The sequence below is a fragment of the Furipterus horrens genome, unplaced genomic scaffold, assembly GCF_987537825.1.
Source record: "Furipterus horrens unplaced genomic scaffold, mFurHor1.1.pri manual_scaffold_6, whole genome shotgun sequence".
NCBI lineage: Eukaryota > Metazoa > Chordata > Mammalia > Chiroptera > Furipteridae > Furipterus > Furipterus horrens.
Genome location: NW_028327176.1, coordinates 193023131 through 193092026, shown reverse-complemented (window position 1 = coordinate 193092026; position 68896 = coordinate 193023131). Strand labels below are relative to the sequence as shown.

Sequence of the window (68896 nt, the reverse complement as noted above, 5' to 3'; positions counted from 1 at the left end):
CAGGCTCCTCATCTGGCGGCGCCCCCGTTTGCCCCGTGACACGTCCCCGCCGCAGAGGCAGCGGCTGGCATCGCACGGACCGTGGGCCGCTCGCTACACAGCGCTGCCGGCGCCTCCTCCCCACCCGACGGGAGGCCACGTCTGGGGCTCTCGATGGCTGGACCGCGTCCCACGCGGCTCGCACACCCCGCAGCCACGCCGGCACGGAGCCCCGCGAACCGGAGCCACAGGGTCTAAGCCCGACGCGTGGAAATGCGACGTGACCACCACTCTGAGGAGACTGTGTTTAAACGAAGGAGAGCCTGCCTGCTGGCCGATGTGCTGAAGCGTCCCGTCCGCCCCGCCTTTGGCCTGAGGCGGGTGGGTATTCGCTACAATGTTGCATTCCAAGTGTATAGCCTTGCACACTCTTCTATGCACAAACTACACACCACACACACACACACACACACACACACACACACGTCTCATGGGGCCACCGTGTTTTGTAATCTGCTCCGTGGTCTTAACAACAGATGACGAGCACCTCCTGTGTCGGGACCCGGACATCTGCTCTGGTGAACGTCACCCAGGGCTGGACCATGAGTGAGCGGCGGCGGAACCCACACGCAGGAGGAGCCCCAGGGGAGCAGAGGGGGCAGACGGCACAGGGTAAGGGAAGGTGGTGCGCGGTTAACTGACCATCGGGGGGACGTCGGAACCCTACATCACACCACAGGCGGAAGTCAGTCCTGGGCGGGTGTAAGCCACACACGGAATCTGAGGATGCGTGTAATGTCAGAATAAAACTTACCAAAATACTGACTTCCTGTTACAATGGGGGGAACTTTTTAAGTAAGACAGGAGTCGTGAAAGACATCAAGGGGAGAAGGCGTAAGTGCTGATGTCAAGACCACCATGTAGTTGGAGAGCAGCAACGGACCCGGGGGAAACACACCCAATGAACATGACCGATCGTTAACGGCCGGGACACACGGAGAGTGCCTGCCAGTTACTCAGGGGAAGGTAATCATGCAAAACGGGTGAGCAGCTCCCGGCGGAAAAAATAAAGATCATTGGTGACCACATGGGAAGGCGTCCAAGCTCATTCGGAGTCACAGTCTTGCACACTCAATAAACACTGAGACACCTTTAGTTTTTAGCCACCAAACGGAAGGAAGTGTTTTGAAGTGATGACGTTCAGAGCTGGCAACAGGAGCGGGCTGGGAATCTGCGATCTCTTTGAGAGATAATCCTGCAACATTCAGACAAAAAACACAGTGCGCTTCGACATCGGAAACTCTACTTCGAAGGATACTGCCTGCAGAAGTAAAAGCAACACTGAGACCACGTGTCTCTGGGGGCTTTTGTGGCATCCCCACAGGAGGAAACCTGAAAGGAAATGAATGAACGGACATCGATAGCAGAATAGCTGAAGTGTGTCCAGAAAGGCAACCTTACTCACCTATTAAAAGTCAGATGATGCAACTAGCCAGTGACATGCACGGTACGGAAACAGTGGTAATGATCTAGGCGACAGGCAGACAAGCAGATGACAGCGTGACTGTAGACGGTTAGCTAATTATTAATAAGAAAGAGAGCAGAGAATTGGACATTGAGCTCGGCAAACGGGAGCCCACGCCTGCTCGCTTGGCCGGAAGCGGCAGCGTTCACAGGCTCCTTCACACACCACGGGGACTGCGCAGAGGAGGCGTAACCCTGGGGGCACAGGAAGTCTCCCCAGGAGCTCTGTCCACCCTCAGGTCCTGATCAGTGTGGGAGCACAGGGGAAGGACCTGGCCAGAGAGGTCTGTCTGTCTAACTAGGAAATGTGGACCCAACAGAAGCCCACGAAAGCTTGGGACGTTGATTGGTTATTTTGAAAAAGCTCCCAGTTATAACCCCAGGAGAACAAGGAAGCTCTCTCACTCGGTGACGCACACTTGCCCATCAACACATTTGATAAAATTTACCATCCATTCTGGGAAAAGAAGACAATTTCCTTAATCTGATAAAGAGTATCTACAAAACACACAAACAGACATCATCCTTAGTGGTGAAATGTAAGAAACCACCCAGCTGCCCTTGGCAATGACACACAGAGGCTTGATGACATCTCTGTCTTTGACGTTGTACTGAAGGTCTCAGCCACTGCACTAAAGCAAGAAAAACAAATAAAAGGTGAAAGGATGGGAAATAAAGAATACAATGGGTGTTAGTCACAAATGACATAAATGTATATGACAAAAGCCAAAAGAATTTATAGATAAACGATTCAAGTGAATAAGTGAGTTTAGCAAAATTGTTACCTACCTTCCTAGTATTTCCATATATCAACAAAAATTGTTTAAATGAATTTTTAAAGGGTAACATTGACAATAGCATCAGAAGGAAAAAAAAACATTGAGAAAGAAGGATAAGCCTAACGAAAGATGCAGAAGACGTGTACACTGCAAATTATAAAATAATGTTTAGAGCCATTAAAGGAAACTTTTCTAAGTAAGAGGTATTCAATGTCCATGGATTAGAAAATTAAATCATGTGAAGACATCGTTTCTCCCCAGATGTCCCGACAGAGTCCATGCAGTTCCCCCCAGAACGGCAAGAGGCTTTCTGGGGAGATGCACCTGCTAACTTCCTGCGTGTGCGCACGCTCCCTGAAGAACAAGGAGCAGCACCTGTGCTTCTGAACGCCGCTTCCCACGAGGCCACAGGAACTGATGCCGTGTCAGGACAGACGGAAGACACACTGCATGATGGAAAAGGGAGCCTGGCTGACCCACACAAGGTTATGGCCAAGGTGAGACTGCAGAGCACCTCAAAAAGGGCCGTTCTTTTTCTCCACAAATATTGCCCCGAGACACGTGTCTGAGTGGTGACTTGCGGTGCCTCCCTTCATACATGACACAGAAAGGGTGCAAGGTGCATCACCAATTTAATAACAAAGGTAAAATAATACAGTGTCTAGAAACAGCACTAAATAATATCTTCAGGGGCTGGGATGAGCAAAAATATCTTTTAAATGGCATTTAAAGGGATCGACAATAAATAAGACTGTATAAAAATTAAGAACTTCTGTTCTTCAAAAGGCACCACTAAGAGAGCCCACAGGTGGGGGAAGGCAGGTAACCAACTGGTAAAGGGCTCAGATCCAGTCCCACCCCTTCTCTAGATCGCTCTCTAGAAAAATAATTTATTTTTTTACACAGAAAAGTGGCGTCAAAAACAATCTTCATTACACTCATTATATAATTAAACTGCAGGCAGAGGAGTGTGGAACGGGGGTTCCTTCTGCCCCCGCCTACTGCTTTTTCTCCGGTACAAGACAGGATAAGCACAGAGAACCAAGGAGGAAACAAAGGAATCATGAGGTCACCTGAAAAACTTGGTGACCAAAGCTCTCAGGAAACTAGGAATCAATAGGAATTTCCTCTTTCTGACAAAAGGCATCGCTCTCTGGTGAGAGGCTGGGTGGCGGACCCCTAAGAACGGGAAGATGGGTGGCAGGGAGGTCTGTTCTCCCCACTGTTCAACCTTGTGCTAGCAGTCCCGGGCAGAGCAATAAGACAAGAAAAAGAAAAAAGCATGGAACTATGAAAGGAAGAAGGGAAAGATCTGTATTTCCAATGGACACAAGCTTATAATTTTTTTTTTTAATGTGAAGGACTGCACTAAAAATGGATTGAAACTAATAAATTCAGCAAGTTTGCTGGGACCAGTGTAAAAAGAATCAATTGCTTGTTTCTATACACTAGCAAGGAACATTCTGAAAATGAAATTAGAAAACATTCATTTACAACAGTATAAAAAAGAATAAAACATTTAGAACTAGCAAAAGAAGTGCAGCCCCATACACTGAAAACTGCAGAACACAGTTAAAAACAGCCCATGTTTCTGATTCAAAAGACGAGCTGCCAGGCAGCAACACTCCAACCAGTCCAGATCCCAGCCAGCTTCTCTGCAGAAACTGACAAGCGGATCCTGATATCCACACAGAAATGCAAGGGACCCAGAAGAGCCCAAACAATCTCGGAAAAACACACCTGGATGGTTCATACTTCCTGACTTCAAAGCTTGCTACACAGATGCAGTATTCACAAGAGTGTGGGACTGGCTTATGGCTAGAAATACACACCAGGGAGATGCAATTGAGAATCTAGAAATCAGTTTTCTGGATCAGGAGTCCCGAGACGACTTAATGGGGCGTGAGTTACCTTTTCAACAAACGGGGCTGGGCCCCTGAATACCCACGTGCAGGAGAACGAGGTTGGACTCCTGCCTCGTGTCATATACAAAAACTAACTCAAAATGGATCAAAGACTTAAATGCAAGCACTAAAACTATATTTAAAAAAATACCTTAAAGAAAACGCACAGATGTCACCTCTGACCTTGACTTAAGCAGCGGTTTCTTAGATGTGACACCAAACACACAGGCAGCAAACGAAGTACAGATAAACTGAACTTCATCAAAATTAAAAACTTTTTGTTGTAAAGTACACTCTCAAGAAAGTGAAAGATTATCCCACAAAATGGAGAAAATATTTGCAAATCATATATCTGACAAGGAATCCAGCTCTGCCAATTACAGCCCAACAAAGCTATTGTTTAGAGGAAAGACAAGCTCGGGTTTCCAACGCGCAGATACTCACTAGGCAAGTGGGTAACACGTTTTTCAAATGGATAATGAGATTTTAATTGGAAACATAGTCCTTACAGTGTGATACAGTTGCAAGAATGTATCTTTTTTATGAGGAAGTTGAAGCTTTCAGCATGTCGGTTCCCCTTGCGCCTCCGTCCCTCTTACTGCCTGGCTGCTCCGTCCCCTTCCGTCCCCTTCCGTCCCCTCAGAGGGTCCCTGGGCGCGGGACTCAGCCGATGGGGCGGGCCGGGGGCGGCCGCTGTGACCTCGGGGCGTGTGCAAACACCGCCCTCCGCGGTCACCGATAGGTCCCACCCCACCTTGGGGACCTGCGGGCCAGGGGGCGGGGAGAGGCGGCGCAGGAGGCCGCTGGAACGGCAGGGCGCCACCGGAGGCCGGGATGTGGGCGCCGGGCGGCACGCCGGGGCCCGCGGGCTGGGACCGCCGCAGGGTGGGCGCCCGGCTGCGCGCAGCGCTCGCGGGGCTGCAGGAGCTGCAGGGGCTGCGCGCCAGGCAGCAGGCGCTCGTGCAGGACGCCCTGGACATGCAGCCCCCGCCCGCGCCCGCCGCGCCCCGCGGGCCCCGCGCCCACGAGCTGAGGCTGGAGGCAGCGCTGGCGGCGCTGCAGGAGCAGCTGGTAAGGAGCGCGCGCCTGGTCGTGGTGCCACCGGCCCGGTCCAGCCTCCTTGACTGACTGACCGGGGGGAGCCCTTTGGGGTTTGGGTTCCCCAGGAGCGGGACGCAGTGGCCCGAGGGCCAGGGGACCTTCCGGGTCCTGGAAGCCGCCGCCGAACCCGCACCGCGCTGAGCGGCGCGCAGACGGGGACGCATTCCTGTGGGTTTGCGTTTCCTGCCGCCTGATAGGAACGCATTGAACAGGCGTCCTCTGGGGGCCGAGCGCTTCCTGGGGTCAGGTCCCGGGACCAACTTCTTCCTGCTGTGGGTTGGGGAACAGCAGTGCCGCGGCAGAGAGCGCACCCCCGGCGGCCCCCAGGAGCGTGCCGAGGCGGAATGGGGTCGCGTCACTGTCACGCTGGGGAAGCCCGCGTGGGATGCGGCCCCTGGCGTGGAGACGCGGGGCAGCCGGGGCCTCCGCCCGCTGACCGAGTCTTCTCCCCGGGACCCTCCCCGGGGCCCGCTCCTTTTTATGGCCCGGAGACGCTGGGATGGCTGCTCCTCCGGCATGCCTCGGCGTCAGGTTTCATTTCCTGTGTCAGAAACAGCTCAGGAGAGTTTAGCCGCGCTACGGGGTGTTGGAGAGGCAGAATGGAAAGGGTGCCTAGGACGGCTCTGTAATGGGGTGCCGCCCGTCCCCTGAGCGGGCTCCGCAGCCGCGCCGGGCCAGGGTTCAGCAGCCGCCCCAGGCCGGTCGCGGCGGGGCGTCCCCGCCCAGGTCACGCAGCCAGGGCCTTGTGCTTAGGCGGCCTTTGCTCCCACACACGTGTCGCCTTACATGTGAGCCCGCGCGCACACAATGCACACAATAGCCCACAAAGGTGCCCCTCAGCAGAGCAGCTGGAAGGGGCTGCGGAGGGGCCGTTGCAGTGGGGAGCAGGGCCAGGAACAAGTTGATGATTAACTCGGCTTCGGGAACACAGATCAGACTTCTGAGCGCGCAGCCTCTAATTACTAGTAGCCTTTGGAAGAGAAGATCAAACAGGTTCTTTTGTTTAATTTTTTTTTTAAATGTGGGGACCAGAAGGAACACGCAGACTTTGTCTTGAAACTTTGTTCTTGGAACGGATTGTGTGATCAAAAGAAAAGAGGGATTGGATGTGTGACATCAGCTGTGTTCACACCTCTACATTTTTCTTGCAGGAAAAAATGAGGTGTGTCCCCAGCTCCGGTCAGACTGTCAGGCTGCCCTGTCCTGGGCAGCCACGCACATCAGTAACTCCCACGTAGCTGAGCCCCGCCCCCACACCGGGGTCAGGGGTCACCATCCAGGTGTGAAGGCAGGAAGACCGTTTTTCTGGCCCTTGGCACCTTCCTCCTGGAGCGTCTCCCAAGTGGGAATGAGCTGCAGCCGTCTGGGCTGGTAGTGGCACTCCTTGCATTCACACGCACCAACGACCACGTCTGCAATCCCAGCCCCGCACGCAGCAGGTGCTGAGCCAGGCGTGCTGGATGCGGGGTGTGCCCGGTGCTGTAACAGACGAGGGTGATTTCAGTACCTGCCATCTCCCCCCGGGGTAGATGTTGGAGCTAACGAAGCCCATGACCTCTGACCAAAGCCTGGGCAGCCCTGCGCTCACCTGCTCTGTCCCCCGGGAGACTTGTCATCCCCAGTTCTGAGGCACAAAGATGGGGCTGCCCAGGAGGCTGGGGGCTCCCTCGCCCACCAGGTGGCACCGCCCTCAGGTGGGAGGTGAAGACAGCGAGATCTTACCCTGGAGAGTTTCCCGGTCCCTGACGTGGCTGGTCCTGACTTGTCCTAAGCGTTTCGCGGGCGGGCGGGCGGGCGGTTGCGCAATCCGCGCTGCAGGACCAGCAGAGGGTCAGGCTGCAGCCCTAACACCTGGCGGGACTGTGCTCGGGGCTGAACCCTCAGAGGAAGGGGCTCAGTCAAGGTCGTGAGTGCGGGGAGGCAGCCGCTGGACCCTCAGGGCTTCTGTCTTTGGCGTCTCTCGTGCCTGCTGTCCATGGGGCTAACCTGTGACCCCGGCCTTTGCTGCTGATGGACAGGCCTGCTTTCAGGGGAGGGAGCGACATCGACCTCCCTCCACACAGACAGGTCAGGCGTGAAATGGTTCCTTTTCACTTTCTCAGCTTTCAAGGAAAGAGAGGGGGTATCTTAGATGCCACCTCGGTCTCCCCAAGCATTGGGGCATTTTCCTCTTTTGTCCTGGGCATCTGCCCCCGGAGTCTGAGAAGGCTGGATTGTGGGTGTGGGTAAGGGGGGCTTCCTGAGAAGGCTGTGTTTTCAACGGCCATTCCTGGACAGGTGTTTTAAGACTCTGTGGTTCGTGGCCCCAGGGCAGCTTGTTGAAATGCAGGTTCCCAGGGGTGCCCCAGAGTCACAGGCGACAGGTGTGGTGGGAGCCTGGGAATCTGCATTCGTTCCTGGGCGGCAAACCCCCCCCACTTCCTGGGGAGGCGGGGTGTGTTCTCTCTTATCCCAGGACACTGCCGAGACAGGGAGCCAGCGATTCGGGGAGTGGAGGGGACCCCCAGTTTGCTCCCTGCCCTGGAGGGACTCCATGTGGCTGCCACCGTCCCCTTCACTCAGTGCCCTCTGTGGCTGGCCCTGCAGGGGGCATGCTCGAAGCACTTCTGACTCAGCACGAAGTCAGACACCTAGAAGGCATTAATGGAAAGCAGCGACATAAAAACCCCAAGTGAGGGACGGGAAGGGGTAGCGCAGACGGTGTAAATCGGAGCTGAACGTGAAGGCCCGAGTGGGCACACAGGCCCTGGGGCTGTGGCAAACCATCTGTGGTCTGGACATCAATCAGAAGCCACCCTGGCTGGTAAACATTAATCAGAGCCGTGGGCCCCGCACTAACACACAGCTCGACTCTTGTTCTGGAAGGGGCTTAGAGAGGAAGGGAGGAAGGAGGCCAGCTGGGGGTGCCGGGGAGGCTGTCCCTGCCGGAGACAGGGAAGAGCAGAGGTCACCACCCTGGTTCCAGCACTGAGGTGAGCCTGACTCGGGAACTGAACTGCCCGTGTTTCGTGATGGGGAAGAGGGCCGTGTGTGGGGAGAGGCCATGCCAGCCCTCGGAGAGTGTGAGAGATGGCGCCCTGGTGCACAGGAGCTTTGCCTGGGGCAGGGCCCTCAAGGTGAGAAGCCAGGCCGGCCTGGTGGCTCCGGAGCGCAGGCTTTGGTGCCGTTCGTGGCTGGGGTGGCCATGTCCCGTTCGCAGATCACATTTGGGCTGCGGAACTGTCGCTGTCAAACGGGGGGCTGCTCTGAGTCCCCAGAATCGGGTCCTCAGGAAAGTGGACCCCGGCGTGGAGGTTCCCCGGGCTGGGGGCTGGGGAAGGGCGGGAACGTGTCTCTGCCCGCGTCGTCCCTCGGCCTTTGCTCAGGCGGTGAGGTCATCGAGGAGACTCTCCTGGGCCTGGGGCCGGGGTTCCTGTTCCCCACATAAAAGTCAGAGGTACATGCAATCATTTCCTCAGGCGGAACCAACAGCATAATTATGCTCGTTAATTGTTTTCCTCAAACTTAACTGTTCGCTGAAACAAGAAACGTGCGCGGCGGGCCTGCAGCGGGCAAGGGCTTATAATGAAAGGAGACATCAGGCCTGCGCCCCGCTGTGCCGGCGCCTCCCATGCACGTCATCGGCGTGTGTGCACGGGGCTGAGTGAGCTCTGGGCACTAACCACATGCGGCTGTTTCATGTGACATAGTTTATACACACGTGTAGTCTGTGTATTACACAAAAGATGCACTATTGTGTGTACGCGTGCGAGTGCTAACACGTGTGCACCGTGTGTTGTGTGGCACACGTGTGGTGTGTGACGTGCTCGTGTGTACTGTGTGGTGTGTGGCATGCATGTGTGTGCTGGGTGCCTGCTGTATAATGTAGGCACCGTGTGGTTAATGCTCACAGTGACCCGCCCAGCTCACTGCTGGGAAGCTGGGCCTGAGAGGCAGAGTCCCCGGGGCAGCATTTGGCCAGGAACCCCTGGACCAGCAGCCCGCGGGAGGCTTTCCGGCCACATGTTTGCCACCGCAGCTGGCGCCGTCCTGTCTTGCAGTGCCCCCCTCCCCAGGGTCTACAAAGCTGCAACGGTCCGGGGTAGGAGTCAGAATACACAGAAAGGGAGCCCTCTTCTCTCCTGAGGACTTGCCATCTACTTGAAAAGTCAAGCCAGCTCCCCAGGCGCATGGCGCGGGGCTGCAGGACATGCTCATGGGTGCCTGGTCCCTTTCACGGGGGTGCGGCAAGACGTCCTTGCAAGGAACTAGAAACAGCACGTGTGTGGGCCTGCGGCAGAGGGTCCCTGGGCAGCCCGAGCCTGGCCTCCCTCAGCAGCGGTGCTGTCTGCGTCCTTGTGTGAGAGTCCCGGCTGAGCCTCGCTGGTCAGAGGTCCGCCCGGGAAGCAAGCCTGCGGGGGTGGGCGGGGGCGGGCTTCACGCGTGCCCAGTGGAAGTGGCCCACGGAGAGCCGACGCCTGTGCTCCTTCCCTTTCTAGACGCAGCTGAGACGCCAGGATGTCGGCCTGAAAACCCAGTTGGACCAACTGGGCCGGCAGATCAGTGAGCTGCAGCTGGATGCGCGCAGGACGTCCACCGAGGGCCCGGACAGCGACAGCCGGCCCAGCTCAGGTACTCACAGACACACACACGTGCGCCCACACAACATGCAAACATAAACATGTGTGCACGTGCATGCACGTGTGTATGCGCCGCACGTGTGCATGCATGTGTGCAGTGTGTGCTGTGCATGTCCCTATACACAGCCACGTGCATATGCATGCATGATGCATGTGTGTGCGTGCCATGCACACCACACAATATACATACGTGCATACATCCATACTCACAACCCCCATGATCGCATGTGTGCACATAACACACACATGCACCATACACATAGACGCACATTCACACAGCACATATAAGCACATACATGCCCATGTACACAGGCACACATACTACACAATCATACTTGTACACACGCCACACGCATGTACTCTCACACATGCACAGTACACACACCACGCAGGTGCACAGTCACACACACCCGCACGTGCCGCCGGCACCGACCGCCTGTTTGCCCCCCACAGGCTTCTATGAGCTGAGCGACGGCGGCTCCGGCTCCCTGTCCGCCTCCTGCACGTCCGTGTGCAGCGACCGCCTGTCCTCCTCCCTGGGTGCCCTGCTGCCTGCAGCCCCCAAAGCCAGGGCCAGCGCAGGGGGCTGCCGGCCCTGGTCTGCCGACGAGACCACCGTGTGCGGGGCCCCCCTGCCCTCGCGGGGACGGCAGGCCACTGAGGAGGGCACAAGCCAGCCACTGCAGGGCATGTCCCGGCCCCGGCCAGTGTCCACAGGTAAGAGCCAGGAGGGCTGGGATGTCTCATCCTGGGCGGTGGGCATGGCTGTGGGCGTGGACCCCCACCCCCAGGTCCCATCCCAGGTCTTAGGTTGTGGACCCCTGGATCCCGTCCCGGAAGGTGGGGACAGCTGCGGGCGTGGGCCCCCTGGGTGGTAGGGTGCCAGGCACAGCAGGGAGCCTGTGAGTGGTGGCCGTGCTCCGTGTTTCCTGTAGACTGTTTTGGGTTTGGGTGGATGTAGGAGTCAGCTGCCCACTTGGTTCGCTAGAACAGGGCTGTTGTAATAAAAAGGGTGTTTTCTTATTTAAAATGATCATCAGAACCATTTTAGAACATCCTTCCCTCCCTCACACCGCCTGCCTGGCGTCCGTCCACCGTGACGTGGGAACTGCGTGGACAGCGGGCCCGGGCAGTCCAGCTCGCACGGGGGCCTCTCTCTGGCCCTGGGAATGGCCTTCCTTTTTCTGCAGGCTGTTCCGAAAGGAAGGACGTGGTCCTTGGACGCCTTTCATTTCCAGCTCGAGACCCAGTTTAGTGAAACTGTTCGGTCTTTCCTTGGCAAAAAGGACTGTCCCCCACAGTCTCCCCTCGCCCCCAGGGAAGTTCTGTCCCCGACATCTGTCTGGAGGCAGCCGTGCGGTCCCAGGTGCCTGGCCCTCTGGCACCCTCCAGATCAGAGCAGACACATTTGGAACCCTGGGTTGACCTTCTACGCTGTCACTATAAAGGGAAGGGTTGGGACACCCCCCCACCCGGTTGGGAGCCCTCTTCCAGTGACGGAAGCAGTGTGCGTGTGAGGCCTCCCAGATGCGGTGTGCGCAGGCCTCCATGCCAGCGGCAGGCTGTGTGGCTTTCTCATGGATGGGGGGAGAGGCCCTTCACCAAACCACACGGCTGTGAAACGGAACAAGACCGCGTTAGGTTCTTTCCTTGTTTCTATTTCTGTTCTTTTCTGTCATTCCCAGGTGACCTTGAAAGAGTCCTGCCGGCTGAAGTGGGATTCCCAGAGGCCAGCTTGGATGCCAAGTCCGTGTCCCTCCTCTGTCATGGGGTGGGCCTCCCGCCCCACATACTGGACCCCAAGTATCAGCGTGATCTGGTGTCCAAGGGTGTCAGGGAGGTGTACCCGTACCCCAGTCCCCTGCATGCGGTGGCTTTGCAGAGCCCCCTCTTTGCTCTGACCAAGGAGACCCTACAGAGAGACAGCCACTTGCCACCCCCTAACAAGCCCCTTCCCAGCCCCCCAGGTCCAAGCTCAATCCAGACGGGCCCAGTCCTTGAGGCTGGCTCAGCCCGAGCCTATATAGACAAGCTGCTTGGACTGCGGGGTCAAGGGAACCCCTCAAGAGGCAGTGTGGGTGAGCAGAGACCCCCGGGGTGTGAGGTGTCCCCATCCCAGAGAGCAGAGAGTGGCAGTCACCCAGAGAGGCTGACCTGCTCCCCAAGGAGAACGGATGTGGGCAGCAGGGCTCAGAGGGGGGAAACAGGTGGGGACAGCCCTGAGCAGCGGGGACCTGCACCCCTTGTGGGGCCCCCGCACCCCAGCAGCCTTTCAGCAGACAGACACAAACCCTCTAGTAGCAACGTCCCTGTGGGGACCGTTCCAGGCTCCTCTCAGCTAGGAGGTGGGTCCCCCGCCCCGCACCCCTGGGCTCAGCCGGCCACTGCTGAGGGCTGGGGGGGCAACGCCAGGTCGCCCACCATGGCCCCCAGGCCCTGTGCGCACCCCCACTCTGTTGCCAGTAGAGCTGTCCCAGTGGGGCCGAAAGCGGGCCGCCCCCCAGCAAAGGCTGTGAAGATGGGGAGAGGGACCGGCAACAAGGCACTGCAGTCGGGGCGGCGGCCGCCACCCTGGGGCGCCCTCATAGCCCCCCAGCATCCCCCCGTGTGGGGTGCTGGGCTCCCAGGGAGGCCCACCCAGGCCAAGGAGGCCCCTGGACGGTCCTGCTCCGAGTCCAGCCTCTACCCTGTGTCCTTCCTTGTCCCCCTGCTGGGGACCGGCTGGCAGGGCCACAGGGCGTCGGCCCAGGCCTTGTTCCCCTCAGAGGCGGCCCCTCCAGGCGCAACGGGAGGGGAGGCCCGGAGGAGGCAGCGCCGGTGGCGGTCCTCAGTGGAGATCTCAGCCGGGGCCCGCCCGGCAGGCGCCCAGGGCCCGGGGCCCTCACGGCCCACGACCAGGAGAGGGGCCGGCCTGCGGCCTGCGTGCGCCCGCGCCAGACCCCGGCCGCTGCGCCGGGACCCCCAGGCTGGGAGCGAGTCCGGCGGCTCCGAGCGCTCGGCCGAGTGCGCCTCCCTGTTCCACTCCACCGTCGCCGAGACCAGCGAGGCCGAGGCCAGCGACCACACCGCCAACCGCTTCGGGGACCAGGAGTCCTGCGGCAGCGACGCGGAGGACAGTGTCCAGGTTGCCCGGAGCCCCCCGGCCTGGCCCGGGGTGGCGCCCGCTCAGCCCCCATGGGCGCCCGCCGGCTCCCGGCCTCCCCTGCCCCCAGCGCCCAAGCTGTGCCGTGTCAAGGCCTCCAGGGCCCTGAAGAAGAAGATCCGCAGGTTCCAGCCGGCCGCCCTGAAGGTCATGACCCTGGTGTGAGCCGCCGTGAGCGGGGCCGAGCCCCCGGGCCAGGCCAAGTGACTGGTCCCAGGAGAACCCGCCTCCTGAGGAGCCGGCAGGAGGGCATGACAGGCACAGAGCGGCCCCCAGCGCTAAGGACAGGACGGAATCCAGCTTCTTCGCCTGTTTAACATGCGGACGTGGGTCCTGCACTGCGGCCAGTTCTCCAAAGTCACCGTTGGAAACGAACGTCACCGTCACCCCAGGAGCAGAGGTGAAGGAGCGGGTCCCTGGGCCCACGGGGCTCCTTTCCCCGCCGCCCCATGCAGACGGGAACCCCACGGAGAGGCCCAGGATGTGGGATCTTACAAGCCGCCCTGCAAACCTAGAGACTTGTCACCAGGCTCCCCGGTGTCTGGTGTCACCCCAGGGTTTGTCACCTCTGTCCTGCTCTGTCTCGCTCTGTCTCGCTCCCTGTCCCTGCCAAGCCCTCTTGGGGCACAGGCGCCGGACTGTGTGCTTGGACGTGGGGCGGGAACGGGAGCCCACACGAGGCCTCCACGTGCATCTGGGCGCAGACGGCGCCTCTGTCTTCACCGGGGGCGGCAGCACGCTGTCCTTCCCTGCCCCTCATGCCCCGTGTTGCCCTGCTGGGCGCGCAGCAGGTGCTCGGCCACCCCTGTTTCCTCCCGTCCTGTGGGCTCTCTCGCCCGAGGGGAAAGTTCACGTGAACCCAGCCTGCCCTCGGGTTCCAAGACACTAAGTGGAGCATAAAGGTGTTTTTGAAAAAAAACTAACTCTTTCTGGTGTTTATTTGTCAAAGAAAATGTCCCTCGACTTTCCCCAGGGGAAGACAGGGTTACGGGAGGCTGCCTGTTGGGGGAATTCCTCCTGAGTGATCTGACTTCTCCTCCGTGGCTGGGGGCCTGGGAAGAAGGGGCGGCGTTACTCCGGGGCCCTCGGAGGGTCTGCACCCCTCACTCCAGCCCCCGGGAACTTCTGAAGGAAGACTAGGAAAAACAGCCCAGACCCTACGCTCCTGGGGGTGTGCAGACTTGCTACGTTAGCAATTCCTGTAGCAGCTGGTCTAGGGGCCAGTTTAAGGGGATGAACACTTTACAAAGCGATGAAGGTTTTAGAACGGAGAAGCGGTCTGTGCTGAGGGGGCTGAATGGGAAGACGGGCCAGCTGCTTTCTGTGAAATCGGAGTAACTGTTTCAAAGGGCCCCGGGACGGCCCTGACGCTGAAGCATTCCACCCCCCGGTCTGCCCCTGTGCGTGTGGAATCGGCTCCCTGGCCGAGGGAAGGGTGTCCTACGCTTCTGAACCTCGTTGCTTTTCTTCTTTTTTAAATGGAAGCCCGCTGTGATGGGTTTTATTGTAAAGAGCTTACTCTCACGCAGGGTATTTCTGAAGGGGGGTCCCATTCCCCACCAGGTCTCATGCGAGGGGCAGGAAGCTGGCTATGCCGGGGCCCCTGGGCCGGTGGGGCTCCCCAGAGGGGGGTTGGAGCCGGTCCCGCCCCCCACCCCGTCCCTGCAGCTCCCAAAGCTGCACCCTCAGCAGCCGTCCTGGAGGAACGGCTGCGGAACCCCATGTTCGTCTGTGTAGTTGGCCTTCTGTCCCCGCTGACATCTCACGTCTGTAAGCGCTTTTCCCAACCGAGGGGCTTGGGGGGCAGCGAAGGTAAGTGGCTGCTCCCTCCCCCCTCACCAGAACCACCCTGTCCCCGCGTCACAGGCAGAAGATGCTGGCGAGTGCCACTGGCCAGGTCAAGTGGAGCCAGCCCCTGAGGGGAGGCGGTGGGCTGGGCCTCCCGGTCTCTGACTGTGTTTACCTTTCTCAAGAGCCAGGCTCATTTCCTAGATTCGGGCTCCACACGGCAGCCAGACAGGAATGCGGTCCAGCCCAGGGGACCCCGGGCCTGTCTGTGCAGCGAGCAAACCGCGGGGCGCGCGGCAGAGGAAACAGCCCCCGAAACTGTGCACACAGCCAACAAAATGCAGCTGCGGCGTCTGCGCAGGAAAACCAGCCTCCTGGGCCTGCCAGCCAGACCAGCCACAGGCCTGGCTCTCCCTCCCTCCCTCCTTCTCTCCCTCTCCGTCCCTCCCCCTCTGTCTTTCTCCCAACCCCACACCCCGTCTCTCCACTCCGGAGACCCAGACGCACCCTTCACTTGCCCAGGCCTGGCCTGCGCCTCTTCCTCTCCGGTGCTCCTGCCTCTCACGCTCACTGTCTGGCAGGTTTCAGGCCTGGAAGCAGAACCCTAGACTCCAGTCCTCCCGCCCGCCTGGGCCCGATGCCTTTGCTTCCCCACTGACCCGTCAGGACACACAGCCCAGGGCTCGAGGCCTGGGGGCCGCCAACAACATGGGCCCCAGGCCCCCTGGCCAGCACCTTCAGGACGCCCCTGAGTCTGCTTCCTCTTTGACAACAAGCAAATTGTCGGAGCTGAATACGCCCCCGCCTGTCTGCTCACCCAGCCTGGTTCCTGTCCCCGAGGAATGTGGCGAAAGGAGCGGCCAGGCCCAGCCACCGCAGGCCGAAGAGCTGAGTGACCGGGACAGCCAGGTGGTCACAGTCACGGCCTTCACCACAGAGAGGGTTGTGGGCAGGGAGGGGCCCCTGGCCTGCTGCAGGGTGAGAAGCCAGCCTGAGTCTGACCCCTGCTCCAAGCATCACCCAGTCCCCACCAGGGTTGGGGGGTCTGCAGTGTGCAGGTCCCTGGGGACATGGCTCCGGGAAAATACTTTCAAATACAGAGTTAAAATGCAGAACATCGCTGATGAGAGGCCGAGTCAGTCCACAGAGCTAGTGCTCGATGTCAAAGCAGAGCACCAAGTGCTGTGAGTCACCCTGTCACTGGGTTTCCATCAGATCTCCAGTCCCATACGGTGACAACCAGGTAACAGCTCCCTCAAGGCCCCGCCTTCAGCCCATCCCGCTGCGTGTCCCCAAGGCAGCCCGTCCCAAGGTCAGGACAGGTCCCTTCCCCTGTGTGTGCCCCCTGACCACACACAGATGGGCCTAGAACACTCTAAGGCGTCGTTTTGAGTCTTTAGCTTGTGTTAATGACGTCATTTTGGCAGGTTGCATCTTTACCCAACCTGACATGGAGACACGTGACCATCGTCGGGCAACGGCTGGACACAGGACAGGGCCCCACATGCTCCCAAGGGCCAGCGTCCCAGCCGACCCGCCGACGTGTGTCCGGGCTGTACCAGTGGCGGCGCTGCCGTAGGCATTGGTCCCCTCACGCGTAGAGCCAGCGTCTGCAGCCACGGCCCTGACCACGGCTCTCCCGCGTGGCTGTGCACATCCCTGTGGATGTCGGGACACGTCTCGAACATTTCGTGGCTTAAATCAGCACAAACTGATCATCTTACAGCTCTGGAGGTCGGAAGCCCGAAGTGGGGCTCACAGGCTGGAGCCAGGCACCCCGGCCTTTCCCAGCCTCTGTCGCGGTGCCCCCTCTCCACGGCTGCAGCCCCTCCCTCCATCCACTCAGCTGCTGGCTGAGTCCTCCCCCCGGGCCGTCGGTGGGGCCTCTCTCTCCTGCCTGCTCTTCCACATGTGCGGTCAGTGGGCCCAGCCCGTAAGCCAGGGCAGCCCCTCGTCTTGGGTCAGCTGCCCACAACCTCAGCCCCCTGGCCGTGGGAGGCCCCGTGTTCCCAATCCTGAGGACCAGGACGTGGGCGTCTGTGGGGCCATCTGTCTGCCCACTCCAGGGGGCAGGTCGGGGTCCTCCCACCGGCAAGGATGGAACGTCCTCTCTTCTCACTTCCTGTCAAGACCTGGTGTCACCCCACTTCACGTTTGCCAATCTGATGGCCACAAAACGGTGTTTGGTGGTGACTTCCATTTGCTTCCTCTGGTCACGCTGGGCTGGGCATCTCCTCCCACGTTTCCCGGCCTCCTGTTCAGCCTTGTGAGTGACCTGCAGGCTCAGCCCGCCACCAGGAGCGGGAGTGGGGGTGGGGCTGAGCGGAGGCAGAGGAAGGGGCCTTCCTCAACGCTGCTTCCTCCCCACGGAAGGAAAGGCGTGGGGCTGAAGGGGAGAAGGGGATCCGAGAGAGGAAACGGCTTCTCCCCAACAAACGCTGACTACAAATTCTCCCCAGTTTCGGTTTGTTTCTCTAGGATCGGGGCTCTGGCTGGGACCTGCGGCGCCCTCTGCGCAGCAGCCAGAGGGTCACCGCAAGAGGGTTTGTGAGGGCTTCTCTTGGTGCGCGTTAAGACGGTTCTTCCAGTCTCCTGATTTCCATGCCATTTTCACAGACACACTGTGCTTAGGATCCGGGGAAGTTCTCTTATTTGCACACGCACGTTGCCAAATGCTGTGAAAGCTCCGCATCTGTTGAGATTTTGTTTTTTCTCATTTCTTCTGTCGATAAGATGAACGCTGAACCACCCTGCGTTCCCAGAACGAGCAGCGTTGGCTGGAAGGCTCTGTTTACCCTTGCAAATTGTTTTGTTGCAGAAAACTCTGAGCCAAGTATGACAGCGAAGAGAACAAGCCTCCCCTGTTGCACGTCCCGCCGGGTTCATGGGGTCCAGTGTGACCCTGTGACCCCACCCACAGCCCCAGCCCCACCCAGACGGGGTTTCAGGGCCAAGTCCAGACACGAGTCATCTGTCTGGTGCTCTCAGGGCCCTGGAGACGGCCCGCTGACCTGCCGCCGGGCTCCTGTCCCGCGTTGACCTGAACCGCCTCTCTCTCTTCTGCTCCTCAGGGGCCATGTCACTGGGTGTCCACGTCCAGATGGGTGGGTGTCGCCGCGCTGCAGCCCAGCCACGCAGCTCACAGCCCCCAGACTCATTAGTCAAAGTGCCTTCACCCTAAGGCACGACTTGGGAATGTATCTTCAATCAAAAATCCCTTATAAGTGTATAAAATAATAAACTCCTCATGAATCGTCGGCAGCCGTCCGTCTCGAGAGACGATGGCGTAGCTTCCTGAGAGTCTATCTGCACCGCCGAGAATGGCTGTGCAGTCCGATTCGGGAGTGACAATCCCTGCCGCACTTGGTACAGGTGAAGGCAGATGGCTGTTGTTGCTGCTGTTGACGCTGCTTCCGCCTCGATCTTTTCTGGACCGCCTCCTCGTTGCGCGCAGCCTCCCTGGGTCACATCAGGGAGCTGCCTGGCCCCCTGACACCTGAGCTGTTTCCAGGGCGACTGCATCTAAGGCAGATGGGACAGGAGGGACCTGAGAGTCTGGAGAGCCGCACACGAGGCGCGGGGAGCGAGGACGACCTACCGGACCTGACTTCGACCACCCCGGCAGATTCCTCCTGCCCCTGCTGGGCGAGGCCGCAGCTGCAAAGGCACTTGGTGAGGCCCCTCCCCAGATGGCCCGCCCCGAGCCTGCCCACGCCCGCGCGCGCCTTGGCATGGTCATCCCCCTCGGCTCACGGGCGCGCCCTGGGGGACGGGTGAGGACGCTGGATGCTGTCTGTGCTGGGCGGCTGCCGACAGGGGCCAGAGCAAAGCCGCAGCCGTCCCCTTCCTCCAGAGTCGCCATCCTGCGGCAGGGGTCCTGGGGAAGGCCAGCGTGCACGGGCGCCGAGCCACACCGCGGACCCTTGGTAGTTACGGGACCAAACCTCGCTGAGCCTCATGTCTCATGTTTGGGAGCAGAAGGTGCTGGCTCCCTCCGTCCCCACCAGGCGCACACGCTCCTCTCTCCACGGCCCCCAGCACCCGCGCCCTCGGCTGCGGGCGGCTTCTCACTGCTGGGGGGGTTCCCAGCGGGGGCCCTGAGGTGCCTGTGGCCGTGAGTGGTGACAAGCAGCGGGAGGATGGAGACTGCTGCCACACAAGGGACACGCGCCAAGAGGCTTCCGCGTGGGACCCCGGGATGTCCCATTAGGCCACCCGTTTGCAGACCCTGTCCATTCAGACCTTGCGGAGGTTAGGACTCCCGAAGCTAGACAGCCCACGGAACAGGGTTTGGTTTAGCCGGATGCGCGTGTTAATGATTAAAGCAGGAGAGGAAGGACGTCCACAGGGGAGGCCCCGCCCCTTAGGAGCCACGCCCCGTGGAGGCCCCGCCCCCTTTAAGCCACGCCCCCGGAGGTCATTCCCAGCAAGCGGGAACTCTCCACGCGCCTTTCCTGTTTCCTGCTGCAGGTGCCACGTGCACTCCGTGGAGGGACAGGCAGAGTGCTGCCTTGTTGCCCTGGATGCCCGGGAGGGCGGTGCACTCTGAGGAGACCCTTGGTCAGTGACCTTGGATGGGAGAATGTCATTTTTCTCTGCCCTGAGTGTCACGCAGCAGCCAGAGCTGTGGAGACACAGGGCGCAGTGGGCAGCCTGCCCCTGCGCCCAGACAAGGGGCCCTTGGACCCACCTCGGGTGCCAGAACATGGTAGGCACCAAGAAGGCTCTCGAAGGGCCAGACACCAGCCACATCTCTGTGCTGTGAAGGGGACGCCCCACCCAAAGTGCCAGGGACAACTAACGGGTGAAGCCAGCAGCATGGCCAGGTTCCAGGGCGCAGCTGCCCGCAGTTCCTAGGGTGGTGACATTGATGGCATCCTGACCCCCACCCAACCATGCTGAGCCCTGGGCACACAACCAGTGAGGCGGGGGACCGAGCAGGAACCCCACCCACCCACCCACTGTCCCCTCCCCGGTGCACCTCAAAAGACAACTCTTACTCCTCCTGCCTGGACAGAGGGGAAACACAGACGCATAGGCAGGAGCAGCAGCGGGGACCCCCTTATCCAGACACACACAGCCCCGGGGATCCCCGCAAGCAGCTCCGCAGGGCACCGGCCAGGGTGTGTTCGCAGGGAAGACGGAAGCTGGGCAGATGGGAACAAACAAACAGGAAGACTCACAGCTCCTCTGCTGGCCCTACCCAGCAGGAGGAGGACATGGGGCTGCAGGAATGCCTGGGTCCTGGTCACATAAAGACGGGACTTACAGGAAATGCCTCCTTCCTCTCCAGCCCCTACTCAGACTTACTAATTTGACTGAAAAGCCAACCTGGAGACATGCTAAATGCTTCTCCTTGAGTCACAGGTCTTCCGGAAGGCCAACATGGAGTTTCTCGTCACCAGGCCGCACGTGGCAGGGAATGTGTCACTTAGTGCTCACGGTACTTTTAGATAAATTAGTCTCCGTGCACTGGAAGCCGTTCACACTCCGCTTCCCTTTGCTGACGCCTGTGTATATATAACATGAAGGTGACTGTGCTTCCCCTGTCCCCACACCGGCCTGGGCTCTGCCCGGTGACCAGGAGGGGCTGTGTCAGTGTCCGGCAGTGAGGGTCACCGAGCCGAGGCTTGATCTCTTATCAGCTCTGGCAGATGGACAGACAGGAATGCACTGGGTTCTGTGGCTCTCGCCTGAGCCGGTGGGAACCTCCCCAGGCGGCAAAGCAGTGGCTGGGCCAGGGAACTGGCTGAGCCTGCAGCGAAGACGGTGTGTCAGCTGCTGACGGTGCAGAGGACAGTTTGGCCGTCCAGAAGAGGGCCTCTGTGGGGTGACTGAAAGGCGCGGACCCCACTGTGCGGTCCCTGCCGCCGTCCCCCGATTGGACCGGAGTGCGGCCCATGCAGCAGACACCGGGCACCTTGCCCATAGGAAAGCCCTCTTGTCCGCTCTCCTGGGTCTGTGCCAGGCTTGGCTGGTTTTAGCGACAAGGCACTGGTACTTTTGGGGGCGCCCGGGGAGGGTGTAGAGGACAGCCAGCGCATGCTAACTAGGAACGGACGCTCACGTCTGCGGTCCGAGACGCCCTCAGCCCTGCACCTGCACAGGTGCGTGCTGGTAGGTCCCAGCCTCTCGTTCTGACCCGCACACGGTGAAGTCGGGGAGCCTGCCTTCCGGAGCCTGAACGGGTCCCCGCGGAGACCGACAACCATCACCGTTACGCCAATGAAGGGTGTGCTGCCCACGGCCCACCGCCACTCACAGGTGTCGGTCACCTCTGCTCTGGCTGTGCCCCTCTCCTCCCACCTGCCACGGTCCAGGCCCAGACGCTGCAGGTTGTCAGGTGCTGTGGGTCTGGGCTAGGCTGGCTGACCATTTACGTCTCCTGGGCCACGGGGTTCCGTCTCGTCTCAGTTGGGAAGAGGCTATGCTGAGTTTTGCGGTTTGAACTGAGCTGCGGTCTCTAGTGATGGGAATGGGGGGCTACCGTGGGCTCCTGCCTCTCTGCCCCCCAGGCTGACCTGGGGGCGGTGGGTGCATGAGGGTCTGGCGGCTTCACTGCCCCACCCCCAGGGCTCTGAGCTGCAGAGCCGACCCTGTTCAGCATTTTCATAGCTTCTGGTCTAACCCTGGGTCCCACCACCCGGGCGTCCAGCCAGAGGGCTCAGAGGCTGGAGGGCAGGGAAGGAGGAGGCGGCATTTCACACTTCACTGCTAAGCGAGAGGGGCCAGCCATTTCCCCGGGGAACCGGGGGACATCTGACGTGTGCGACAGGATGGGAGACACACACAGTCCTGCCCTGGGGGCGGGAGGCAGGGGGTGATGTACACGAGCCTGTTAGCCTGGGACCCTTTCCCATAAACGCTGTCCCGCAGGCTGGCTCCCAACAACCGAGTCTCTCAGGCTCCCGTTTTGTTGGGTTCTCTCCCCTTGCCCCCCATTACTTGGGAGAAGGTGTGTGGGCCTTTGGGTCAGGAGGCCGGTCGGGTGCCACTCTCTCTATTTGTACTCACGTGGACGCCTCCCTAAAGAATGTGTCTGCAAGGAGAGAGGACTGTTTGGGGACAAGCCCCCACCCCTGCCCGAGCCCCAGCCCCCTGGGCCATGCACTGGGGCCCCAGACACCCTACCCACCCCCAATGGCGCCTCCAATACCCCGGGCTTTCTACTGTGTCTGTCACAAGCAGAGCACAATGAGCTTCTGTTTACAGAACGGGAACCCGCCACCCAGGGCTATAAGTCATCCCGAGTCTTGGAGACAGAGGGGGGTTTGCTGCCCCCCTCGCCCCCCCCCACCCCCCCCACCCCCCGTCGGAGGCAGGCTCCAGGGGGCAAGTGTGCAGTTCTGGGCCGGGTTAATTTTTAAAACATCTGTGAACTCTCGGAGATTCCTGAAGCACAAATCCAAGGCCTGAAGTCTGACTTGCCCCCAGGAGAGAGCGGCCTGCGGGGAGGGAGGTCAGGGAGGTCACGGAGGGTCAAGAGGAGTCAGAAGGAGCCCTTTCATGGTCCTGCAAATGTTTGTTTTAAATAAATATTTTGAAAGTCAAGATCCTGAAAGCAGCCACATGCCTCCATCTGGGGACCAATTAGTCTTGTTCATGTGCAGCTCACCCAGCCGCACGCAGTTCTTCCCAGACCTTCCAGGAGGCCACGACGCGGGCGCTGCAGCCCCATCTTAAATCTGCTCTCGGGGACAGACGTGGGGCTGGAACGGCGCTCTTATGAGAGTGGATTCTTGGAAGAACATGGAAAAGGAAAATTTTTATAAAGAAAGTTTGATTTTTTTTTAAGTTGAAATGTTTTTGAGCCCAAGGGAAGACTCACAAAGGTAGGATGATTTATTTAAATTTGGCCTCATCTTTTCACATGAAAACAGATTAATTTCACGTCTGAAAACACTCCGTGCCGAGAGCTAGTCACTCTTGTAAAGGTTACAACACTCCTTCCCTCGTCTCGGTCCGTCTCCCACAGGGCTCGGCTACATGGCGCCCCGAGCCTGGGCCACGGATCCCCAAGGGGCCACGAAGGGGACCAGCCAGGCGCCCTCAACCCGGCACCGCCTCCTCCGTAACATCCTAGATGTGGAGACCCGGGAGGGGCACTGCCGGGTGCTCTGCATGGTCAGGGTGCTCCGGGGGGACGAGGTCAGGGTGCTCCGGGGGGACGAGGTGCCCCCCTGCCCGTCACCTGCGTCGTGGAGCGTCCCCTCCGTACCTGGGGAGCGGCTGCAGCCACTCCGACGCGAGAGCACGTGCTCCCCGCCAGCGAGACCCGACGCGCAAAGCCCGCTCTCTGCACGGGCACACGGGGACCCGACTCAGCAGCTTTCCCTCTCCCTCCCTTGGAGTTTTACTCTCTGTCACTAGTAGGTTCTTCCCCGGACAGATCAAAATAAATTTATATAAAGGTCCCCGAGACGTGACGTCATTGGGGTATTTTCTGTTGTAAGGAGCAGCGATGAAAGGTCCCCGCTAATGAAGGAGGTTTGCTCAGTGTCACATACGGCCTGTGACCGCCACCCTTGGAGGATGAAAGGGACCGTGTTTCAGGAGCTCGCCCGGGACGAGGAGACGGGTGACCCAGACAAGGTGCAGGAAAAGGTTCAGACCAAAACGCAGGCAAGGAAGCCGCCACGAGGAGCAATGGCGCCTGTGAGTGGAGACCCGCGGCTCTTCGCCAACATCAGCTGCGACAGGGCCACCAGGCACGGAGCAGACTCGCCTCCAGTCGCCAAAGCATGGGCCCCGCCCCCGCTGCCTCCCGGTGGGTCCTCCGCCCCTGCGCAGGTCCCCGCGCTGATGGTGTCCGGGTGTGGGGGTGCCCAGAGCTGCGGAGACAGACCCCAAGGTGACGGGGTCCCCTCTGTGAGCCCCAACAGGCAGGTGCTGGCGTCCGCTGAGCGCGGACGTCCCTGACTTGTTGGGGTGAAGGAGAGGGGTGGTCCCGCGGACCCGGGGACAGGCCCACACAGGTGACGGACGCCGAGGGGTGGGGCCTGAAGCCCCGCGGGCGCAGGGACCGTGCGCGGTGGTTTAGGTGGAGGTGATGACGGCGGCACCGGGTACTGGGAGGCTGCGACAGTGCCACGCTGTGACACAGGCCAGAGAAGCTCTGAAGAGTCAAGACGTAGACAGGCGGCGACAGTCCACGCCCCCAGCAGTGCTCGTTCCACAGGCAGTCCAATGTGGTGCCGCCAAACACCGCAGGCCGGCGCTGCCCGAGCGTCACGGCCGGTCACCACCGCGCAGCTGCTGCGTCGGCGTCAGGACGGCAGCGCCAAGGCGATCCGAGCCCCATCCGCAGGGGCAGGCACCCCCTCAGGGACCCCTGATGCCCCTCCACATCGGGATGGTCTCCCCCATGCTGCGGGCTCCTGTGACAGCCGGTCCACCAGCCAGCGTCCCTGGGTGCTGGAAAGGAAGCAGCATCTCAGCCCCTCCCAAAGCCCCTACCAAGACGCCACGTGATTCGTGGTAAGGTTCGGGCAGGGCCACATCAGGTCACAAGGAGGAAGAGCTCGGAGCCACCCTGGTCATCCTGAGGACGGCCCAGAATGAACACTGCATCTGCTCCAGCCTGCTGGCTCCCCATTTTGTCCAACAAACGCAGGAAGACACGTCCAAGAACATGGGTCCTGCCTGTGCCAAAGAGGACCAGGGTGACCTGGAGTTTGATCTGGTTTTGTAACTTGATGGAGTATGAGATCAAAACACTATGAACAGTTATCACTGTGCAACGTTAATGTGATCAACAGAAATGACGGAAGAGAATTCCAGCCAAGACGGAGGCCTAGACAGACACACTGCATCTCCCTCCACAACTAAGAAGGAACACAACTACCTCAGAACTAGAGACAACCAGAAGTTCCAGAAAATCAAACTACATGGAAGCCCAGCAAACAAAGATATAAAGAAGAAACACTCACCCAGACAGGTAGGAGGGGCAGAGCCGGGGCGGAGAGGACGTGGTGTGGTGGCAGCAGCAGGCCAGCAGAAAGTGCAGTCACATGTTTTAAAAAGTCAGGAGGGACACCTGGGGAGCGTTCCCAGCACGAGACCAGACCCCGAAGCTCATGGTCCCAGCGCTGCGGAAAATCAAGCCTCATTGCTTCTGACTGTGCAGACCAGTGGGGGTTGGGGTGGAGGCAGAAACTGCTGCTCTTAGCAGAGTCCACTTGTTTAAAGGGCCCCTACAGTCCTAGAACATCTGTAAACCCACCCAATCTGGGAACGACGGCCAGGGCAACAGCTAGAGGGGGGTCAGTCCCATATGGAAGTGGGAGAAGTGCCTGGAAAAGGGGTGAGTGCTGAGCAAGTGGCACTGTTCCCTCTGAGACCCGTCCCCCCCACACAGCACCACAATGTGGTGAAATGGGTTCCCCTGTACTGACGAATCGCTAAGGCTCCGCCCCTTACAACATAACAGGTGTGACAGCTCTACCTAAGACACAGAGACAAACAAACACAGGAACCTGTCAAGATGAGGAGACAGAGAAGTATGGCCCAAAACGGGGATGCCAAGGTTCCAGTGGGAAAACTAGGCAATGAGGAGATAGCCAACCTAACAGATGAGGAGATAGACAACCTAACAGACACAGAATTCAAAACACTGGTGATAAAGATGCTCACAGGCTTGACAGATATCCTTAAGTATGGCAAATGCATAAGGAAAGAAGTGAAGGCTATGCTAAATGAAATAAAGGAAAATCCACACAAAACCAATGGTGAAGGGAAGGAAACTGGGATTCAAAATAGTGATTTGGAACATAAGGAAGAAAAAAACAGTCAACCAGTACAGAAAGAGGAAATAAGAATTGAAAAAAATGAGGAGAGGCTTAGGAACCTTTGGGACTTTAAATGGGCCAACATCCAAACCATAGGGGTACCAGAAGGAGAAGAGGAAGAGCAAGAAATTGAAAACTTATGTGAGAAAATAATGAAGGAAAACTCCCCATATTTGGTGCGGGAAATAGACATACAAGTCCAGGAAGCACAGACAGTTCCAAGCAAGCTAGACCCAAGGAGGAGCACACCAAGACACATCATAATTAAAATGCCAAAGGTTAAAGATAAAGAGAGAATCTTAAAAGCAGTAAGAGAAAAGCAGAGAGTTACCTACAAAGGGGTGCCTATAAGACTATCAGCTGATTTATCAAAAGAAACTGTGCAGACAAGAAGGAACTGGCAAGAAGTATTCAATGTGATGAAAAGCAAGGACCCACAACCAAGATTACTCTGTCCAGCACAGCCATCATTTAGATGGAAGGGCAGATGAAGTGCTTCCCAGATAAGGTAAAGCTAAAGGAGTTCATCATCACCAGACCATTATTATATGAAATGTCAAAGGGACTTACTTAAGAAAAAGAAGATCAAAACTATGAACATTAAAATGACAACAAACTCTCAACTATCAACAACAGAATCTAAAAAATAAAAACAAAATCCAACTAAGCAAACCAGAATGGGAACAGAATCATAGGTATGGAGATCATTTGGAGGGTTATTAGCTGAGAGGGGGGAGGGGGAGAAATGGGGAAATGCTGCAGGGACTAAGAAGCATAATCGGTTGGTACAAAACAGACAGGGGAGAGTTAAGGACAATATAGGAAAGGGTGAAGCCAAAGAACTTACATGCACGACCCATGGACATGAAGTAAACGGGGTGGGATTGTTGGGGGAAGGGGGTACTGAGCAGAGAGGAGCAAAGGGGGGAATATTGAAACTACTGTAACAACATAATCAATAAAATAGACTTAAAAATAAAAAATAAAATAAATAAAAAATATTAAAAAATGATGGAAGGTCCATGGTTAAAACAAAAAACAAAAAGAAGTGCTGGTCTTTATTTAAATGCCAGACTTTATGTATTTTTCTCTTTTCTTTCAATTCAGAGTGGACATGTTTTTCTTTAATTTAAAAAAAAATCATTTCAAAGGAATGCACCACCATTGTAGACGGTTCTGAAAGTCGTAACTGAAGAAGCAGAGAGGGGGCTGCAGGGTGGGGGAGCGGGGGCAGGAACGTGGCAGCCTCGCCGCCCTGGGGCGGTGCTCAGAGGACGTGTCTGTCTAGCTGACGCTCACACCCTGAAGCCCGTTCAAAATCACAGACCAGGCCTTGGAGGATGGAGCTGCTTTAAAATAAGTTGTTCACTTAAGAAACAGGTCCAGACCCCGACTCCTGAGCTGACGGGACATTTAGAAGCAGCTCTTGGCACGCCAGGAGGGGAGCGAGAACCCGTGTTAAGGTGATCCGGGGACGGGAATAAATTAGGGTCAGAACAGGCGATGGTTTTTTTTCTTGGACAGTTCTCACACCAGAGGGCCATTCTGGGAACCCAGGGTCAGAAGTATTTATGGGCGGCAATCACGGTTGTTTGCGGTGCTTTAGCGCAATCAGGTGTCCTGGAAACCTGAAAGGGACAGACATTTCTAAGTGTTTGCTGGATGGAGCTGAGCATGTGGCTCCGTCCCTCAGCCCCCGAGAGGGAAGCCAACCCCAGGCCTTCGTCACCTCCATCCCTGCACGTGCCTGGATCGCCAGCCCTGCACTCGGGCTGAGAAAGTTCCGGAGCAGCGCAGAGTACCTGGCCGTCTTGTCAGGTCAGCTGGGTTGTCCCGGAGGGAAAGGGTCCGTGTCACTGAGCCGATGGCAGGTGCAGGGGGCTCTGCCCACCTCCCGCTGCAGACCCCCGCGCCCAGCTCCTGGGGGCTCCAGGTGTGTCCCTCGGGAGATGGGGTGAGGGAAGGGCCCCCCTTTGCTGAAGCATCTGAAGCATTGCTTCTCCCCTGGGTGAGGCTGTGAGTGGAGCCGCAGCGCCTGCTGGGATCCGGACGGGACCCCTTCCTAACCCCCACCTTGGAGAACGGAAGGCTCGTTATTCTGTTCACACACACACACACACACACACACACACACACACACGTACCTTATTGCAGACACATCCTGGCACGGCATGCATTCAATTCACGCACTGAATCCTGAACCTCATTCCCCCTCCAAGCACAGCGAGCTGCGCGGGCCGGCACAGAGGCGGGGCGACGTGCCGCAGTGCACAGGGGGGCAGATATGCACCAGGATCAGGAACACGGGGAGTATGAGGCACGTGGGGTCACCACCCCCACAGGACAGGGCACTCCCTGACCGTCAGGGCCAGTGTGGCCCCGCGGAACCTGACGAGGCGGGGCCAGAGCCCGTCACGCAGCTGCAGTCTCACCTGGACAGTGCGTGCTCCTCGTGGGCTAACCCGTGTCCTCGGCCACCAAGCTGCTGCGGCGCATGCCTGGCCCCGTCGTGCTGACTTGAACGTGTGGATGAACGAAACGATGACATGATGCGCAAACACTTGCATTCATTCCGAATAATGAGGCTGATGGGTTTCGGCCCTGAGTGGTGATGAACCAGCTCCCTTCTGTGACGCAGTGTCTGCGCCCTCTTTTCTTCATCCAAAGTCAGCCTAAGGAGAAGCATCACTTTAAATCCTCCTTGGACACCAACAATCGTCGCTCCCAAACTCGCCGCAGCTCAGAGCCGCTGACTGGACGTCCGTGCGGGTGAAGGGAAGGGGCGGCCCCCAGGCCTCAGCATCTGATCCTGAGACGGTGTCACCAAAGCTGGGGGACAATGACCCAGGCTGCTGTGGTCCACGGACAGACTCCAGGTGGCCCAGACTCCCCCGCCCCCACTCCCACCCCCAGTGTCAGCAAACACTGAGTCAGGTCCCAGCGGCTCAGGGACCCACTTCGCGCTGGGCCGGTGCACTCCTACGCAGGTTGGTTTGTGTCCGTAAGAGAAGGGAGTGGGTATTTGCACCCCACACCCCAGACGTCCTGAGTCTCGCTCAGAATGAAACCTGGTTTGAGGTGCCCAGGCTGTCGGTGGTTATTCAGACTTCTGACCTGCGCCTGCACGTGTGTTTATGTCTCTAATGACCACGTGGTCCATCTATTTCCCACGCAGCACAATATTTTTCAAACTTTACATTTTTAACACGGAAGATGCTCAAAGAGCTGTATTTGTGATATTTATTTACCTGTGGAGATCCTGGACGCACGCCCAGTATTTCCATAGGCAGGCAAGTAAATAGTGAGGAGAAGGGGGCTGTTTTCAGCCAGTTTTTGCAGGCTTTAGGGTCGGGGTCCCTGTACCGCTGACCTGAAGGCGCCACCCAGAATGGCCCAGAGCTGCGTGCGCTGGTAAATGGTACAGCAGACTGATGGGTAAGATGTCAGGCAGGTAACAGCGAGCTCAGCATCAGCCTTAGTCCCGACAATGGTCCCGGCTGGCCTTGGCGGGACCCAGTGCACCGTGACCTCCCCGGGAAGCGTGAGTCCAGCACCGGTGCACGTCACGGAGCAGACCAGCCCAGCGTCCACATCCTGCCCTCGCCCACAAGTGCCCCACGTGAGAGCCGCTCACCCTCCTGTCCCCAATCCCTCCTTTTGTCCTGGGAGCCCAGAGTCTCTGCCTCCTGCTCTGCGCCATTAAGAAGCATAACGGACACTGCCGAGCTCGCTGTAAACCCAGTGGGCTTTGAGAGCCGAGCCGGAAGTCCCCACAAGCCGATGAGACGCGGAGACTTTTCATGAGCCGGGACGGAGGGAACAGAGCCCGCGTTTTCTGCCATGGCGGCCTTTACCTCGGGACCGAGTCACAGCGGCGACCCTGCTGCTAGACGATACTCACATTTCAGTCGTTTCTGTGTCTTAATCAACGACGGGAAGGAAGACCGGGTCTTCGCTCTGCGGGCCCATGTCAGCACTACACAGAACCGCTGTTTCCCGGGAACCTTCCAGACTTCAAATTCGGCGACCTTTCTCTCCCAAGAGAGGGTTATCAAGCTGTGGTACCCTCACACCGAGCACAGGGCCTGCCGCCTCCCCAGACGCGTCCGCTCCGCAGCCCTCTACCCCTTCCGTCTGGCCCACGACTCCCCTTCGGGCCCACGGCACAGCCACGCACAGTCCACGCGAGTCCCCACACATTACAGCCGTGATGTTTGCAAACACGCACTAGGAGGCACTGTGAGGTCTGCGCGTGAAGATTATCACCTCCCAAGATGTAACTTTTTAAGCTGGAAACTAACACAGACTCAGGGACACCCAGGCATGGGTTCAGTCCCCTGTCACAGGCTTCCTGTGGGGACCGCGGGTCCCAGGGGGGCGGGCGTGCCACCTGCCTGGACAAGACCGCGGCTTTGCATCGGTGGCTGGGAGATGGCCGGCGGACAGGCCTCCTGCTGGCTGCTGGCGTGGGCTGGCTCCTGGCAGTCACATGGGCAGGGAGTGGATGCAGCTGCCGGGCGTCCCTGGGTCTTGTGCAGTGAGGTCCTCCATGCTCACAGCTCCTGCGAGTGACATGTCCCCTCCTGGTCTGCCTGTTCCCAGGAGCCGGACAGTCAGCTGCCTCCCTGCCTCTCAGGCGCCCAGGTGCTTCAAATGGAGCAAGAGCCTCCAGCAGGTCCGATTCAGTCTATGGGAGGAAGAGAAAGTTCTGTCCCAGCTGCGTGTTTACAGAGTCCAGGTGCTGGGCCAGCAGCGGGGTCACCCCGATGACGGAGAGGTCCTGAGGGCCGCCTGCCGGCCCCTAAGAATGCTGCTCCCTCGCGGAGGTCCTGAGGACGGCCACCCCCCCCCCCCCCACAGCCGGCCGCCGGCCGCTTTAGCTCTCGGTGTGGACTGGACGCAGGTCTCTCTGTCCCCGCCCTGAGCCTCGGCCTGAAGCCGCGGTTTGGCCAGCGGGGCGGGTACGGTCGGGTGGGCGCTGCCGTGCAGCTCACGGGCAGCTTCGGCATCGAGTCCGACCGGAGTTTTCCAGCAGCCAGGCTCCCGCGTGCCGGGCTGGGGGGGCTGGCCTCCCCGCTGCCCTCACCCAAGCCTGATCTTTCCTGCTTCGTCCTCAGCTTGTGTGTTTGTATTTGCTTGTCTGGAGCTCAGTTTTTCAGGGGTTCTTCTGTGTTTCCTGTGGTTTGCGTTTTCGGGGTCGGTGTGGGGGACCCACAGGTGAGGGGCAGGTGGTAGGCCCCGCCTGCAATGGCCTCCGCCCCCTCCTCGCTGCCCCGTGGAACTCGGCCTGTGGGACCTCCACACTGTGACCTCAGGGAGGCTGTTATGCACCCAGGGGTGCTGTTTCTGCCGAGCTAAGAATAAAAGGCTTTCAAAGTGAGAGGCAGCAGCGCTTACTTGAGATCAGTGAGAAGAGCTGTTTGGGAACCACTGACTCCGGCAGAGGCCCGGGTAGTCCTGCCGTCAGGAGACAAAGGCAGGGGCGTTGATGGGACGGGGACAGGGGGGCGTTTGTTTGGGATGTGAGGTTGCTCGGGCTCCTGGCAAAGGTTGCTGGGCTGTTTTGACGTCCAGGGACTGAGCATCAGCCGTGCGGGAGGGCAGCTCCGCTGCGTCTGCATCACTGTTTACCTTTCCCCAGTCACTGCTGTCTTGGCTGGGCCTGAATCAGGGACACCCTGGGGCTCATTTCCAGGGACCGAGGCTGCGGCCGGCCGCGAGGAGACACCTGGGGTGGAAAGAGCAGGATGAGCTACAGAAAGTAATGACCAGAGAGGAGAGAGGCCGGCCTGCCGGGCGGGGGGCGGGAAGGACGGAAGCCCCCGACCCCACAGTGAACGCTGACCTCAGGACAGCACCAGCCGAGTGCAGCAGGGTCTCCGAACTGTCACCACGAGACCCGGTTCTCGAGGAGAAAATATTTGGGAAAATATTTGTCCTTGTCGAACAAACATGGCGTCAGAGGGTTTCAAGCTGGCCTCCGGATCACCTCGTGTGTGGTCGCCGTGGGTTTTGGGGGCTCTGGTGCTCATAAGGCCACACAGTTGCCCCGGCAATCGCCCCAGAAGCAAACACTCCCCTCGGTGGAAGGCGGTCAGGTCCCATCCCAAGGCCCAGTGGCACAAGCCCACCTGCCCTGTCTCACCAACAGCTGGAGAGCGGGGGCTCCCTGGCAGGAGGGACCCGGGAATGCCACAGAACCAGCCCCTCCCCCAGCGCTGTGCTATGGGGTCCCCCTCCCTCCTCTGACTGCCGCCCACGGGCAAGGGATAGACCACCCAGCCCCAACCAGGAACTGGAAATTCCTGCCCACATGACCTCAGCAACCAGGACTGGGCCACCTTCTCCCGTGAGATGGCCAAGTCCCCATGGGGCCACCAGGGGACGTTCATGGGGTGCTTAGAAGTGACAGCTGGGTCCCCATCAGCATGCACGCATAGCAGGCTCCCGCAGTATCTACGCCGGCAGAAGTAGGGGAGAGACTGAACATGCAGACAGACAATGGCTATAAACAGAAGCCATTCCTGAGAAAGCCCAGACGTGGACTTACCAGACAAAGACTTTAAACCACTGTCTTTAATGTGCTTAGAGAGCAGGAATTCGTGGGCAGAGAACAAAAGGAAATGAGGAGGAAGCAGGTGCAGACTGAGCGCACCAGCAAAGCGCTCTCAGCCAGACCTGACAGGCCCACACAGGTCACAGCCCCAACCACTGACCCCGTTCCTCTCACGGGGACGTGGGACGTTCTCCAGGCAGCCCAGATGTCCGGCCGCAACACAAGTCTCCAGAAACTCTCAAAGATTAAAATCACACACGTATCATCTCTGACCACAACAGGAGGAAGCTGGGAATCCCCAGCAGAAGGAAAACTGGAAATTCACAGATATGTGAACATCTGAACACTGCATTCTTAAGCAAGGAGGGAACCAAGGAGAAATCCCACAGGAGCTTCTCTGCAGCTCGGTGAGCCATGTGCCGTCTGCGTGGCCCTGGCTCATCCCTCAGGTCCTGGGCCCGCCCTGCAGAGGAACGTAGCGACAGCGCGTGGGGACCTTGAACTACACACGCTCGGTCTGCGCTCAGAGGCCAAACCACTGGCTCGCGTCACCCCACCTGAGGGAGCGCCCCGTTCAGACCGACCCCACAGCCCCGAGCCCCGGGTGTTGCCACTGTGCCATCAGGTTCTCGTCTGATTCTGGAATCAGCACCGTGTCAGGAAGGCGGGGGCAGGGAGGGGGGACCCACCCCACTGCCTTCAGCAGAGTTTTAGCTGTTAGTCTATGTTTAACTAATTACTGTTATGGAGAGAGACCACAGGGCGTGTCCATCAGAAGCAGCCAGGCAGGATGATCACACATGGATAAAGGACTCTGACGTGACACCCCCACCCTCTCCTCATTTGCCCTTCACTGGCACCAGACGAGCTCAAAGGCATTTAGGGGTCACGAAGGACCGCATTTCATTTCTGCGAAAGGCCCGGGAAAAGCTGGCGCCGCGTCCTAGCCGAGCAGACACCCCCTGAGAGCATGACCCCCACCCCCCATCCCTGTCCCAGCGCCCGCCGGGGGCCTCCGAGTGCTCAGAGTCAGCCTTTCGGGTTTTCCTTCCAGGAGTGACTCGTGGCAGGCGGGGCGGGGTCCGCCCAGGGCGGTGTCCCCTTTGCCCCTCTCCCGGGAGTGGCGGGGCGTTCAGTCACCCGCTAGCTGAGGAGACCTCCCGCATGAAATAAGGGTGAAATAAGGCGGTCGTGAGGTCTTGGCAGCTCGCCTGGAACCGTTCGTTAGCCACTCCCATCGTTTGAAACCCACCTTTTAACCAAGTATTGTCAGCTGAGCCTCGGTGCCAACATGACAGGGTGGGAGGGGGAGAAATAATTACGGCGGTAGAAAGCCAGTGCTTCCAGCACCCAACAGGAAATAAAGACACGGTACCGTCGACACGGGCGTTAAAAAGAGAGAAAGGCCTAGAAATGGCGTTAATAAAACCGGTGTGCGGTCTAGGTGAGGAGAACGAAATGGGCGAAAGAGGCAAATCTCTAAACAAAGGGAGAGGCGTCTGCTGCTGGGAAAACGGGCGCATCCGCAGGACGGCGAGGACAGCGCTGAGGACCCACCCGGGGGCCGTGGTGGGGAGGCTCCCAGGGCCCCTCGGCATCTGTCCCTCCGTGGAAAGTCAGGGCCGGAACAAGGGCTGATGGCCGGAGTCCTGCTCCACAGCACGGCTGGCTCAACGCAGCCTCTCTCCTCGCGCAGCCGGCTGAGCCTGGGCTCCTGGCTGCCCCGGTGCCGGGGTCTGCGTGTCTGCGGGCCGAGGGGCTGCTAAGGCCGTGAGGCTGTGCGGTGAGAGCGTGAGAGGCCACAGGGAGAGGGGGTCACTGAGCGAGACAGAGACGGAGAGAGACAGAGACAGACAGACAGAGACAGAGGCGGGGAGAGACAGCTTCTCTGCTCCCCTGCGGCTACAACCAGGAGCCTGTTCTAAGTAACGCAGCAACGTCCCGAGCTTCCGTGGGCTTCGGGGGGGTCCTCCCCCTGGTCTGATGGACAGGCCTCCGTGGTCAAGCTCCTCCCCCTGTGATGCCCCCCACCAGTCCGGTTCCGGAGGGTAGACAGAGCTCCTGGGGAGACTTCCTGTGCCCCCAGGGTTACGCCTCCTCTGCGCAGTCCCCGGGGTGTGTGAAGGAGCCTGTGAACGCTGCCGCTTCCGGCCGAGCGAGCAGGCGTGGGCTCCCCACTTGCCGAGCTCAATGTCCAGTTCTCTGCTCTCTTCCTAATGAATAGCCAGTTAAGCACCCACAGCAGCAGTGCCGTGTCCGTGGACAGAAAGACTCAGCATTGTCAACATGCCGGCCCTTCCCAACCGTCGGACAGAGTCAGTAAAACCACAGTCGAAACCACAGCAGGTTACCTTACAAAGTGGACACACGGATTCTAAAGTTCACACGGAGCAGAGTCCCGGAAAGCCAACACTCTCCACCAACCCAGCGAAGAGCTGACACTGACCCAGAACCTTCTCCTCGTCAGCAAAGTCACAGGCCACCTGCGCGCAGGTGTCGGCCGCAAGCCTGCAGTGAGGGCTGAGAACGCAGCACCGAACCCTCAGAGAGGCAGATCCTGCTTCGCGTCCGTGAGACAAAGGCGCTCACGTGCTGCCTCAGCTATGAGAACCCTGCTTCTGTTAATCGCCCAGTTCCACTTCTCCGTGTCTATTTTTACATGTGTCGTTCCAAACTCTAGGGAACGTCCACGGTACACGTGCTGTGGACCTTCTCCCCTCGGCTCCATTAACACTTTGGGAGCCTTCTCTGTGCCAGGCCCTGGGAGCACAGCGCTGAGTACGTGACAGCCCCGGGTGCGGGGGCGTCAGGGGCATCTGGGTCGCCAGCGTCTCCCACGGCCAAGCCAGCGGTTTGGGCGGCAGAAGAGAGATGGAGGCTGGGGCTGTGGCCATTTTCCACCACAGCTAAAAACGGGCTTATAGCACATAGTCTCCCAGATACTGATTTTCCTTCCGCATGTATTGAACATAAAAGTTACATCTATGTATTTATAATAAACACATAGACACACACATACCCATAACATGTATGGGCCGCTTGGCAAGGTTTTCATGTAAATGAATAAATCTGGGCATCTGTCCAAATATAGCTTCTCCGTTATTGTTATGACATACAGAATTCTGCTAGTCTATATTTTATTTGTACAACTTTACTTTAATTCCACAGATTACGTTTTTATTTCATTTAGAACCTTTGCATTGCTAACTGTTGGTTGTAATTTCAAACGAGTTTTGCCCTGAACATCCTTGCACAGGAGGCCGAGTTGCTGGCCCACAGCAGAGCACCTGTAATTGCAGCAGATCGTGCTGCGCGACCCCCAGCGAGAGGCCCAGGGTGCCCACCGAGGCGGCAAGAGGCCCGTCCGCACATGCCTCCCAGTGCGCCGGGTCCTCGGTCAGTGTCCCCGAGGCGCCGCACCGGGCGGGACCTGCCCCCGAGCGCGCCTGGCCACCTTGGGCTGAGCTCAGGCCCCGCCGAGGGCCGCCGGAGCCCTCCTTCCGTGTCCTGCATGTGGACCCCTGTCTTCTTCCCTCCGGGTGTGTCTGTGCTGCGTGTGTCACGTGCCTGCAGCATCATCCCTGAGCGTGCAGCTTGGTCCCCGTGCTTCTCCCTGTCCAGGACGGTTCTGCTTTCCCGCAGTAATTGTTGCCACTCTTTCCTTTACGTCTTCTGAGATTGGGGCTCTGCCTCTACCCCCACGTCGCTAACGCGTTTTCTCTGTCCCTTTCCATGGTTCCATTGGTCAAAGCTAACCTGAGCACCGGCCGGATCTCATGTCAGTGCGAGGACTGAAGTACGCGGAACCATTTCCAAACCTGGAAATGACACCTGCTCTCAGCAGCCATAAGGTGGCCAAGAGACATTTAAGTTTTTCAAAAACCAAAGAAGCTTACAGATCTTCTACTGTTCAGGATTTTCTCTTAACAACTAACTTGGAAAACTCAGTGAACACCGCTTTCCTTCCGGTGAAGGAAACCAACCCCCCACACCGCCCTGGGAAATGATCACCCACATTACAGGCCCCGGCCACGCCCTACGGTCCCTGCGGATTCCAACACAGCCGCCCCTCGGGAAACGCTCTCCGGTTACTCGTAGGCTCAGCCTGCCCCCTGCTGGATACATAGGCAAAAGCCAAAACCAAAACAGAGCCACCAGGCTTTGCCTGGGGAACCTCTCACTGCAGACGGAAATGATCATCACCCTTGTTTTTGGGAAACCCACAGTGTCCCGGGCACCATGGACAAAACTCTCCACACAGCACAACCGCCACTGGGCGGGTCCAGTGAGGGCCAGGCCAGGGCACGAGAACACCACACACCCCGGGATTCAGCATGCACCCCTGTCTGGGGACCCGGGACCCCATTTCAAAATGAAAACACCGATACAGAAGCCAATGCTGAGTAAACCTTGTCACATAGGGGGAGTATCATGTGAGTCACATGACACGTCTCCTGCGTAGGCGCTAAGCACGTACCGGAAGACCCTGGCTGGGGCTGGCCCACAGGTCCGCATGGTTTTCTCCGTAGCGTAAAAACCACACCCTTCGCTTTCACCGGTAACTTTATCGATCTGGATGTTTGGAGCACGTGGGCATCTCCCACAGGGTGTGGCATTGGCTGTTCTCAACGAACGTCTCAGTCGGGTCGCTGTCAACCTCAGCCGGTCCGCCCGCCCGGCCGTGGGGCTTCACCCGGAGAGAAGTCTCTGGCCCGAAACTTCGCAAACCACTTCTGACACGTGTGGTCAGTCCCAGCCCCTTCTCCGTACGTGGCACAGATCTTTTTTTGTGCTTCAAGTGCATTTTTACCTTCCTTGAAATAATAAAGCATCATATGCTGAAAAGGTTGCGTGTTTTCTTCCATCTTCAATATTAAATGGCTACAAACAATTCACCCATTTTGATGTTTTTAAAATGCACGCTGACGGGACAGCTGGCACAACACAGGCTAACAGACTCGTTTTGAATTAAGTTCGGCAGCTCAGGCTAGGGGAGCCCTCTCACAGAAAGAAAAAAAACCCGAACGGACTTTTTGGCCAGCCCACCATTTCGCCTCTCCATGATTCCTCCTTAAATGGAGGCCTCTCTAACTGCTGGTAAGGCCGAGGTATTTACATATCCTTAAAGGGAGGTTCCCAAGCCCATAATTTACAAAATTCCCAGCAAGCTGCCCCAAAAGATTTCTAAAAGGCTTCCCACCATTCTCCATGGGTGTCACACACGTATGTTTGCATCTTGGGTGGGAAAGAGATTAGCTTAACCGCCTCTGATGTTTTCACTTAATCCACAGAGCGATCACAGTATTAGATGGTTTCCAGGATCCCTGGTTGGCGGTTGTGTCTAATCCACGCAGCCTAAGTAATTGAAGGGTTCAGGAGAGGTGGCGGAGGCTGCTGTGAGCGGGGCTATTCAATCAGCAAACGGCAGGTGACGCACAGGCCCCCGGGTCGGGGACACACTGTGGGAACGTCCCCCTCTTCCCTTTTCCAGAGCAGGGACTTTAAATCATGTTTAGATGGTAGATTAGACAGGCGTCTGCTTCCCGTTGCCATTTTTTGCATCTTCCAAAAACACACACTTGAGAGCCACCGGGTGGCCTCACTGGGGAAAAGGAAAACAGAACGAAGCCGCCCAGGCCCAGCTCAGCGGGCTCAGCTACCTGCCCACGGAGGGCAGACCCACCCCGGAGACCAGGCCCGGCCCGGCTCCCTCAGCTCCAGGGGAAACGCCACCCGTTCCCACAGGGACGTCTCTCCCAAGTCACAATGTGCTCCCGTCCCTTTCCAACAGTGTCCTCTGTCCCAGGGCAGCATTCTGTGACTGAAGAACGGAAAGGCGAGTGCGGAGACGCTAAGACATGAGGACCTCCTGTGCAAGCTCCAAGGTCACATGCTCTCGGCTGTCGCAGGAGGATTCATGGTCTCGGGTAGCAAACAGATCCCGCGTGCCTACTGTGTGCTGCCAGCGCGTGGGTTGCCCAACAAACAGAGCGGACCGCGGCTCCTGCCCGTGCACAGCGCACACCCCAGCAAGGAAAGACAGAACACGAGCAGAAGACGCCATACACAGGTGAAGGGGAGCGTGGTCAGAACATAAGAGCTTGCCCAGTGGATGAAATGGGCGGAGTTACCGTGGAGCCGACCGTGGCGGACCCAGCAGCGCCCGGCCGGCGGCCTCACCAGCAAGGTGCCCCCTGGAAGCTGGCCCCGAGGCCCCTGTCGCCGTGGGAGCAGTCTGTGACGGGCCGGGCTACCTTCTCCGCGGGTGTGGTTTGCACGCTGACGGTGCACAGTGTGTGTGTGGTGAGTGTGCACACAGGAACCGTGGGGGCTGGAAGCAGCCATCACTGCTGGTCTCCCGGCCCCGCGAGCTTCTGGGGTCCCCTACGTCCCGGGGCTGCGTCCCTGCTGGCGCGGCTGGAACTCTCATGCCCGGAGGGGCTGTGACCTCAAAATTATGAAGAAAGATAAATAAATGTCAGGTTCCTCTAATTTCTCGTTGATCGCGGGCCTCGGGAAACGCAGCACCTCCCTGGGTCCTGCGCGCACCCGCCTTCTCTTCCGCGCCTCGACTTCTCCCCGCCCGCGGCAGAAGCGGGGCTCTCAGCGCTTCCAGGCGCATCGCACGTGTCCCCAGACGGAGGCCGCGTCCCCCAGCTGTCACGACACCTGCCCGAGAGCTGTGGGCAGAGGCCGCGCGGGGAACCGGGGCCCCGACGGACCAGCGGTCGGCACCCCGACGGCCAAGCGGAACGCGAAGCAGGACCCCAGCGCGGGAGCCGCCAGGCGGGCGCCCCGGCCCAGCAGGAGGCCGCCCGGGGACAGGTCGCAGCGAGAGGGAAGCGGGCGCCCCCGAGGGAAGCGGGGAAGGCTCGGCGGGCCCGGCCGCCCCAGGGCCCCCGCGGAACGACAACAACTGCTCAGCGGTCTCAGCTCAGCATAGCACCGCCTTGTGTGAAAACCCCAGCACTCCTCGGCGGTGCCGATTTTAAAAACGTAATGTGTAACCCTCCACCGAAATACACCTTCTCCCGGTAGTCCGACTTTTAGTCGTCGCGATGATACTTTGTGTCCAGTCTCTCTCAGACGCTCCATCTGTCCTTGCTTCGGTGTAAGGCTGACCCTGTTCATCATCAGCGACAAAACGTGACTGAGTCCCAGCGTCTGCCCTTGGAGGCACCGTCTGTGCTGAGGGCTGTGTGTTTATTCGTCACAGTTCCTGGTGGTAGAAACCAGACCTGGTGGCGGAGTCCCGGACACACTTGGCCACTCAGCCCCCTGCTCAGGAAGATGACCTCTGCCCTTAGCGAGTGTCCTTTGGAGGGTAACCTGGCTTCGGCTCACGGCTCCACGCAGACCCAGTGCCCAGGGTCCGAACCGGCAACGTGCGCCAGCTGGCGGGACAGGGTCTGAACTGGAACACAGACCAGCTGGCAGGGGGGCCAAGCCCCGAGGCTGCTGGCTGGGTGGGCCGGAGCGGGCACAGGACCACAGGCCTCGGGCCGTGACTCCCCACGCAGCTGCCACCACTGTGCAGGAAGTGGGGCGGGGTGGAAGCCGTGAGGTGAGAAGGTGTCCTCATTAATGTGAATCAGAGTATTTTCCCAGGGCAGGATGTGTGGCCTTGTTCTGGCTGCAGATGACTGGCTGCCCCTGCCTGACCTGCAGCAGAGAGCTGACCTTTGACCTCCACTTTAGGGGTGTATTGGCTCACGAATTTCCCTGCACCCCGTGGCTCCCTGGCCCAGGTTCAAGGGCCTGTGCACAGCAGCAGCTGATGGGGAACGTGCCCGCCCCATGACTATTGGCCTGGGACATGGGTCCCCTTGCAGTGTGGCTGAGCGAGCTTTGTGGGGGATGTCACGGGGTGTGCGAGTGAGCTTGGTCTGCGGGGTGCGGGGAACATGCCCCCAAAGCCTCAGCTGAGGGGAGGAGGGCTGGGTCCCAGGCAGACCCCAGGTGCACAGACCTCTCTCCTCAACAGCTCCCTCAGCTGTGGGCTCCAGCCCGGCGGCGGAATGACAGAGGCCATGGAATAAAGGTCAAGGGGGGCGAAGAGTCTCCAGAGCCCCCAGCTCTGCCCTGCCAGCGGCTTCAGGGAGCGCCGCTCCTGCGCCAGCACTGACCTGGGCCCGTGCGGGTCTCCTGGAGCTGCGGACTGTCCTCTGCGCTCGGCCCTGCTCCTGCGGCCCCGGCACGTGTCCCGAGGAGGCCTGGCCCATCCCTGAAGGGCAAAGTTGGGAGAGCTTCCGGGTCGGGGAGCCGGGGACTCAGGGAGGGTGGTGTCTGGAGAGGGCAGAGGGCAGGAAGCTCCACCCCACCTCCCCCTGGCTGCTCCTCAGGGCACCCTTAGGATACGCAGTCATCTGAAGAATCCCACCCCCATCCCCTCACCCCCATTCAAGTGGTTGAACCAGTTTAACTGGTTCCCTAGGAGGGGTCCTGGGAGCCTCCCAGCTGCAGGCTGTGGGTGGGAAGCACAAGGGACAGGTGTCCTGGACTTTGACTGGATTCTGAAGTTGGGGGGGGGGGGCTTCGTGGCAGGGAAGGGGGGGTCTCCTGGGACCCAGTCTCATTAAATTGTCAGACAGGCCCCTGCCGCCCGCCTGCCCTCCCATCCACTGAGGCCTCCCTCCAGCCTTCATACCTGCTACCCCCCCACCCCACCCCACCCCCGTTCTTTCTGTGGCTTCTTCTTTATCTGCGCAGGTATATTTCACGTGATGGTTCTAAATTCTCAGCCAATCCGTTTAACAATCCTCATTCAGATTACAATATTGTTCATCTCAGGGTAGCGAGGAAGCCGGACCTCTGAGTGAGTTTTAAGAAGGTAGCGCTTTAATTAGTGCTAATAGATGATTTATTTCTCACTAACCACGGGAACACACAGGCCATCCTGTGTGGAGGGTACAAACTCATCCAACAGGAAGTAATAGAAAATGTTCATTTCCATCACAGAAACTCTACGTCACTAGGTATAGCATTCTGTTATAAAAATTCGTCTTGTTTCACTGAGATAAGATTCTTTAAATGCATTTCATCAACGGCTGTTCCAGTGTTTCCTGCAGGAGGGACACAGGCCCCAGCTCCGGGTTCTCTGAAGGCCGATGGGTTAACTGAGGCAGAGAATTTGCATACGGAGCAGGCGAAATCCAGGAGGGGGCCACCAGCTGCTTCCCTCGGGGGTCACACAGGGTTCTGCCCCACCGTCACTAACCCTAACACCCCCAGTCCGCTCCTGGCTGCCACCGTTCCCCGCCGCCGCAGGTTCCGGGCAGGGCGCAGCCCCTGGGCTGGGTGCTCAGCATAGAACTGTGGATGGAATTAATGAACCTTCCTCGAATGTGGGGTTTGAAACCATCCAGAGTTGCGCTCTCTTCCTCCTCCTGCCGGCAGTGACAGCTGGCAGGCCCCATTGTCACTGCGCATGACATCGGTCCTCTCTGAAAGTCACTGTTTGGTGAGAGGGCTCTCCAGAGTGCTGTCAAGACCTGAGGGACAGATAGAAGAGATTCCTCTGAATAACAGTTCCTAAAAGCCTCAAAGTGCTTCCCTGGCTGGAACTCCCCGTTGGGTGGGGTGTTGCCCCCACACCCCAGGCTGTGGTTGGATCCTGGTTGGGGCTCAGACAGGGAGCGACCCATGACGCAAAGGAAGTGGCCCAGCCTGTCTCTTTCTCTCTCTCCCCTCAAAGTCCATTTTAAAAGAGAGTATTGTATGAATTCAACATTTAAAAATAAAGCCTCCAAGTTCAGGTACAAGGTCACTCAGCTTAGCTGGGCCGTTCATGCAGCAACAGCTCACGTGCACTGAAGGCCGGGAGCTCACACCCACCGCTGTAGGAAAGGGAAGGAAGTGGGGAGACGGGAGACGGCCCTGGTGGCGGGGGTGACAGCTGACAGGCTGGGAAGGAAGAGGAAAAGGTCAAGATAAAGGGCAAGTCTTTAAACAGAGGCGTGGTGGCCTCAGGCCGTCGGTGGGGGCGCACTGAGCACCAGACCCCTGGTCCCTCTCCCGTGACATCTCATTGGGACATGGGGCATTTAGGAAAAACCAGCCTGATGAACAACGAAAGCGTCTGTGATGTGGCAGGCACACACTGCAGGGTGGCAGAAAGCGGCGCCACGCTGTGCCGGTCGGCGACGGGTGACACTCTACAGGCTGGGCTGTGGTGACCGAGTCCCCGGAGGCCTTTGCTCCTGGGAGCTGCCAATTCCCCAGGATGCACCGCTGCAACCTTCCAAACGCTAGGTGGGCAGAAAGAGGTGGGTTCCATCTGGTTTGTCATCTGCGTTCCATGAAACTTCAGACACCGCCCCGGCGTAACGTTATTCCTGGTTCAGCAGGAAGACAATAAAACGGGCCGCCATCCTCTCTCCAACCCCCGACCCGATGCCGGGAAGCTGGGCTTCATCCCCCCCCAGGTGGTGCTTAAATTTCACTTTGAAGTCTTTCCACTTGAACGCTAGCCCTGACTCGGATCCGATGGCGTTGATAAGGTCACTTTGTTCCTCAGCTGGAAGCATCAGCCTGGGCTCCTGGCGCCGGTGCCCGGCAGAGGCACCCTCATCGCCATGCGGCCCTCGCAGCTCATCTCCCGGCTCCGCGGGGTCTGAAACCAGATCCGTTCCTAGAAAATACTGCCGAGAGGCCGACTGACCCAGGAGCATTGGGGCGCCTGGCTCCTCGTGTTCCTGCCCCCCGACTCCTACGGGAAACCTAAAAACAGAGACAAAAGCAAATCACCTGGGAAGCAGCTCTTCGCTTGCTCCCCTCCACGCTGCCCTGCCTCACCTTTGCCCCTGTCCTGGTGAGAACAGCCCCCCAACAAAGCATTAAAGAGGGGGTGCGTCAGGTGGTTTTGGATTGAACTGTGTTCCTCTCCAAACATGTTGACCTTTGAACCCCCAGGACCCCAGAATGCGCCCTTACTTGGAAACCAGGTCACTGTGGAAGCGAGTAGGCAGGATGGGGCCCCACTGGGGTAGGGCAGGCCCCAAGGGGTCTGGCTGGTGTCCTAATCAGTGGAGGCCAAGAGAGACGCACAGAGACGCCGGCCTGTGACGGCAGAGGCAGGGGCTGGGATGGGGCGTCTGCAGGCCAAGGGCTGGGAGAGGGAAGCACCTTGTCACCTGGGGACCTCCGGACTCTGTGCACTCCTGGTCCCCAGTCTCCCAATGGGCGGTCCTCGGTCACAACAGCAGGGGAAGGCACACGGCGGGGGGGGGGCGGGGGGCATCCGGCCGCACCCTGCGGCTTTCCAGGTGAAAGGCACGCCTTCCACGCACAGGCCATTGGAGGAACGAGGCGTGTGAGTGAGGCTGCTGGAATCCCAGGGCAGCGGCCTCCCTCCCAGGTTAGGACATACCCTACCCACGCTTCCTGTGTCTCCTTTCAGCACAAAACCCAGACAAGGGGATGAGCATGTTCTCTTCCCTTCACCTGCCGAACGTCCCAAGGAAGCTCTGAGCTGTTGGCCTCTGATGCTGGTCACAAGTAAAAGGCTGCCCGTCTGTCCAGGTCGAGTCCACCCTCAGCCAGGCCTGGCCACACACTGTAGTGACAGCCCAGGTGGTGTCTGTATTAGTGACCGGGGGCCACTGTACACAGGATGACAGACTGGGCAGCTTCAGACAACCAAATCCATTCTCTTGCAGTTGTAGTGGCCATGGGTCCGAGGTCAGGGGTGGGCAGGGCTGGTCCCCTGAAGGCTCTGGGGATGACCCTTCCCACCTCTTCGTAGCGCTGGGGGTGCCAGCCATCTTGGTGTCCCTTAGCTTGTGGATGCAGCACCCCAGCTTCTGCCTCCATTGCCACAGGACCCCTTTTCCCTGTCTGTCCCTCTGTCTCTCCTGCCCTTGTAAGGACAGCACTCCCACTGGACAAGGGCTCCCCTGACCCCAGCATGACCCCATCCTGACTAGTTACAATGGAAAAGACCCTGTTTCCAGATAAGGTCACGGTCACTGCTGGTGTGCATTAGGACTCCAACAGCATCCCTTTTGGGGGGACACAACAATGTCCTTTGTGACCCCATCTGAGGCTCCATGTCCGCACAGGCCCATGGCCACCTGCTGCTGCTGCTGCTGCTTTTCATCCTGTGGTTTCCAGAGCACCCGAGCCTCGTGTGGGTGTTCACACCCCAAGAAATGCTCCAGAGCCTGACCCATGCCCACCCCCCACTCCACACACACCTGCACAACCTTCTGGCAGATTGACACCTCCAAATAAGCATTGAGGTCCCCCTCTGGGCCTGGGAAAAGCTCAGACTCTGGTCTGAGCACTGTGGAGAGCTAGCGCGAGAGACAGTGAGGCCAGAGCCCGGAGCAAAAGGGATGCTTGGGCCTAGGACAGGTCTCTCAAGTCCGCTGTCCCCTCTCCAGTCGCCCCTCTCTCCCCCTACAGGGGTCCCATTCTCTCCTGTCTCCATAGGTCCGCCTTTTCCAGGATGTCATAGAGTTAAAATCACACATCATGTAGCCTGTTCAGGCTGGCTTCTCCCACTTTGCCACAGGCATGTACAGCTCCTCTGTGTCTTTTCGTGACTTGGTGGCCCATTTCTCTCAGTTGCTCCGTCACCTCCCCTTGACTGGAGGGACCGCAGTGCATTTATCCTTCGCCTACCGAGGGTCACCCTGCTCGCGTCCAGGCTTGGTGACTGTGAATAAAACGGCTATAAACATTGCGCGCAGGTTTCTGTGTGGATGTGAGTTTTCAGCTTCTTTAAGTAAATAGCAAGGAATGTGATCGCTGGATTGCATCGTTAGAGCGTGTTTTCGTTTTATAAGAACCTGCCACACCGTCTTCCAGACTGGCTGCCCCGTTTCGCACCCCGTCAGCAATGGGTGAGGTTCTAGAAGGTGCCCGGGCCCGGGTCGCTGAGGAAGCCGGTGCTGACGGGGAACCGGCGGGCGCTTTGCGGGCACGTTGCTCAGGGAATCTCCAGAAAGGAGTGGAAAGTGAGAGCGGAACAGGCCGGCTGAGCCTGGAGCCGAGGGACTGCAGGAGACCCTACGCTCTGATCTATTTCAGCAGCAAAAACCAGGAGGCGGGGCGATCCATCACAAGTTTCCTCGTTTCTTGGAACTACAGCGGTTGTTATTCAACAAGGCTCATGTCTTCTTCCTCTTGGTTAATTCTCATTCTTCAAATAACTGTTGATTAAATGATAAGCCAAACAAACAAAAAACCCTGAACTCTTACCGCGCGTCATATTTTAGTGTATTTCCCCAAGATGTATGTCCATTGCTGTCTGTAAACAGTAATTTCTGGATATGATCCCCCTGCCTTCCTCCTCCTCTTCTTCCCTGGCTGGGAATCGTACACCTTTTTCTAGGGAGCGAGAACCCTTCGGGTCCCAGGTGGAACGGTTCGGGACCACGTGATGGATTATCCAGGGACGTCACCTAAGCAACTGCCGCGCTCAGATCAATATCCCACGAGGAGGGGTGACAAGAACTGCACGGGGAGGTTGGTGGCCAGCGCAGCGCTGCCGTCCGCCGTGCGCGCGCCTTCTAGTCCAGTGGGGCCGACGAACCCGCATCTTACAGGTCAGGCCCCGGCCCGTCACTGCGGGGCTGGCGCTGTGACACCGGGAGGGCCAAGACCTGAAGTGTCATCTACCTTCCTCAGGTCCGCAAACGAGGCGCTGCTCTGCGCAGCAACTGCTCACGCCCACGAACAGCACCCCGGGCTCTGAGGCTGCTTTTCACGACACGGTCCCACGCGAATCTCCGCGCCGCGCCTCACGGGCTCCCTGGGGACGGCGGTGGACTCGCGAGCGACCTGGGGGCGGGGCTGGGCCGGAGGGGGCGACGCCGGCCAATCCCGAGCCCGAGCGCCTCCCCGCCACCCCGCGAGCCCCGCAGGTCCTGGGGGCGGGGCTGGGGCCGGAGGGGGCGGGGCTGGGGCGGAGCTGGAGGCGTCGGCCAATCCCGAGCCCGAGCGCCTCCCCGCGACGCTGAGAGCCCCTATAACCGCTGTGCCCTGCGGGGTTCCTGCCGGACGGCCGCCGCCCCGGACTCTCTCGCGGATCCAGCCCCCGACCGGCACCTGAACCTGGACCCCGACCAGGACTCTAGTCCGGATCTGGACCCGGAACCCAGCCCGGACCCCGACCCAGACCCTGACCCGGATCCGGACCCGGACCCCGACCCAGACCCTGACCCGGACCCCGACCCGGACCCCGACCCGGACCCCGACCCGGATCCGTATCCTAACCCGCCCCCACACCCGGACCCGGAACTGTGAGTTCGACCGGGACCCCAGCGGAGACCCTGCAGGTGAGCGCGTCGGTCCCCGCGTCCCGCACACGGACGGGGTCGGGGGGTGGGGTGGGGTGGGGGGGCCACTGAGTGGACCCGCCGTCCCCTGGCCGCGCGCGTCCTTTCCGGGTTCGCGCCTCCAGGGGCGCAGCAGAGGGCTCAGGACGCTCCCACCTACCGGCCGCCCACCCCTGCTGCCTCCGCTCCTCTCCCGGCGCCTCCCCTCCGGCCCCCGCGGCCCCCGCTGCCCCTGCGCCCAGGCGGGGCAGGCCACGTGCAGGCCGTGGCTCCTCGCAGGCCTGGATCCGCGTGAGGCCGGGCGGCTGGGCTCTCTGAACTGGGTTCCGGAGCGCAGACTCTGAAAGTTGCCGGAGACACACCAGGGCCGGAGGAGGGGCTCCTCACCTGTGTTCTGGGGTCCCGGGAGGTGGCCGTGCCTCCTGCGTGGTTGTGGCGCGGTCGCCGCCACCGAGAGCCTCCAGGGGAAACACCAGGATTGGGGCGGGGGGGCGTGCTGCCCCTGTAGGGCAGCCATTCCCAGGAGGAGGGAGCGTTTGTGTGGGTGGCTGTTGAGGGGGTGGGGGGCTTGACATAAGGTGACAAAATGACATCTCGGCATGTAGTCACAAGCTGAGGGTGTTTCCTTGGCTTGGGAGGCCCGCCAAAGGTCCCTTTTCTTCCTTTCGGAAAGAAAGGCTGCAGCGCAAAGCTCAGGAGCGGCCGTGCCTGTGGGAGGGAGGGTGTTGTTCGTGGCGGGGAGGGGGGGGCAGTGTGAGCGGGTTTCCACCTGCGCGGACTTTTCAAAGGAGCCGGCGGCGCGAGCGGGCCTTTCAGGTGCTGCCTGGGACGGGCCTGCTGGCTGGGAGGCCTGGAAACGCGCCCTGTGCTGTGTAGCTGTGTAGCCTCCGCCAGAAGGGTGACAAGAGACACAAAGCGAGACACCCCACCCCCCAGCCCACCCACCAGGTGCAGCAGGAAGAGGAGACCCGGCCAGGCTTCCTAGAGGAGGGAGCCGGCAGGAGGGAGCCCGGCGCAGCCTGCAGGCGGTTTCACCTGGGGCGCAGGTGTGTGTCGCCCACCGCCTGGCAGGCTCTGCAGATGGCACCTCTACTCTCCCAGTCATTCCTCTTAGACAACACAGGGGTTTCCTGGTGGCTGGGACCCTGGGGACACGGAGGCCCCAGCCATGTGCCGCGCTGCGTCTGCTTGAGCAAGTGCAGGTTTCTGGGGCCTCCGCCGGGCCTTGATGTGAGACATGGGCTGTCAGGCCAGTGGGCAGTTGTGGGGTGCACAGTCGGGGACACGGACCCCAGCCACGGTGCCCTGGGTCAGGAGGTGCTGTGTCTCGGTTTGTGCGCAGAGAGCAGAGGTGCTCTTCAGAGAGAGCAGCTGTCGTGGGCCCAGGTCGCCTGGGTTCTGGCCTGGCACCGGCCCCCCTCCAGCAGTGAGGGAGAGGTGCGAACTTGAGCCTCAGGGGATGCCAGGCCCCCAAGACTAAGGCGGGGCTGGCAGGGCCTGCTCACCCCTCAACCCCCGCACCTGAGCACTGATCTCTTCGGGGCCCCGGAGAGGAGCTGCGTTTTGTTTTTCTTAGGATCACACCTGCTGCTGGTGCTGAGGTGCGGAGTTGGCACGCTCCTGCCGCTGGGTTACCTCCGTGGTCAGGTCCAGGAAGTGGGTGCGCCTGTGGGGCACATGCTCCCATGCCCCCCCCCCCCACAAGAGGTCCATGGCAAGGTCTTGGCAGTGGTTTCCTGCGAGTAGATATGCCCGAGTGGCTGGGCAGAACCCTGGAGGGGCGGGGTGGGCGTGCAATGTGGATTTTCTCTGATTTTGCACAAACGCTCTTTGTTGGAGGCGAGCAGAACCCCTTCTTTATTCCACAAAGTATCGTGAGGGTTTTGAGGCCTCAGAACTCTCAGAATGGTGGTTTCCCGCCCACAGTTGCTTCTTAGCCTTTGTTTGAAGTGCAGCTCAGGCAGGGCAGGACCGCAGCATGGGACTGGGGCTGACGGCCCCTCACGGAGCCCGGCTGAGCTCCCTGAACCTGGGACAGCACACGGGCTGGGCTGCAGCCCCTTCCCAGGAGGCCCATCCATGCTATGAGGCCAGCCCACAGCCCTCTGCCGCCACGGCAGGTGTCCTCTGCCCACTGCCTGTCCGCGCCCCTCCCGGGGGCCGTGCCAGATTGCCAGTCACCACGTAAACCAGTGCCTGACCAGAGGTGCTCCCCGTGCCACCGGCCCCCTCGGGCCTCCTACCCCACCTTTCCTCCTCAGCCTGTTGGTCTGCGCTGCCACTGTCCCTTCATCCAGATACACCTTCTAAGGCGACCTCAGCTTCCCGAGAGAGCTTGCTGTCCACTTGTCCCCGGGGCTCTTCCAGGGAGAGAGGATGTGGCCCTAAGGCAGGCGCTCCGGTGGGCGCCTACACGTGGCCAGGACACGTGCCAGGTCTGCTCTGGGAAATAGGATCAGGCTGGGGACGCCAGGCAACTGGTCACCACCCTGCCACCCTCCTCCCCCACGACCAGCTTCGTTGTCACTTGCAGTGGTGAAATGTCATGACTGGTGTGCGTGTGTTTAAACATTAACCCGACAGCGCAGGTCTGCAGTTCATATATATTTTAAGTCATGCTTGAGTCTTTGCCATTAACAACTTGAAGGTGCTGAGAAGGCAGGGGCCCCACGTGACTCTCTTCCTCGTTTGCAGAGGGTCAGGCACAGCACGTGTGACCGCACCACGGCCCCAGGCTGCTTTGGGTGAGGAGCCAGGGTCCAGGGATTGCACACGCTTAGCAGAGGGAGGCGAGCAGGGGTCCTGGTCTCAGAGCCGGGGGGCCTGTGGGGTGCAGGGTGGGAGGAGACACCTTGCTTGTCTGAGCGCAGGAGGTGGAAGTGGGTCCGGCCAGGGCTAGGCCGACCCCAGGCCCAGCATGTCCTCCCTGCCGAGCGTTCCCAGTTGTGCACTCCTGACTTCTAGAAAGTTCAGCCTCAGTTTTCACTTCGCAGACTCAGTGAGCAGTTCACTGAGGCTCCCAGCGCCCAGTGGGGTGCTGGCTTTTCAGCTGCCAGCAAAGGGTCAACGGGGCAGGAGGCCTCCCTTTGGGGCATCAGCAGGGAAGGAACCGCGCGTGCCTGGGCCCTGCTGGGCATGTTAACACTTTGTCTGGAGGGGGCCGAAGTGCCACATTCTTCTGGCTGCTCTGACCCGGTACCCCCTCCTTTATGGTTTACCCCTGGTTTGTAAATACATCATGTTAAGTTGGGAAAAGCCAGTCCCTGCCCCTTCTGCTGGACTGCGCTCTCGTCAGTTCTCTGTAACATGGCAGGTGCCACCTGCCTTTGCTGTGGCGGTGGGGACGTCCCTGCCCCATGTGCCCTATGGAGAGCTGCACCCCAGACACCCCCGGTCCAGAGCCTGCGAGGCCCCTGCGAACACAGGACCTGAAGAAGGTAACTGACTTGCCCAAGGTCACCTGCTTGTGAGTGGCTGGTGGGGACACAGGCCACCTGTAGAATGCAGACATCTCTTAAGGATGTCCCACACTGAACACCATGCTCTTAGGGTCACTATTTAAAACCGCAACACGATGCCACGCTGCGTGGCCCAGTGAGACAAAGATGCCCGTGGTCACTGCCCTCTGACGAGAGGCGTTCGGCTCTCCGAGTCCCCCTGCACCGGAGCCCGGGGCCCCGCACGCAGACGCAGGAAGTCGGGATCGCTCTGAAGGGCAGCGCTCCACCCAGCTGGCCGCTCAGAGACCTGCTCAGGAAGGTCCAGGTCACGGCTGTTCACTCTTCACAAGGACGCAGTTCACAGAGTCTCCAGAGGAGAGCTCCAGAGGCCTTGGGGACCTCTCAACCCCATGGCTTTCTTGCTGCAAACATCTAAGAACCTTACTAGTTTCTACAAGAAGACTGAGTTGGTCTGGGTTTACATTTCTAGGACACTGCTATGACCTTAAGTAAATATTTTGGGGTTGGTCCAAGAAATCTGAGTCACCTTGTGGAAGTCAAACAAATGAATAAACTTGGCAGGACCCCTGACATGCTTTACAGTGACATTACAGTATGGAGCTGGCCATGGCCAAGCACAATACCAAGTGTGCTGGGTCACTGCCATTGACAGTGCTTCTCAGGCTGGGAGAAGGAGGCCACATGTGATGATCATGACCTTGTTCTGAAGAGGGAACACATGAAGGCCATGACCTTGGGTTCTGAAGAGAGGGAGCACATGAAGGCCAGGGCCATGAGTTCTAACAGCTGTGAGTCATAGGAACCACTTTCCCTGACTAGATACTGGGTGATATGTACAAGTCAAGGCAGCCTTTGTCCGCTCTTCCTTGGCCAGGCCTGCCTCCTTGGAGAGCTGCCCCGGAGGTTACCCTATCGGTGGCCTCTAATCGGGCCACGTATCCATCCACTCAGTGGGTCTTCATTGAGAATTCACTATGGCCAAGGTGCTGTCAAAGCTGTGGGGACGCCAGCGCTGGAGGGAGAAGCTGGCTGTGGAGGAGCTTCCATCAGTGCCCAAGGCAGCTAATCAGCAAGAGATTGGAGAGGTCACTCGGTGCCATCGCATGTCAGGAGGCAACAGAAGCGCGGCACAGGAGAGCCGCAGAGGTGACATTTGAGCGTGAGACAAAAGTGAACAGCTGGCCACACTGAGATGCGCTAAGGGCAGCCTCGGCGGAGGGCCAGCACGCGCAAGGCACAGAGGCAGGATGGCGTGGCTGGTGACGACACTGCAGGGAGGTTGGGGACACAGCAGCTGGGACAGGCCACTGCCAGCACGTCCCCTGTAGTGCACCTGCTCCAGGTGAGGGCCTGGGCCCTGGGGGGTGGGAGGGATGCCTGGGGTTTCTGATTAGCTCCGCTGGAGCAGGTGGGGCGTGACCCCAGTTCAGCACTTTGGTCCTGTGGGCGCCTCCTGGGCCCACGTGTCTGGCTGCAGCGCCGGTCCTTGAGGCGTGGTCCCTGGACAGCAGTGGGGGCACCACAAACTTCTGGAAGTTCAGATCCTCGCCCCTCGCCCTCCAGGTGGTGCAGACGCACATGGTGTGGGGACACTGCTCGGGGGGGGGGGGGGCGGGGGGGGGCATGCTGCTCGAGGGGGGAGATGTGGGCCCTGCTGCTCCCCCACCCCAGAATGATGACCACAGGGTGCTGAGAAGTCCCCAGGAGGACAAGCAAGCAGGGGACGCGTGGCGCTGGGGTCCCGGTGGGTCCCTTCGAGGACAGAGATGAGGATGGGAGGCAGAGCGGGGGTGGGGGGGCAGGGGGGTTGTCCCAAGGGGAAAGCGGCCTGAGCCGAGCTCCCGGCGCAGCGAGCAGATCCTGGGGGCAAGCGCTCCTCCCGGCCCCTCGGTCTGGGAGCCGTGGCGGGCAGGCCCTGCAGCCTCAACAAGAGCCTTTCATCACCGAGAAGTTCTGTCGGTGACCAGGAGGAGGGCCGAGCACGTCCCTGCCCTTTCCCACCGGGCCCTGAGAAGCTAGCAGCACACGGCTGTGACGACAGGCCCTTGTAGTTCACAGAGCCCCTTCCACTATGGAGCCTGAGACAGAGGCGTGGGCGCAGGCACACAGGCTTCAGCCCAGCTGCGGCTCCTCCCGGGGCCTCGGGACTTGGCCCTGGACGGGCAGGTAAGGGCTTCCTGAGGGCCCGGGACCCAGCAAATGGAAGTGGATGTGGTAGATTGTTGGGGGGAAGCTGGGAGACCTGGGTTCTGGGGTCAGCTCCGAACCTCGGTTTCAAATCTGTAAAATGGACATAATAGCCCTCTTCAGAGGGTGGCTGAGGATCACGCTGGCCAGATTCCAGACCTGTGGAGGATGTTTTTAACTGGGCACACATTTGTTGAGCACATACAGTAGGCCAAGACCTGCTGCGGGTGTCAGGGAGGCAGCAATAAGATTTTATGGAGCCTCCTGCCAGTGGAGAGACAGACAGTGAACAAGGTGTGTTGAGTTATACTTGGTGCTGTGGAGGACAGAGACCTGGCCGTCAGGGTGGGCAAGGGGCCACGCCCGGAGACGAGCTTCCACGCAGAGCAGCACATGCAAAGGTCCTGGGGCAGCAAGGCGGGAGGCCAGACAGTCCACCAACGGGGCCAGCACTGAAGGAGCTCACAGCCTGAGGTGACCTTCAGGACTGTGTGTGGCTTTTCCTCTGGGGGAGCAGGGGGCCATTGCTGACTTGGAGCCAGAGGAAGGTGATCTGCCCTGTTTAGCAAGCTTGTGGGGCTAGAAGTGGAGCCTTTGGGAGCCCGCTGCAATCGTCCAGGCCAGACACGAGGAAGGACTGGCTCGGGCGGTGAAGGAGGGAACACAGCTCTTTTCACAGTAAAGCCATCTGGACTTGGGCAGGGAGGGAAAAAGAACGAGGGGCTGTGTGGGTTCTGTGTCCCTAGCAGAGGGCAAGATGGACCATCCTTGCTGAGGGTCTCTTTCTGTTTCCCAGTGACTAGAACAGCCCCTGGCAGCCCATCGGTGGGGCTCAGACACACCTCCCGGATGAAGGAAGGGACAGGCCCTATCGAGCCCCAGCAGCCCTGGATGGCCCGCGTGGCCGCCCTGCGCCTGGCCATCTGTGTCCGCGCCCTCTCACTCCCGTGGGCAGAGCACGCCATGGCTGCAGGGGCCTCTGGGGGCCCCAGGAGGGTGGGGATGCCCCGTGTGTAAAGGATTTAAAAGCAACAATAAAATGCACTGAAAGCCAGTCTGTGCTGTCCCGTCACCGTAGCGACTGTGACCCCTGGTGATGCTGAAACACCACCCGACCCAGACCAGGCTCCCCCCACTGACAGGCCCCGTCTCAGCCTCATTCTAGGGGCAGCTTGGCTGCAGATTTGGGGGTGGCAGGGCTGTGGCACATGCTGTCACTTAGCCTGCGGGGCCGAGGTCACAACCTCCCGCAGGGACCCCGGGCCTCCCAGCTACCAGGTGGTGAGCTGGACTTGAACCCACAGCCCAGCACAGCCGTGCAGATAGGACGTGGCCCCAGTGCGTGGCCAAAACACCTGGGTCTGCCTTTTGCCAAAACATATTTTACTGTCCAAAGTGTCTTTATCCTCATGTCCGGGTCCCTGTGAGTCAGCGTGGCGGGACCATGTGGGGTCCCAGCGAGGGCATTTGCAGTCAGCGTGTACTGAGAAGAGAGACAAGTCCCACGCTCTCTTCTGATGACTTAAGAGGCAGCATTAAACTTTACTACATGGAACTGAAGGCAGGTCTGTGCTCCTGTAGCTGAGGTGTCAGAGGGGAGGGAACTCGGAGGGCCTGCCTGTCCTTCCGTCCACACAGCGGACCCGCTGGGCTGGGCTGCGCTGCCGGTGTGGGGCAGGGCCACCTGCCGCCGGTGGCCTGTTTACAGCGGACCGCTTCCTTCTGGGCGGGCCCTGACATCCTGATCAGCGGCGGCGGCAGCAAGCTGAGCGTTTGTGGGGACTGCCCGCCACTGTGGAGGCGCGCGGGGCGAGAATTCTAAGAATCTGCTGTCCAGGCTGAGCTGCAGAGGGAGGGCAGCCAGGGCAGCCGGGGAGGCTGGGGCTGCACCCCGCTGTAATTAACTGGCTCGCTCCTTCCCTGGGCTGCCAGTTCCCTCCTGCGGCCCAGCAATGAAGAAGCACATCCCCAGGGCAGCACGCGCAAGGACCCACGCGGAGTGATCCGGCTCCTCTGCTGTCCCAGCTACCGGAGCTGGCAACCGGGACGGGGCTGTGCCGCAGGCAGCTGCGCCCCGTGTCTCCACCTGGAGCAGGTCCCCAGGCACACGTGCACCCCGGCTCACCCCACCCTGAGCAGCTGTGTCCTTCCGGCGAGGGCCCAGCCCCCCACCCCTCAGAGTCACTTACAGTTGGACAGGAGAGGACACGGACAGGCACACCCTCGTCGGCCGTCACTGAAGCTACGCCTTCACGTGCGCGCGCACGGGCACGCCCGCACACAGACAGCACGGGCGCACGCACACACACTGACACAGCGCGCGGGGGCACGCGCACGGGCACACAGCACACACTAGCGTGCACGCACGCACAGCGCGCACTCCTGCTCAGGCACCTGCTGGGAGAGGCCACAGCTCCGGCCAGTGCTGGCGTTTCACGCCATCTGCTGAATGGCGCTTTGTGACTTTCTGTTTTACAAGTTTTCTATTTTAAGTCTTTACTGAGTAGGAGCTACCTTCGTCTTAAGTCAGCCACCGAGTGAATCTTGGTGCATTGACGGGCTGGGTCTCCGCCGCGCCCTCTGCAGGAGGGTGTTCCCACGCCCCGCGCGTGCCGCCACACCGCCTCCATCCGGGCAGCCGCTGTCTCCAGGAGCCGCCTGCCTGGACGTCCCGTGGCTCCCGCAACGTGCGCGCGTCGCCAGCTCCTTCCCGCGGCGTGAGGGCTTCGGCCCTTTACGGCTGGATGGGTCCCGCAGCGTCTTGGGACACCTGGACGTCGTGGACTTGGGCTTCAGCAGCTTGATTTCTAGACCTTCGCCGGCCGGTGTCGTGGCTGAGGCCGGTTTTCCAGAAGAAAAGTGGGCAGGGGAGGAGGCTCGGCCATGACGCCTGCGGCGGGTCGCACAGGGTCCGCACAGGGTCCGGAGCCCGCAGCCGCAGACGTGCCGCCGGCAGGCTCGGCAGGCAGGTCAGAGCCCACGGCGCTCAGAAGCGGCGTTTATGTAGGGCCCACGACCCCCTGTTTTCCCAGCGGAGGAAAGCTACCTTCTGGCTAAGCCACAGCGCAGGCTGTTGGACTGGAGTGCGGGGTTGGGGGGGGGGGGGTGCCTTGCCGGGGGCGGAGGTGGCCCTCGGTGACGTGCAGCCTCGCAGCCTTTCCAGGAAGTGAGCCCAGGAGGCCACGTCACTGGCCCTGGGACTCTCCCCGAATGGCGGAGCCGCGAGACTTCGCTGAGAAGGAAGGGCTTTCGGAGAATCGCTGCGCTGCACCCAGCAGCACGAGGAAATGCTTTCTTCTCCTCCGCGGCTTTCTCACCAAAGGGGTCTGCAGCTCTGCTAGGGGCGTTTGCCACCTGTCACATAATACACGGCCTGCACCCACGCACGCAGGTGGGGACGCTGCCACCTGCAGCGGACAGAGCAGAAACTGAGGCCGAGTGGTGCTGGCCGTGGGCCCTTGGCTGCCTGATGGGAAGGTGGCATCTGTCCTTGGCTCTCGGTCCCCGTCTGTCCCTCTCCCCCACCTCAGCACCCCCCACTGTCCCCCACTGTCCTCAACTGTCTGTGTCTTGGCGTGTGTGTGGCAGAGGCTGCCTGCTCCTTCGGTCCACGCCCTGTGCTCTGGCACTTGAGAAAGGAGTGGCCAGTGTCGTCCTTTGAACAAAAGCGTTGGTGACCTTTAGTCAGCGGGTCAGGGGCCATTGAGCAGGCGAGCTGAGCAGCTGGGGACATTGTAAGACCCATGGTCTGTCCGCTGGGCTCTTTGCATTTGTCGGAATTGTCATATTGCTGTCTAAAGGGACGTGCAGACGTCCCAAGATGAATAGCTTGGCGCTCTCCCTGGACAGAAGGGGGCAGGGCAGCCTGGGAGGGGCCCTGAAGCTGAGTGGAGCTGGGGGCAAGCAGGGTGGGAGGAGGTTTCCACGGCTTCTTGCCCATAGGGCCAGGCAAAGGGGCGGCAGGAGCCCCGCCACGTGTTCGGGTCCGGCCTTCCTCGCAGCCGGTCCTCACTGCTGGACAGGCAGGAAGTGGCCTGGGGCCTGAGGGGTGTCAGCAGCCCCTGCGCACCTGTGCCTTGTGGTGACCGGTGGGCGACTGCTGGGATCCATTGTGCCAGGTGGCTGTGGGCAGCTGGCTGAGTGTGGGGCGGCCCTTTCTCCTGGTCCCTGGAAGAAGGAGTGGCCCACCCGCCGGGGAGGTGGCGACACTGTTTGCATTCCGATCATTCTGCTCCATCCCAGTCGGTTACAGCTCTGGACCTTGTCCCGGCTCTGGGTGGGCTGGGACCTGGCCCACGGCTCCCACTGTCCTTCCCGGCCAGGAGCTCACCAAGGCGCCCGTCTTCAGAAGTCCACAGCTGGGTGAGCTTGGGGTGCCATGTGCCCCAGCTGTGGCCGGACGGAGGGGGCAGCCCCCGCCCCTCTGTGTGACGAGCAGGCTGTGGCTGCGCGGCCCCTCCCTGGCCACCCCGACCCTTCTTTCCCACAGGAGGCCATGGAGGCAGCCCCGTCCTGAGGAAAGCCTGGGGACAGCGCAATGGCCGTGGAGCGCAGGGACGTCCTGGTGCTGCTGCCCACGCGGGAACAGCTGCGGCTGGTTGTGGGGGTGAGCGCCAAGGAGAGCGGGGTGATGGAGGGGACTGTGAGGGTGAGCAGGGGGCCATCAGGGGCCATGTGGGGCCACAGGCCCACTGCCCTTCCCTCTCGGACAGGCTCATGCCACTTTCTGACACTACAGGCCGTCTTCAGTGATTGTTGCCCTCTTGTCCCAGAGCTGTGCCTGGGCCCGCGCTGAGCTCTACCCGGTCCCCTCAGTGACCAGTGTCCTGGGGCTGAGCTCCAGCATCTTCCTGGGTTAGTTTTGCTCCAAAGGACCCACCCCATCTGGACCTTCTTCCTGCGATCTGGGGGTGGGTGGGGTGGATGTGAGGGTGGCTGTGTCCCTTCCTGGAACCAGCACTAAGGGGGCTGGGGAATCAGGTCACATCTGCAGGCCATCGGAGCCTCCTGCCTGGAGAGACAGAGCACACGTCTGTCCCCCACGAAGGTGGCCCGCTGGGGAGGAGGCAGCTGCGTGGCTGTGGCATGTTCCCTGCAGACCCCAAAGCTGTCTGACTTTCCACACGTGTGCAGCCGTCATGGCCTCGGTCAGGGTCCCCTCGGGCCTTCCCTTCTCCCCCACCCACCTGCGTCTGGAGGCGACTTTCATGAGAGCCCCAGATGCAGCACCTGCTCTCTGAGCAGCCGCTAAGGGCTGTGCCCACGTGGCGGGCAGCTGGGTCCCCGCACAGCAGTGGGACAGGCCTGTCACTTGACTCAGGCTGTCCTTTCGGGAGAGGTGGCAACTACGTCACTCGTCAGTGTGTTGACGCAGCACCTGCAGGAGACCCCTCACCCGCAACTCCCCCAGGCAGTCCCGCTGTGGGGACGTCTGCTGTCTGCCTGTCGCAGACGGGCGCTCGGGACCGGTCCGAGGGGGGCACACCCCTGCAGGGACAGAGCGGCTCCCCAGCAGTCATCTTCCGGGGCCCTCCTCCCCGCCCTTGTGGGGAAGCAGGCGTCAGGCTCCGCTCTGACAGGTTCTGGGTGGGAGGCGGCGGTGTCGCGGGGGAGGAGCAGGCAGGGCGTCTCCGGGGGCAGGTGCTCAGCGTGCAAGCTGGAGCGCAGGTCCCCCAGCACCGGGTGCCGGCTGTCGGGCACCTGGGACGCGCCGGGTGACATGGGGTGGGGCGAGGACAGGGGCCGCCGCTCTGGGAGCCCATCCCTCATCGCTGAGAGCACAGACGGGCTCCAGCTGGGCTGTCCCCATTCGGGGAGTGTGTCCTTTCCACTTCTATCGTCTGAGAAATGTGGTGGCTTTCAGGTCACCTACCCAGGCAGCCTGTGCCCAGGGCGGCCCCTCCGAGCTGGGGACAGGCTGGCTGCCAGGTCCTGTCTGTACCGCTTCCAAACGCGGCCCCTCCCTCACACCGCGGTGCTGGCACTCCGCCTCAGGCTCAGCCAGGAGTTCTCATGAGCTTTTCAAATGGAGAAACTGAGGCCCAGAGGCTGGCACATGCTGAGCTGGGGCTTGAGCCCGGGGCTGCCTGGTTCTGAGGTCCATCTGTGCTCTCCACTCACCACCAGCCAGAGGGGACCGTCCCGGGCGCGGGGGGCCCCTACGGGCATGTCTCGGGCCCTGGGTGGGCTGTCGGTCTGTCCCCTGCGCCTCCCGCTCGCACAGGAGGGTGCCGCTCTGCAGTACAGGGCGGGGGCGGGGGTCGTGCAGGGCCAGGTGGGGGTGGGGGGGTTGGCCTACTCCCACGAGACAGGCTGGTCCCCAACATTGCTCAGCACCCCTCCAGGGAACTCCGAGGGGCGGGGCAGCAGAGCTGAGTTCTGGGGATGGAGGGAGCAGGCCACCCTGAGTCTGGCCCTGCTCCCCCACCCTCAGCCCCTCACAAGCTACCCTGCTGGGTTGGGGGACATCTGGCCTTCAGCGAGAGCAGTCACCATAGACGCTGGGCCCTGACTCCAGCTGGGGAGCAGCCTGAGCCAGGCCCCAGCCTGGTGGTCCCCGCTTTGGGGGCCACACTGGCGACTGCACCTGGAGCCCCCTCCCCCCCTCCGGCAGGTGCAGGCCACCGGGCGCGAGCTGTTCCAGCAGGTGTGCGACAAGACGAGCCTCCGGGCAGCCCACCTCTTCGGCCTCAGTGTGGTCAGAAGTAAGTTGGCTCTGCCCTCGGACCCCTGCCCTCGGATGCCCGCACAAGGGCCCAGCCTCCTGTGGGGGCCGAGCCTGCAGGACACGCTCCCTGCGCACCATCTGCTCTGGACGTGGCCTCCCCGAGCCCCGACTATTTCACACCCATGGACACCCCGCGGCCTGCTCCCTCCCTGAGGCCTGCTGGGCCCCCCAGGACTCCACACACGCATGTGCCACCTCCCGTCACAGGACCCTGAGCCGTCTGCCTTTCCCAGGGTCCATGCTGTGATAAGCATCTTGTACGAACACACTTTCTGGCAGTTACAGTCTTAGAAGTGGGCTCGCCCGTGCCACACAGACGGGTTCACGCGGTGCCGGGGCCGCGGGGCAGCTCCCGACCGGCAGCGCCCCACGCCAGCCCCCGTCGCCGGGGTTTCACTGGCGTTCGGTCTGACCAGAAACGCATCGCGCGCTTCCACTGGCGCTTTTTAAACCGACAGCATCAGGTGCTGGTGGGTGGAGACCCCGGAGCCCCAGGACCGGGGCTCAGAGGCCGTGTGCGGTGGGGGGTCACCGCCCAGGGCGGAGCGGGCTCCAGCTGTTGGACATTTCTATTCTGGGGGGACGTGCCCACAGCTGGGAGGGGGGGCTGCAGGGGCTCAGGCTGCGTGGACAAGCTTTGCCCAGTAGCTTCCCCGAGGGTGGTGACAGCGGCCAGTGTCAGTGTCTGTCCCTGACTGTTCTCCACTTTGGAAGACACCCGACCTCACGCGGCTCTCAGATGCCAGTCCATGGCAGCCCTGTGATGGGTGGACGGCCCCCGGCACATGGTCCACCGCGCAGCTTGTGACACGGTGACATGGGCTGGCGCATGGCTCTGAGCCAGGCCCTGCTTCTCTTTTCAGACAACGAGTATATGTTCATGGACTTGGAGCAGAAGCTCCGCAAATACTTCCCGAAGGACTGGAGCAGAGAACTGCAGAACGTGAGTGCCCACGGTCCCGCTGCCGCGTGGGGTCCCGGTGCCCGCCCGAGGGGAGCCAGCCTGACGCGGCCCTGGTGAAGGCCCTCGGGGCCTGGGCCACACCGTGCGTGGCTCCTCCTGAAACGGCTGCTGCGTCCCCACCCGGCCCAGTCTCTGAGGCCCACGCTGAGCGTGGAGCCGGCTGTGCCATCGCGGTCAGAGACGCAGGCGCCGCCCTCATGGCCCTTCTGCACGCCTCCCGCAGGGCTGCGGACGGCCCGGGGCCGCCTTCGTGACCTTCCTGCGTGTGCAGTACTACGTGGAGGACGGACGGCTCATCAGGTACGGGCGCCGGCTTGCAGGGCGCTCCCGGGGTGGCGGAGGCGAGCGAGGAGACACCTGAGTCGTGAGGGGGCTGTGGCAACTCCTTCTAATGGAACTACGTGGAGACTGCTAGAGGCTTAGGGTTTCTAAACGCGGGGGTCTTTGTTCTCTGGGGTTGGGACCTGGGGGCAGGAGCGGGTGGGATTGGGGGTTTCTGCTTAGACTGGGGGTGTCCTTCTACATGGGGTTCGCTTGCTCCCAGTGACGCAGCTGCACATGTCGGGCTGGGCAGGGAAAGGGTCTAGAGCACCCCTGCGGCTTCCTGCTGAGTGTGGGCAAGCGTCCTGCCACCTGCAGGGTGGCACGGAGCCCCGGGCAGCCCAGAACCAGCCTGTGTCACCAGGGGTGGCGGTGCCAGCCTGGCTTCTGAGATTCAGAGGGGAGAGGAGGGGCTCGCAGCTGTGTGGCAGCCTCTGGAGGAATTGGGGGGGGGCCAGGGGTGTAGCCCCCCAAGCTGTGAGCGAACCACGGTCAACTGTGTTAGAAGGTAGGAACTCGCTCTTCTCCGCGCTGTCTGTCCCGTTGTCAGAAAACTCGCAGAGAAAGGATCCGCCTTTGGGAATCGCTCCTGTCTCTGGGCGGCTGGGCCCGCGCCCTGCTCCGTGGGCTCTGCCGCGGGCCGTGGGGTTGGTGCAGCTGCCCTGACCAGGGACAGAACCCGAGACCTCTGCGTGTGGGGGCGGGAGTGGCCGCAGCTGGTGCCCCTGCCGCACCCCGGAGGATGGCCCGCGGTGTGGCCGACAGGACAGAACACCTGCAGGGCAGGAGGGCGGGCGCTGGCGGAGGGCCCTCGGGACACCAGACCGCCTCCTGCCTTCCAGTGACCAGGCGGCCAGGCACCTGTACTACTGGCACCTGAAGGAGCGGGTGCTGAGGTCGCAGTGCGCCGACCGCGAGGAGGCCTACTTCCTGCTGGCCGCCTACGGGTTGCAGGCCGACCTGGGCAACCACCGGGCCCGTGCCCACGTGGGGCGCTACTTCGAGCCACAGGCCTACTTCCCACCGTGGGTGAGGCCGTGGGGCGGGGCGGCCGGGCGGGAGGGCTGACCGGGTGCACGGTTCCCTACTTCCCGCCGTGGGTGAGGCCGCGGAGAGGGGTGGCCAGGCGGGAGGGCTGCTGACCCGGTGTGGCCCGCAGGTCATCGCCCGCAGGGGCAGCACCTACCTCCTCAGGCACGTGCCCACCCTGCACCGCGAGCAGCGGGGCCTGAGCCCCAAGGAGGCCGTGCTGCGCTTCATCCGGGAGGCCTGCCGGCTGGAGGACGTGCCTGTCCACTTCTTCAGGCTGTACAAGGTCACACGGGGCAGCCAGCTGGGGAGGCGGGCGCTGCCCCATGGAGGGCCCCGAGGAGCGGCTGTGGGGTGCTGCGCCCAGGACAGCGTTGTGCCCATGTCGCGTGTGGCTGAGTCTGTGTGGTGGGCAGGCCAGTCCCAGTGGGCAGTCCCGCCGTAGGGAGCAGGGAGTGTGCGGAGCCCAGCCCGAGGGGATCCTGGGACGCGGGGCCCCCCTCACCCAGTGCTGGGATGGAGGGACTGTGAGCCGCGGTGCTGGCCGTTCCCCTGCCCGTGTCTAGGGAGTTAGATAGAGTGAGGCCTGTCGGGGGGACTGAGTCGGAGGGAGAACAGGAGGCAGGTGGGGGACAGGCCTCCAGCATCCGAGCAGAAATGGGAGCAGCCTGGGAGCCCCGCTTGTCCCTGGGAGCCCGCCCGCCCAGGCCCAGGGCTCTGACCTCTGACACAGGTGTCCTTTCAGGAGAAGAAGGAGGACAGACCTACCATTGTCCTGGGACTGACCCTCCAAGGAATGCAGGTCTACCAGGTAGCGCCCCCAGAACCCCCTGCCTCAAGGGCGGGTGCTCCTGCCCCCGAGGCTGACCTGGTGACCCCCGTGTCTGCTGTCCTGCAGGAGGTGGACCGCACGCCCCAGCTGCTCTGTGACCTCCCCTGGCCCCACATCGGGAAGCTGGCGTTCCTGGTGCGTGTCCGACAGGTCGCCATGCCCAGGAGCCTGGCAGACACTTGTCCTTAAGGGCATTTGCCGACACCGGGTCCTCCGCTGACCGGCGCCAGGGTGCCCGGCCGGCTCCTGTGGCGGGGCACGCTGTCCTGCCGCACCGACAGCTCTCTGGTCTGCGTGGACCCAATAAAGGGAGGCGCGGGGGAGGGCAGAGACCACCGTGGTGCCCGCCAGCTTCCAGATGCCCACACGGCCACCCTGGGCCAGCCTGCCCCTCGGGGGAAGGGTGGGGACCGTGGGAGCTGCTGAGCGCAGGCCCACCACCAGCCCCCTCTCCGGCCACAGCAGCCGAGGCCTGGGGCCGGCCGGGGCCCATGCCCACGCCCACGCCCGCCCACCCCTGACAGCGGAGGGAAGCGCCTGCACTTCTCATGACTGGGGGTGTGCACCCCGCCTTACTGTGCCCTCGCGGCCCCGCGGCCCGGGGAATTAACTTGCGGACAAGCAGCGGCCGCTGCCCACCGTGGGGTTGGGGGCAGCAGTGAAAACGCGGCTCCCTTGTCGCCGTTCGGTGACACTGCGCCCTCTCTTGCTGGCCCAGGGCAAGAAGTTCGAGATCCAGCCGGACGGGCTGCCGTCGGCGCGGAAGCTGGTGTATTACACGGACGGCCCCGCGCGCTCCCGCCTCCTGCTGCGCCTTCTCAGCGGCACCCACCAGCTGCACCTGGCCCTGCAGCCGGCGCTCGGGCGGCTGCGGCAGCTGGAGGAGGCGCGAGGTGGGCCCCGCCCCCGCCCCGCCCCCGCCCGGGCCCCGCCCCCGCCGTCCTAGGGCCCCGCCCCGCCCCGGGTCCCGCCCCTGCCCCCGCCCCCACCCTGGGCCCCGCCCCCGCCCCGGGCCCCGCCCCCGCCCCGGGCCCCGCCCCCGCCGTCCTGGGCGCCGTGCCCCGCGGCACCCTTACCTTCCAGTCGTGGAGCGCCGCATCTTGGCCCCTAGGTCCCCTCCGGGGGTCTGGTGGAGGGGTCGGCGGGAACCCCATCCCCCCGGCTCCTCTGGAGCCCAGTTCTATAAACAGGGGACTGTGGGCATTGCAGGCTCGGGGGAAACACTGCAGGCGCCAGGGGCCCAAGAGGTGTGAGCGCGCGAGCGCCTGTGCCCGTGTGTGTCCGCGTGGCCGTGCCTGATCGCGTGTGGCTGCTCAGCAGTCTCTCAAGTTGAGAACGGTGTGCCCGCGCCTTAGGGGGCTCGCAATGGCCTCCGAGGGTTACTGGCTGCAGTAACAAATCCCGCCCGGCCGAGCAGGCTGTCACCGTGGCCAGGCAGAGCCCTGATCTCTGGGCGACCCTTCCCCACACTGCGCCTCCCAGCGCCTTGACGCAGCTCGGGACCCGAGGGCCACCGTCAGCCGCCTGTGGCTCTGGGAACATGGTGGCACCTGTCTCCAGCGCTTACACATTGGCTGCTCCTCCCGCCTCCCTGCACAGAGAAGAAGTGCTACCGGGAGACTTACATCAGCGACACGCTGGAGCTGGACCTGCAGCCAGCTGGCAGCAGGGGCAGCGGGCGCGGCGCAGGCTCCCACACGCCAGGCATGGAGCCTGGGGAGGTGTCAGTGGATGAGCGTCCCGGGGCCGAGACGCTCTGCAGGGCGGTGGCCTCCTGCAGCCCTGGCCTGAGCAGCGGGGACACAGCGGGTGGCTGTGGAGGGCCCCCACCGGAGGAAACCCCAGACCCCGGAAACGGTGAGTGTGTGGCCGCCAGCCCCCAGGTGGTCATCGCTGTGGGTACGGAGGTAACAGGTGCCACCCCGAGAGGCAGGTGACTGATTTCTTGGCACCTGGGCTCAGGGGCAGGATGGGGTCTGTGCTGCGGGGGTGGTGAGGGGAGGCCCCTGGGCTCACCGAAGCCCCGCCGGCCATGCCTCTACTGTAGGGTCAGCCACAGGAGCGTCTTGGCCCGTTTCTCTGGTTACACCTGCCGTGCTCACTGGCTCAGGCCCCGTCCCCTGAGCTCGGCCAGCCACGGTGGGATCCACGGGACCAGCAGCTCAAGACGGTTCTGTGGTCAGTTCCAGGCTGTTGGCCCTGGAGTGGCTTCCTGTCACCCCTGTTCCCTGAGTGTCTGCACTGCCCCTGACCATGGGCATGAGGGCAACTATGGGGACAGCCTCAGGGCCCGGCCACCCGGGGCCACTCAAAGCCACCCAGGGTCATTGAGGGCCATGCAGGATCACCAGGGCCACCGAGGGTTATTTGGGGTTACCCAGGTCTACAAAGGTCACCTAGCGACCACCATGGTCGAGAGCCTGTTGCCACTGTCCTGCTGTGCCCCCCTCTGCGTCCTGGGGGCCCAGGTGAAGGACGCACTGGCCCCTCTGAGCCGGCCCGAGCGCAGGCCTGGTAGGAGCCTGTTTGGGTCAGAGACCCGAACCCCCAGCCCACCAGCGCGGCCAGCCCCGGGAGGACGGGCAGCGTGCAGAGCATGGTGGGCTGGGCTGGGCCCTGCCTGGTTTCCTGCAGATGGAGAGCTGGGGGAGCAGGTCCCAGCACAGCCAGAGAAGAGGGGCGTCGGGGGTGGGCCCTGGGCTGGCTCTTTGCAAGGAGCCCGGGTTGCCAAGCGCCCCGTGGAGACCACCGCTCACGGGAGCAACTCCAGACGCCGCGTGGGGGGAGCACTCGGGACCCTGTGTGTAACTGCAGATGACCGGGAGCCCACCACTGTCCTGCCAAGGGGCGGCTGAGGTCCCAGCGAGGTCACGGTCCACCTCTCTGCAGCACTGCAGCCAGGAGGCCCCAGTCCTGTCTTAGGGTCCCCAGGGGGAAGTGCCACAGGCTGGGGGGTGGCCTCAGGACGCTGGTGTTGTCCTCCTGCTCACGCCCCCACCCTCCTTACAGCCTCTGGCCCCTGGGAGCCCTTGGCGGCGGTGCGGGTCACACTGGTCAAGATGAGGGGCCGAAGCACCGAGGCCCTGCACCAGGTACCCCCACCCGCTGTGCAGACCCAACAGCCCATTCTCCCATCCCTCCCCGCCAGGCGCAGCGTCCTCCTAGGCCTGCAGAGACTCCCAGAACCAGAGCTGGGCAGTGGGGAGGGGGGCAGTGAGGCTTCCCTGAAACAGGGCGGGGGGGGGGGTTCTCCTTGGTCTGGGCATCTGAGTAGGCGCCTCACTTTCAGCGTAGGGGTCCCTTCTGGCTGTGTGCTCACGGTGTGGCCGGTCACTCACTGTCCTGGGCCTCCCTGGGCTGAGGGTGCACACAGGGGCCCGCCTGGGGGCAGCTCTACCCCCAGGAGCAGGGGGAGGAGCCAAAGCAGTGGCCCTGGGTGCCAGGCAGAGGACAGAGGAGGGTGGGCTGGGGCTCCGGGCCCGGCTGGGAGTGGACGTGGGAGTGACACCAGAGGCCGGGAGACGCCGAGCTGGACACGGAGGAGGGAGCGATGCCCTGGGCAGGGTCAGCCCTGTGTGGCTGGGGGGCCCCGGCCCAGGGTCTCTGTGGTTGGACGTCGTTGTACTGGGCAGGTGGCCCCCTCTGCGGGGTCCCCCATCTAGGGTCCTGTGCTGAGAGTAGTTCAGTTAGGGGGCACTTAGCAGGACCCCAACCTGGACGTGACCACGGCCAGCTCCGAACCAGGGCCCTGGACACGTTTCCTCAGACGTGACGGTGGCACTGTTCTTGACTTCTGAGATGGTTCTAGATCTTATTCCTAAACTCTCATAACAACCCAGGTCTGATGAGTTAAAAAAAAAAAAAAAAAAAGGCAGCCAGGGCCCCAGCTCCCTTGGGGCGGGGGTGTCAGATTCCCCACAAAGACCTGCTCCTTCCTGTGGGAGTCCCCCCGTGACAGCACACACGCGGGAGGGGCCCGTGCATGGCTGGTCACACACTGCGCCGCCGCGGGCCTGCGCCCTGTGCAGCCAGGAAGGGCCGGCAGGGGGGGGTGGGGCAGCTCCACTGTCCCCGTGGGGATGCAGGGGGACGCAGCTGGGGAGTGGGGCAGGGCAGGCAGTGAGCCTGGCTGTGAGGGGACAAAGGGGGTGGTCACGTGGGCGTCCGCAGTGGGGGACAGCAAGCCAAGGAGCCCCAAGGCCAGGGGTGCAGGCCCCTGCCAGGAGGTCAGCATTAGGTGTGGAAGGGACAGACATGGAGGGGGTCGGCCTGGGACAGCCTAGTGGGGCTTTGTAACAAACAGCGGCCAGAGAGGAAGCCTCTGCAGGACGCACCTCCGGTCTCGCCCTGCAGATCCCCATGGTGACCTCGGGCCACCTCCACACGGACCAGCACACCCGCAGCCTGGACGATGTGCGCCCCGTGCCCGCCCCACGCCGCTGCCCCCGCAGCCTGGCGCTGGGCCCCGGACCCTCAGCCCTCGGTGAAAGCAGGCCCACAAACTGCCTCTCCCTGGACCTTCTAGGGGAGAACCAACTCCCAGAGGAGTTTGTGGTGTAGGCCCTACGGTGCGGCTTAGTGCACTGCATGCTCCATCCACGCGGGCTCCTTCTACACTGAGGGATCACCCACGTCACGTGGCACTGTCTACGTGGGGCTCATTCTGTGCCACGTGGCTCCACCCAGGAGGGTCTCTGGCCACAGAGCAGGGCGCAGGCCACGCAGCACGGCCCAATGCATGCCTCTGAGCGGCGCAGCTGCATCACGCCTTGCCAGCCTCCTGGGCCGGGTCAGGCTCCGACCTGCTCTCTGCACTGGAGGCAGCCATGGTAACCTGATGCCTGGCTGACCAAGGCCTCAGGCTCTGCTTCCTCCACCCCAGCACTTCCTCTGTGACTTCACCTGTTGGAGGTGTGAAATCGACTAGGGTCAGTTTGGAGGTGGAGAGCAGTCCCCACCCTCCTTGGGGACCGTGGCAGGCCGAGGAGAGACCCCTGATCAGCATGGATGGTCAGCAAGCGCATAGGCCTTCTGGGAATCCTTGTGCTCAGGGTCATGGTCGTTGCCAGGCCCCGGGCTCCGGAAGACCACCCTCTGCAGCTTCTGCTGCTCAGAGCCCTGGACCTACGGACGGAGGCCCCTCTGTGACGTGTGGCTCAGGTCTGTCACCCTGGACCTTGCAGGCAGGTGCCCCCACTCCACTGCCGTGTGGGTGCCTGGTCCTCAGTGAGCTCACGGCACGCCCTGCAGGAAGCTGGCACACTCATCAGTGTCCTGCGTGCACCTGGCTCCCCGCAGACAGGATGGAGACCTGCCCCCTGACCCCCCATTCAGTCCCCAGGGCTGTGTGCTGCAGTTAGCGAAGGCCTCAGAGCTCCCAGCCTGGGTTGGCATTGTCACCCTTTAAGGGTCATTGCCACTGGCCACCCCCGTCCCCAACAGCAGGTTGCATGTGAGGTAGAGATAAACGTGGAGCTGCCCCTGCCGGACCCAGCGACACCTGGCTTTCCCAGCTGGGTGCCTGGGTGCTGGTCACAGCTTGTGCAGATAAGACCCTTGGGCCGGGCGTCAGGAAGGGGCTGCTGACCTGTGCCCAGGCCTGAAGAGCGGGCTGCGTGGTGGCGGGAGCAAGGGTCCAGGCTCAGCGTCTGCCCAGTGGACACTCGCCCCGCATGGGCAGCAGCACTGTGACAGTGTTCACAGACCAGGAGGCTTGGCCCCAGTTAGTGGCTGTTGCCCTTCCAGGTCAGGGCGGCATGCTGGGCCAAGGCTGCCTCCCTCCCACCTCCAGGGCCCCGCTTGCCAGTGGCCTTCCCGAGGCCCCCGGCCAGGCGGACGGCGCAGACTCGCTGGGCTGAGTCCCGCTGGCCCAGGGAGCTGGCATTAGCAGATGGGCAGTCTGTGGCCCTAAATAGAAAGGCAGGACTGGTACCAGGTCTCACCTGCCCCCGCCCCTGCCCCTCTGCTCCCGGCCGGCCTTCCAGAGGCTCCAGGAGGGGCTCCTCCATGGCAGGACACCCTGGCGGGTGACACCTGTCAGCGCCCAGCTCGTCCCAGGCACCCACCAGCTGTAGGGTGGCCTGATTTACCCGTGGTCCCCGCGGCCTCTCCCCTTGCACGTGCACAGCACACCTGCTGGCCTCTCTGCACTTTGCCCCAGTGCTCAGAGGGTCACTGAGTCCCTTCCCACCCAGCCCTGCCCCTGAGGCGTGTCCCCCCGCTGCTGCTGCCCCTCCCGTGAAGGCAGCAGGGCCAAGTCCGTCCACCCCGCCCTCCGAGGTGGAGGGTGGAACTGGAGCCGGCGTGGGGAGCTGCCGCGGGTTCCTCGTCCTTTATGTGAGAGGACACACAGGGACGTGTGTAATAAAGACCTGAGCGTGCACCTGCGTTCGCACCTGGCCAGCCTGTGCTGGGGGGGCGGGGCGGCACGGCCACACCCCTGTGAACACACCCGCCGCGTGGGAGCACTGCCCGACAGAGGACACACGGGGAGCCCGCGCCTGTGCCCGTGTTGGGCCCCTCGCAGGGACTGGACGGCTCGGCCCCAGCCGTCCTCGTGGCCCCTCACCCTGCCTGCCCCTCGCTGCCACAAGAGGGTGCCGGAGGCCGGCCCTGGGGGCGCTGCTGGCCCTGTGTGGTTTCTGACACAGCTCTGCCCGCGGGTCGGAGCCTCCCTTGCGGGCTGCCCTGCCCCCATCATTCCTCTCTGGGAGGCGGGGCCCGTGCTGTGCGCTTGGCAGACAGGCAGGGCAGGGACCACTGGCCGACCCTGCGGAGCCAGCTATCGCCGGGCTTCCTGTGTCTGCCTTCCCTCTGGGCCTCGTGGGCAGACCTGGGAAATTACAGCCAGTGCCCGTTAACCGCAGCCAGCCTCTGGGTGGTGGGGGTGGGCAGGCAGGCAGGCACGAGGGGCC

The 68896-nt window shown here is 61.2% G+C and overlaps 2 protein-coding genes across 2 annotated transcripts; both read left to right on the top strand.

The window, feature by feature from the left end:
• Positions 1-4981: 4981 nt before the first annotated feature.
• Positions 4982-13230, top strand: DACT2 (dishevelled binding antagonist of beta catenin 2). The gene is made up of 4 exons (XM_090280094.1): positions 4982-5257; positions 9766-9898; positions 10360-10623; positions 11592-13230. Exons 1-4 carry the CDS (start codon positions 5021-5023, stop codon positions 13211-13213), a joined length of 2256 nt encoding a protein of 751 aa, XP_090136220.1. The 5' UTR covers positions 4982-5020; the 3' UTR covers positions 13214-13230.
• A 32978-nt stretch (positions 13231-46208) lies between these two features.
• FRMD1 (FERM domain containing 1) lies at positions 46209-68364 on the top strand. Its single transcript, XM_090280093.1, has 14 exons — positions 46209-46461; positions 56599-56715; positions 58723-58813; positions 59700-59779; positions 60024-60100; positions 60964-61150; positions 61281-61436; positions 61896-61961; positions 62049-62117; positions 62701-62875; positions 63582-63791; positions 63828-63839; positions 64992-65074; positions 66336-68364. The coding sequence occupies exons 2-14, from the start codon at positions 56647-56649 to the stop codon at positions 66540-66542; spliced, it is 1482 nt and encodes a 493-aa protein (XP_090136219.1). The 5' UTR covers positions 46209-46461; positions 56599-56646; the 3' UTR covers positions 66543-68364.
• The last annotated feature ends 532 nt before the right edge of the window (positions 68365-68896 follow it).

Coding starts and splice junctions, on each gene's coding strand:
- DACT2 (XM_090280094.1), top strand. CDS start 5,021: ATGTGGGCGCCGGGCGGCACGCCGGGGCCCGCGGGCTGGGACCGCCGC. Junction 5,258..9,765: donor CGGCGCTGCAGGAGCAGCTG/GTAAGGAGCGCG, acceptor TTCCCTTTCTAG/ACGCAGCTGAGACGCCAGGA. Junction 9,899..10,359: donor CGACAGCCGGCCCAGCTCAG/GTACTCACAGAC, acceptor TGCCCCCCACAG/GCTTCTATGAGCTGAGCGAC.
- FRMD1 (XM_090280093.1), top strand. CDS start 56,647: ATGGCCGTGGAGCGCAGGGACGTCCTGGTGCTGCTGCCCACGCGGGAA. Junction 60,101..60,963: donor GAGGACGGACGGCTCATCAG/GTACGGGCGCCG, acceptor CCTGCCTTCCAG/TGACCAGGCGGCCAGGCACC. Junction 62,118..62,700: donor TCGGGAAGCTGGCGTTCCTG/GTGCGTGTCCGA, acceptor TTGCTGGCCCAG/GGCAAGAAGTTCGAGATCCA.